The sequence below is a fragment of the Astatotilapia calliptera genome, chromosome 23 (assembly GCF_900246225.1).
Source record: "Astatotilapia calliptera chromosome 23, fAstCal1.2, whole genome shotgun sequence".
NCBI lineage: Eukaryota > Metazoa > Chordata > Actinopteri > Cichliformes > Cichlidae > Astatotilapia > Astatotilapia calliptera.
Window position 1 is genome coordinate 43,841,281 of NC_039323.1, and position 70,070 is coordinate 43,911,350.

At 39.6% G+C, this 70,070-nt stretch overlaps 5 protein-coding genes, 1 long non-coding RNA gene and 7 other non-coding genes across 22 annotated transcripts in view; 6 read left to right on the plus strand and 7 right to left on the minus strand.

The window, feature by feature from the left end:
• The window catches only part of LOC113016319 (docosahexaenoic acid omega-hydroxylase CYP4F3-like), a 10,024-nt gene extending 5,599 nt beyond the window's left edge, over window positions 1-4,425 (plus strand). Inside the window, exons 9-14 of the mRNA XM_026159061.1 lie at window positions 440-506; window positions 2,899-3,022; window positions 3,116-3,249; window positions 3,436-3,500; window positions 3,581-3,663; window positions 3,740-4,425. Coding sequence (XP_026014846.1) covers window positions 440-506; window positions 2,899-3,022; window positions 3,116-3,249; window positions 3,436-3,500; window positions 3,581-3,663; window positions 3,740-3,953 — 687 coding nt within the window. The 3' untranslated portion in view covers window positions 3,954-4,425. The remainder of the gene's footprint in view (window positions 1-439; window positions 507-2,898; window positions 3,023-3,115; window positions 3,250-3,435; window positions 3,501-3,580; window positions 3,664-3,739) is intronic.
• Window positions 4,426-13,357: 8,932 nt separating this feature from the next.
• On the minus strand, window positions 13,358-15,113 carry LOC113016899 (uncharacterized). Its single transcript, XR_003271327.1, has 3 exons — window positions 14,958-15,113; window positions 14,684-14,796; window positions 13,358-13,651 (listed from the first exon to the last, which is right to left on the minus strand). It is a non-coding gene; the product is annotated as an uncharacterized LOC113016899 (long non-coding RNA).
• Window positions 15,114-15,421: 308 nt separating this feature from the next.
• On the plus strand, window positions 15,422-15,540 carry LOC113017033 (5S ribosomal RNA). The gene has a single exon (XR_003271365.1). It is a non-coding gene; the product is annotated as a 5S ribosomal RNA (ribosomal RNA).
• An 847-nt stretch (window positions 15,541-16,387) lies between these two features.
• Window positions 16,388-16,506, minus strand: LOC113017046 (5S ribosomal RNA). The gene has a single exon (XR_003271377.1). It is a non-coding gene; the product is annotated as a 5S ribosomal RNA (ribosomal RNA).
• Window positions 16,507-16,866: 360 nt separating this feature from the next.
• Window positions 16,867-16,985, plus strand: LOC113017034 (5S ribosomal RNA). The gene has a single exon (XR_003271366.1). It is a non-coding gene; the product is annotated as a 5S ribosomal RNA (ribosomal RNA).
• An 846-nt stretch (window positions 16,986-17,831) lies between these two features.
• Window positions 17,832-17,950, minus strand: LOC113017052 (5S ribosomal RNA). The gene has a single exon (XR_003271383.1). It is a non-coding gene; the product is annotated as a 5S ribosomal RNA (ribosomal RNA).
• Window positions 17,951-18,310: 360 nt separating this feature from the next.
• On the plus strand, window positions 18,311-18,429 carry LOC113017035 (5S ribosomal RNA). The gene has a single exon (XR_003271367.1). It is a non-coding gene; the product is annotated as a 5S ribosomal RNA (ribosomal RNA).
• Window positions 18,430-19,275: 846 nt separating this feature from the next.
• Window positions 19,276-19,394, minus strand: LOC113017051 (5S ribosomal RNA). The gene has a single exon (XR_003271382.1). It is a non-coding gene; the product is annotated as a 5S ribosomal RNA (ribosomal RNA).
• Window positions 19,395-19,754: 360 nt separating this feature from the next.
• LOC113017036 (5S ribosomal RNA) lies at window positions 19,755-19,873 on the plus strand. The gene has a single exon (XR_003271368.1). It is a non-coding gene; the product is annotated as a 5S ribosomal RNA (ribosomal RNA).
• A 1,723-nt stretch (window positions 19,874-21,596) lies between these two features.
• Window positions 21,597-23,234, minus strand: LOC113016985 (transcription factor Adf-1-like). The gene is made up of 4 exons (XM_026160231.1): window positions 22,841-23,234; window positions 22,672-22,737; window positions 22,459-22,539; window positions 21,597-22,034 (listed from the first exon to the last, which is right to left on the minus strand). The coding sequence occupies exons 1-4, from the start codon at window positions 23,168-23,170 to the stop codon at window positions 21,672-21,674; spliced, it is 840 nt and encodes a 279-aa protein (XP_026016016.1). The 5' UTR covers window positions 23,171-23,234; the 3' UTR covers window positions 21,597-21,671.
• Window positions 23,235-24,582: 1,348 nt separating this feature from the next.
• LOC113016745 (uncharacterized) lies at window positions 24,583-32,695 on the plus strand. Its single transcript, XM_026159833.1, has 11 exons — window positions 24,583-24,952; window positions 25,494-25,655; window positions 25,738-25,863; window positions 25,988-26,148; window positions 26,230-26,338; window positions 26,435-26,533; window positions 28,859-28,879; window positions 29,462-29,482; window positions 29,645-29,671; window positions 29,769-29,825; window positions 30,226-32,695. The coding sequence occupies exons 1-11, from the start codon at window positions 24,874-24,876 to the stop codon at window positions 30,249-30,251; spliced, it is 888 nt and encodes a 295-aa protein (XP_026015618.1). The 5' UTR covers window positions 24,583-24,873; the 3' UTR covers window positions 30,252-32,695.
• A 5,680-nt stretch (window positions 32,696-38,375) lies between these two features.
• Window positions 38,376-52,686, minus strand: LOC113016407 (folate transporter 1-like). Of its 5 annotated transcripts, none has more exons than XM_026159226.1 (7): window positions 52,550-52,686; window positions 50,101-50,235; window positions 49,648-50,024; window positions 45,070-45,850; window positions 41,961-42,153; window positions 41,198-41,339; window positions 38,376-39,510 (listed from the first exon to the last, which is right to left on the minus strand). In XM_026159226.1, exons 3-7 carry the CDS (start codon window positions 49,930-49,932, stop codon window positions 39,319-39,321), a joined length of 1,593 nt encoding a protein of 530 aa, XP_026015011.1. In that variant the 5' UTR covers window positions 49,933-50,024; window positions 50,101-50,235; window positions 52,550-52,686; the 3' UTR covers window positions 38,376-39,318. The 5 variants fall into 5 exon arrangements, with proteins under 5 accessions (XP_026015011.1, XP_026015009.1, XP_026015008.1 ...); XM_026159224.1 differs by adding an exon at window positions 51,483-51,604 and having other exon boundaries at window positions 49,648-50,235; XM_026159223.1 differs by lacking the exon at window positions 52,550-52,686 and adding exons at window positions 51,483-51,604; window positions 52,068-52,539 and having other exon boundaries at window positions 49,648-50,235.
• Window positions 52,687-65,562: 12,876 nt separating this feature from the next.
• LOC113016292 (folate transporter 1-like) overlaps window positions 65,563-70,070 on the minus strand; it is a 14,555-nt gene continuing 10,047 nt past the window's right edge. For all 6 annotated transcript variants that reach the window (XM_026159026.1, XM_026159021.1, XM_026159024.1 and 3 more), the window contains 2 exons: window positions 69,840-69,981; window positions 65,563-67,564 (listed from right to left, as the gene is read on the minus strand). In XM_026159026.1, coding sequence (XP_026014811.1) covers window positions 67,373-67,564; window positions 69,840-69,981 — 334 coding nt within the window. In that variant the 3' untranslated portion in view covers window positions 65,563-67,372. The remainder of the gene's footprint in view (window positions 67,565-69,839; window positions 69,982-70,070) is intronic.

A 70,070-nucleotide genomic window follows, 5' to 3' on the forward strand; every position in this document is an offset into this window, starting at 1 on the left:
TCAGGCGATTAGAGGATCATCAGGGGTCCTTTTGTCCCTCTGTGGGGGGAAACTCCCACTAGGTTTATATCTGGGACTCTCCACCATTTGACCTTAGAACTGAAGAAGCTTCTCGGATGAGAGGTGAAACGTCTTCAAGCAACTTAAAGAAGTCCAGACGCTTTTCCTTCCAAGCTCCTTTGACTACGATGACCTGGATGACTGAGAACCTTCACAGACACAGCTTTATATCCCACTCCAAGTAAAGTCCACAGGCACTGGAGCAGTTCATGTCAAACATACGTGCAACCTTAGCAAAATGGTGTAGGGGCTAAATTGAAGTTGGTCTCAGAGTGAGTAAATAGTTAAAGGTGGATTTAAAAAGTGAAGGGAAGGAGAACATCTAAAAATGTATTGCATTTTTGGGACTTTATCAGTGTTACTGATGTGTGTGTTGAAGGACGAAGATGGACAAGGCCTAACAGATGAGGAGATACAAGCTGAAGCCAACACCTTCATGTTTGCAGGTGAGACGCTACAAGGGCGTAGATTTGGCATGGACGGAGGGACATGTCCCCACCAATATCCAGCGATTATTGAATTGTCCCCACCAATAATTTGATCTCTTCGAGTAAAGAAAAACAAACCCGATAGAAAGAAGAAAAAAAAGATCTGTCAACGTCTCATTCACCTAGCGGTGCAGAAAGAGTTAAATTACGTCCTCTACCGCAGCGGTCCCCAACCCCCGGGCGTTTGGTACCGGGCCGCGAGAGTTGAGGCTCAGGTGTGAAATTTTGTTATCGTTAACTCGGTTTTCCTGGGTCTTTTCAGTGTGTTATGAATAAATCTTCTTTTTTTTCGGTACCGGTACTAGTTTTATTTTGTTGTATTTATCCGCAACACCTTAAAGGCCAGTCCGTGAAAATAATGTCGGGCATAAACCGGTCCGTGGCGCAAAAAAGGTTGGGGACCGCTGCTCTACTGAAGTCCTACGTCATGTGACAAATATGGCCAATGTGATTGGCTGTGCCTTTAAGGGAGCTCTGTTTAGTTTTAGCAGCGGCAAACCTGCGCTGCGAGGAGGAGAGGAGGACGGCAGCAAAGAGGAAGAACCTGGATATAAGAAAGTATTTTTCAAAGAAACCTGTAACTCACTTAAAGCCAAATTAACTCATAAAATGTGTCCATCATAATAACGTTACAGGCTATGCCAGGCTTTGGCCCACATCAGTCTAAAATTGTATGCAACCATGAACGTGTTTTGGAAACTAACTGCACAACAGGCAGCACTATCAGTTCTCTCAGTCTCAGAGCAGCATTTCTAATTTTGATTGAAAGTGTCAGAGAAAACGGCAGCCTCGAGCAGCCAGGATATTAGTTTACAGAGGCTGTTAGAATTATATGTCTAACGTTAAATGTTGGTGACACAAGAATTTCATCTTAATGGCACTGACGTATTCATAGGGTTCATTTTTGAGACAAAATATCATGAGGTAGTCATGATTTTGCAAATATTCCAACCAACACAAAGCTCAGAGAGTAATGGTGACACAAGATCACAGGTGGAATGATGACTTGTTGGTTCATGACTGTATTTGAAGCACATGTGTGACTGCATGTATGTGGAGTGTCTCACTGTTATTGATCAGGTGACAGAGGCAGCTCTGCCATGTTGTAGCTCAGAGGTGAAGAGGCGAGGTCACAGGTGACTGACTGATGATTTGGTGCTATAGATTAACTAGTATTTATTATCATGACAATTGTTAGGCTGCTGCTGTAAATTGATTCATTAGTGTATATCTGACAAAGAATCTGAATTGACACGTCTCACTTTTTATATGGCACAAATCAATGTGTTATTTTATCAGGTGACAATATGTCCTAGTGCAGTCAGAGGGGAGGAGCCAGGGCCAAAGGTGAGGCACATCAAGCACAGAATAATACTTTTAATCTGAGGATAAAACGCAGGTACTGAGGCTGAAAGAAGCTTCAGTGCTCTCAGAAGACTAAAAACATGGCTACGGTCAACAATGACTCAAATGAGATTAAACAATGCTGCTGTGTGCCCACCAGGAGAGACTGGACAGTATAGATGCAAAACCAATATGCCAGCAGTTTATCTCAGTTAACGAGAGGAGCAGGCCTGTGTGTGGCTGCTTCACATAGTGGACATTGAGTTGTTGTGTGGGACGCCAGTAGTCCATGTCTGTTGCTGTAACAGTAGTTCATGTTTAGAATAAAAAATCTCAGCTCACTGACTTGATCGGGGCAATAGTGCCTAAAATGTTGCATAATTTTGCTGAAAAATCTTTTACTTTGTGGTAATCTTAGACGAGTAGTTTTATGGACAAAAACCAGCAGGTCATTCAGTGTTCCCTTAGTGCTGATGTATCAGAGATGTTGGTGTACTATAACTGAACTAATGTTGCTAAGTCCTTAAAGTCATATTCTTTTATTGTCATGACTCTATTTTTATTTTTGTATGATACCTGATTTATATGGATTATGGCTGAAGTAAACTAAAGTATAAAATACTTAGTCAGTCATTTGTTTAATAATAATTTAACATTATATAATTCACATATAAAACTATGAATTGTGATTTTAAATGGTTTAAAAGCACGTAGAATAGCATATGTAGGCAAGTATATTTCTCCTTTTTTATCAAGAACCAAAGACAAAAAGGGTGAAAAGAAAGAAACAGGGCAGGGTTCGGTGGTTGAATCATCCGTCCCCACCAATGCCAAAACCAAATCCATGCCCGTGAGACGCTACTCTGACACCAACTTTTGTGGTCAGATGTAAAAATGACAAACTATAATGTTAACGGCACTAGGATGAGTATGTGTCTTTAGAGCGCATAGTTTGTTGTCCTTCAAATGTTTTAACAGTTTGCAAATCTTCCTTCTTCTTCTGCAGGTCATGACACAACAGCCAGTGCCATCTGCTGGACGCTGTATAATTTAGCACGCCATGAACACTATCAGGAAAAATGCAGACAGGAAGTGATGGACCTGTTGGAGGGACGAGATGAAATCCAGTGGTCAGAAAATACAAATGGCAACAACATTATTTGCAGTTTCAAATGTTTACATATGAATATTATCTCAGTGCCCTGACATGACTTAATTTTCAGGGAGGACCTGTCCAACCTTCCCTTCACCACCATGTGCATCAAAGAGAGCCTCAGACTCCACTCTCCTGTGCAGGCTGTAACACGGAGTTACTCTCAGGACATGGTGCTGCCAGGAAATCGAACAGTCCCAGCAGGTCAGAGTCAAAGCTCTCTTTCAAGGTTTCTAAATGGATTTTAGAGGTTAAAGAGCTGTGTCTCGTCATGAATCATACTAAACTTTATTAAATGCTTAATTTGTGAGACTGTATGTTAAAGGATCACACCAACAGTTGGTGACCAATAAAGATTGATGCTGTAAAGGGAAACTTCTTGTGAAACAGGTACAGTCTGCCTGGTCAGCATTTATGGAACACACCACAACCCTATTGTTTGGACAAACCCACATGTAAGTACTTGGTGACATAATCTGCATTTCTTCGACAAATCTATTGTGTGTTTAACCTTTCCCATTTGCTCTCTGACCAGGAGTTTGATCCCCATCGATTTGACCCAGGCAACAAAATGAACCAAGCTTCTCATGCCTTCATCCCCTTCTCCTCAGGCCCCAGGTTCAGTTTTAGCCTTAATCTAAATAGTACAACTAGGAAATGGACTGGTTAAAATATAACAAGTATCTCTTTACAGGAACTGCATTGGTCAGAAATTCGCCATGACAGAGCTTCAAGTTGTAGTGGCCCTGACCCTTCTCAGGTTTCGACTGACCCCAGGGGTGAACCCTGAACTCGGGAGCAGCAGAGTTCGCCGTCTTCCCCAAATCGTCCTGCGTGCAGAGGGAGGCCTGTGGCTGCAGCTGGAGCCTCTGAACACACTCAGACTGAACAAACAGTCAGAGGAATGATCCATAAGATAATACTTGAACTTAATTTTTAATAAAGTGTTAGGAAAAGTTCAGCAGCTAGAAAGTGAGACTTGACATTGACATTAAAACTACAGCAGACCTGTGAAAGAATTTTGTTTGAATTTTGTTATTGTGCTTTAAGGAAAAAGGAAAAGCTTTCTCTTTATGGGGCAAATGTGCACAGATAGTCTTCAGTGCTCCCAATTCCAGTTTTATAAAGTGTAAAATGCAAATACTTATTCTTCCTGAAAACTTGAGAAAGTTTCGTCTGCTATATTCCATTGGATTTATTCAAATTCTGTGTTGCTATTTCCAGAATAACTTCATGAAAACATAATGAGCCACATAATTATCACTTGATTCATTATGAGTCTTTCGAGTTTAAAAGGTGTACAGGTTTTCCATTGTCATAATTTATCACCCTGATTATGTGATCAACACAGTTCTTGCTTTGCTTGTCCTCATGCATGAATTCATCAGATTTTGCCATTGCAGAATTTATATCTATTAGAAATAAAGGATGAATAGGCTGCTGCTCTGGACTAATCTCTTTTAAAGTCTGAATCCTATGGAGTTCTACTGCATCTTCCAAAACAATAAAGACGAGGTCCACATGGTTTTCCAACAGAGTTTTACAAATATTGGCCTATGCTAGCACCCACTTTAAAAAAAAAGGTAACTCAAATTCAGAATGACCACACACTATGCTCAAACATATACTGTGCCATCATTAGTCTCTTTCTTAAACCAGACAAACACCTTATATTTCATACAACTACTGCCCAGTCATTAATAATTAAAATGAGTGTTAAAATCATTTGCAAAGTTCTTTCCATCAGAGCAGAAAAACAAAAGTAGAAAAAGTCACTTCATTAAAATACATCCCAACCAAACAGGTTTCATCAAAGCTAGACATTCAGCCAATAATACAGACTTATTATGTAATAGACTACTGTTCCTTTAACAAATGACACAGGATCACAGAAAAAAAATTGTCTGCTACTTGCGGTATTTCATGTGTCTTATACTCAAGTGTGCTGAGTCCAGATCTATAGTCGGATTTTGCCTAGGACATCAGGTTCTGAAGTTTTACACGGTATCATTGGCTATTTATACCGATACGAGAAAGTAATTTCATATTCATTATACAGCCACTGTACATAACTAAATTTTGCTTCAAAACTGTGAGAGATTACAAAAACTTGTCCACATTAACAAACGTGTGAACAAGTTCACTCGAGTGGTTATGCAACGCACATAGACTGTTGAAAAACTGCTTTAGGCACTTGTGAGTTTTTGCTGTTGACCTCTGCAGAAACCAGCAGTAGTCACCCATTATGTTGGGTTGTCTCCATGGTGGCAATAACCTGGTTGAATCGTTCTCTGTATTCATCACTCACATGACCCAAATTTGAAGGGAAAAAATCCAGATGACAACGCAAGAAATGCATTTTGAGTGACATTCAGCAGCTGAGTTGCTGATATGCAGCTAACAAGTTCAGCGCAGTTTCCAACCCGATGGCTTTCAAGAAAGTTTTGCACAACTAGCACAAGTGAATCCCAAGCCGCGAGTTCAAGCGTGTACACTTTGGATCTGAATGTGTCATCACGCATTATTTTGCAGATTTCAAGACTAGCAAAAATTCCTGCTTTTAGCTTGCCATCCGTTTTGATCTTTCCAAACCTATCCTTCAGATACTGGAAACCATTTCCACTACGATCCATTACCACAGCAAAGATTTTCATTTTCATCATTGTGTCACTTTATAATGATTGCTATCATCACGACTGTTCCATAGACGCAGCAAACGGCATTGCCTTTCTCTTGCCATTGAGCCACAGTGTGAGGCCAGAGTAGCACACAGTGCAGCAGCTGTGAGGTGCCCAGCTTTTGTCTTAATCCCTAACTTTACACCCGAAATAATACTTGTAAGCAACTGTCACTATCTTCATCAGGTTTTCGTACTGATCGCATGAGGTGTATTTACCACAATTATAGCAAAAATTGTCTGGATGGTTAATGCAGCTCCGCCCAGTCATCTTTAGAAGAAAACAGACTCATAGACTTACTAGCAAAATAAGAAAACAGTACTTGACTCATCTTGCATTATATAAAGGCTTAGCAACTACTGACATCAGCTCACTGAGCTGCTCAGATGTGCCCAGACGCTGCAGGAACATGCTGCTGTCATCATGTGTTATAAACCAGGCGCTGGAAGCCATGATGCAGGTAATGGTGCATCAAATATAATGTTGCCATACATCACTACCCGGGCCCATTTACAACGTAGTCGCCAAACTGTACTTGGCCTATAACTTAACATCTAGATGAATTTTGACTTCTGATTTAGAATCAGCGCACTGTATTTTATGTAAAGAGCATGTTTTATTCCAAGTAGCAAAATCTTTGTTGTCCTGTGTTATAAGACTACAGTAGCTTCTTTAGATGCAAGAAAATATTTGATTTGTTTACTTTGTTAAGCCTCGATTAGCTGCATGTACAGATATAGATATCATACAAAATTTATGATATATTTATGATACCATATCGAGACTTGCTTTCTTAAGAACGAGTGACATCATTGATGACATTTAAAGCCTTGGTATTTCAGAGAGCGTTTCGAGTGTTGGTGTGTTTTTTGGATATGTGTTTTAAAGTAGTTTTCTTGAGCAGGTTGGATTGACAAATCAAAGCTACCACAGTTGTTTTGATTGGCTTAGCCACTAGGCTAAAAGTAAACTCTTACGCAAGCTGGCTCAGGATGTCCCGGTTTTTATTATTAACTTTCTTTGGTCCAGATATTAAACAGAGCAGACATTATGTCCCAGATACCTTTGAATGTTCAAACCGGCACAACTTGTTTCTGAAACACTAACAGGTAAGTCCAAAACAGCAACTCTGTTTCTTTAATCAACATTAAGACTTTTACCGGGAAAAGTGAACGGAAGTCCTTCATCAAACCACCTGATCAACAAACTCCGACTTGAAGAAAAAGCAAACTTTGTAGCTGCTCCATCTACCTCTGCTTGTTTTACACAGAAAAAAAAATCTGTAGTAAGTCTCAAAAATATGCAGATGAACTGTTAAGTTAGTCTGATACTATGTTTAAATGTTAGAGCTTGCTTAACACATTATAATCATTTACGGGAATATTATGTCAATATTATATGTAATAATTTATTGAAATAAGCTTCCAGAAGTTGTATTTAAATGTGCAGATGAGGAGTTTTTCCTCCACACTGTCATATGATGGGGTTTTCTCTGATGCTTTATTGTGGGGTCCACCTTACAATATAAAGTGCCTTGAGGCGGCTGTTGTTGTGATTTGGCGCTATATAAATAAAACTCAATTGAAAATGGAACTTCCTCTGTATGGTTGTAACAAGAATCACATGCAAAACTGTAACTGTGCAGTTACCTTTTACTGTACCACCATTCCATAAAAAGTATGCTGTTACTATGTTTTCTCTAAGTAGATTGCTAACTCACTGTATCACTATAATCAGACTTGTTATGCTTCTCTGAAGATAAACACAACAGATGACGGGAATGTTTTTGATTCCATATATATCTGATATCAGGAACCTAAGCAGTGTCAGCCTTGACTAATATTTGACAGGGAGACTGCCTCTTTTTGAAAACTGTCGGTAATTTGTTTTTCCCCTTGTCAAATCAGAATTGAGGGTTGGAGCAGTTTCCTCAACCACATAGCAGGATCAGAGGACTTCTGAATATTAATTTCTCTCTCAGCAATGGCTCTCCTGCACAGTGTCCTCTCTCCGGTCCTCAGCTGGACATGTCTCTGTTCACTAATGTACATATTCAGTACTGGACTGGTTGCTGCGGTTGCAGTTTTGACTGTGAGGAAAGTCTGGTACTCTCACAGGCTGTCATGCTTCAGCAAACCACCGGCAAACTCATGGCTGTTGGGCCATCTGGGGCAGGTACGATACACAGGCACCATCTAGTTTTATATTTATGTATTTATGATCTCTATATCATAGGATGTAACAAGAGCTTTCACAGTTAAACAGGATGGACTTAACATTTGCTCTTTGATTACTATAATCGGTGCAAAATTCTGTCTTGTTTTGTGAAAAAACATTAAAGATGCAGAGCACAGAAGAAGGTCTCCAGCAGATAGATGATCTGGTGAAGACGTACAAACACTCCTGCTGCTGGTTTCTCGGTCCTTTCTATCACCTGATCAGACTCTTCCACCCTGACTACGTCAAACCTCTGTTAATGGCACCTGGTAGGGTAAAACACCAACAGTCAAGTAATTAAACCACAGTTTTTATTCTTCTCTTACATCATCCATCAATTACTTCCTTTAGCCAGCATGACAATGAAAAAGAGTCTCATTTATCACCACCTACAGCCTTGGCTAGGTGGGTCAAATATTTCAGTTCTTGTCATCTGTGCTTACACAGTTTACAGGACTTGCACCTTTTTCCAGTTTTTTATGTTCCTTTTAGCATCACTAACTCTGTTTCTCTTTTGTCTCAGGACACAGTGTGCTGATCAGAAATGGCCAGGTGTGGTTTCGTAAAAGACGACTGCTGACTCCAGCTTTTCATTTTGATATTTTAAAGAGCTACATTACCATATTTAACTCCTCGTCTAAAATCATGCATGTAAGATTCACACATACAGTCACACATACACTCATGCACAAAACTATTTTTGGTTTCAGTGATCATTTAGACGAGCAAGCATTCGATCCATTTTGATGGGTTGTTGGTAAAAGTGGTGCTGCCATGAGGAAAATTCGCTTTACAATTAGTTTTAGATTCTTAATAAGTCATCAAGGTTGATTAGTAGTAGGCTGGACAAGTAAAACAACTTATTAAATTTATAAAATTGTAGAAAAATTTCTAGCAGTTCAAAATGTAAAGTTTTCATTAATTTACAGAAAATATCATTTTGTTTTCTTTTTAATTTTTGGGCACACTATCAAAAAGTTTTTTGTCAAAAAGTTTTTCCAAATTACAGAGGATGTATCCACTGAGTTTAATTCTGTCTTGTGTTCAATCTTCCACATAGCGCAGTTTTAGCAGTCATAAATGATATGCTCGCTTGGAGTGTGAGGGATAGTTTCCAGAGGAAAGGGCTGCATGCTGGTGTCCACAAGGTGGCAGCCATAGCAGGGTGGGCAGGCGGGTGGTGAATGCAGGATGATCCAGGTAGAATGTGAGTACTGACTAGCAGAGATGGGCAGTAACGCGTCACTGTAATCTGATTACTTTTTTCAAGTAACGAGTAAAGTAAGGGATTACTATTGCAAAAACGGTAATTAGATTACCGTTACTTTCCCGTAGGAACGCTGCGTTACTGCGTTACTAAAACCGTGATTTTTTTTTGCGAGAATGTCTCACAACAGTGACGTAAGCGAGTGCGCCGTTAGTGACAACAGCTGTCTGCAGATCAACAATCTCTTTACAGGAACTGCATTGGTCAGAAATTTGCCATGACAGAGCTTCAAGTTGTAGTGGCCCTGACCCTGCTCAGGTTTCGAATGACTCCAGGGGTGAACCCTGAAGTCAGGAGCAGCTCAGCTGGAGTTCGCCGTCTTCCCCAACTTGTCCTGCGTGCAGAGGGAGGCCTGTGGCTGCAGCTGGAGCTTCTGAACACACCCAAACTGAATGAGCAATCAGAGGAATGATCCAACAAGTGGAGTTTTTGTCTAAATTTCAGGAACAGGACCACACCTCATCCACGCCCCTTTCACTCTTCAGTCAATATATGCTCCTTAAACCATCATCGTACATTGTAACTGAGGATGTGGTCCCAGCTAGTGAATATAATGTTTAAACGTAATTTTTAATCACGAGTCAGGAAAAGATCAGACACAAAATGAAATTTACTGCAGGCAGTAACCTGTGTCTGCAGTAAACTGCTCCCACTTTTGTGTTCTTATGTAATATAGCTCAAACACAAAAATAAACAATTAAATCTTACACTGATGGCACCGCTCAGACACTAATTAGCTGTTTGATTTTGAGTTTTCACACATTCACATTAGGAGTGAAATCTTGACACTCACTTAACAATGAAACTCAATCTTTAACTCAGCCAGATAAAACTTTAAATCTTCTCTAATATGAAGAGAGAGAATTAACAACAGTCTTAGCAACTCTGTGTTGGTAGCACAGTTGGGTTGTAACTTAGATGTGCTCATATCTCTAAATAGAAATAAAACTGATCTTAAGACACAATTGAATTTCAGGTGGGTTTTTTCTTCCAGAAAAAAAATTAAGATCTGTAAACCAAGAAAGAAAGAAAGATTGCTAGATTAAAAGTTTATTCTACTATATTCCGTGTGATTTATACAAATTCTTCTGCAGTCAACTTTCATGTTCATGGAAGCATAATTATCCATTTGCTTCCAAGCTTCATGATGCAGTACAGGAGGATCTTCCACATTGTCTTGGGGGCAGCTTCTCTGTGGGCCCACTTAGTCTCTGACAGCTTCTGACAGCTTCTGCAGCTCCAGTGGGCGCTGCTCAGGTAACAACTTCTCCTGCATTTTAATAAATGCAGAGTGTTGTTTAGACAAGTTGGCCACAAAAGTGTAAAGCTTTTCAGTTAGGTTGAAAAAGCTGACAAAACATGTTTGATTTTGCCTTAATCTGGTTTTGGTAGAGAGTGCAATGTGTCACAGGCTGGGTCTTTGACCCAGTGCTCTGAGGTCATTTTTGTATTTGTCTCATTTTGATATGTGATTAGTTTTGTGTCATTTCCTATCTAGCTTTAGTTTAAGCTGTTATTTATTATTGTTCCCTTGGTTTTCTATGTTTGAGTTCTTGCATTATTCATCACGTATTAGGTATGTTAAGTTTGTGTTGTCATGTCTAGTTTTAGTGTTTCCTGTTTTATTCTGACAGTGTCATGTGTTCTTTGGTCATTGTATTTAGTTTCACTCCTCCTGGTCCTGTCATTAGATTCATGTCAGTCAGCTGTTTCCTCATGTGTCTCCACTTCCCCTGATCACCTCATGTGTGTATTTAAGCCCTCTGTTTTCTGCATGTCATGGTTGGGTAGTCTGTTTATCTCACCACAGTTACAGTCATTATCTTCATCTTCGCCTGTTTTCCTCACCATAGTCTTTGCCTGTTTATTTCCACCATAGTTATAGTTTTTGGTCTTAGTACCTCATAGTATTTTGTTTCTTGGTGTTTTTATTTCGTTTGCTTAGGTTTTCCTGGTTTACCCCTACCGTCGTCTCAATAAAGGATCACTTTTCTGTTACATCTTACAACTCCTCGTCTTCATCTGCTTTTGGGTCCTGTTTCCATACACATCGGCGCACCCCGCCGTGACAGCCTGACAGGCCTTTGGATTATTTTTTTGTTGTTGTTGTTGTTTTCCTGACTGAAGTCCCTTAAAGTGCCCCCTCTTGTTTGCAGCCCCATCATAACCTTGACCCCGGATGTTTCAATCTTCAGATTATTTTCTTCCAGTACAGCCATTACTAGCTTTTCAACAGCATCTCCAGTAGCTAACTCCAAATTACACACCTGAAGGAAGTGCTCCTTGATTTCCATATTGTGTACATATCTGACAACAAAGGAAACCTGCTTGGTGTGAACACCTCTGTGGTTTCATCCATTAATATAGGAAAAACACACTTCTTCAGTCTCAGCTAACTGCAGGAAGTCACTTGGATGAGTGACGAAACGCTTCTCCAACTGAAAATGTCCAGATGAACAGAATCAACCTTTTGGGATTTATTTACCTGGATGATTAAGCACGCATCAAGACGTTATTTTATCAATATTTTTTAAATGATAGCAGCGCAAACAAATGTTTGCAGCACAAACCAGCACAAACGTAGCACAAACCTTTGACATCAATTTTGTTTGATTCCATTAATGTGTGTGTGTGTGTGGGGGGGGCTGGTTGACCTCTGATGACCTCTAGAAATTTTTATTAATATGTTTAAAATGAAAGCGGCACAAAATAAAATTTTTGCAGCACAAATGTTTGATACCATTTTTGTTGGATTTGAAGAAGGTGGGGGGGCAACTTCACTCACATATAACAAACTGTCTCAGAAAGGATATTTTAGTAATACAACATTTTACAATTTTTAGTGATAACAGAACAGACTCATCACATCAAGCCACAAAATCTTCTAAAACCTGTCCGTGGCCTGACTCCTCCCCCACAAGGATCAAGCTTAAAATTATTATAAAGCCTATCATAGTGGGCAATCACAATGAATCCACCAGATGTCACCGAACATGACTGTGTTGAAAAGCTTTAAGTAAAGAACCTTTTTCAGTGCTTCAGGAAGCTTCATTTGGCCATCATTACCGATGGATTTGACGAGCAGGGGTGGAGAACTGGGGAGAGGAATCCTGAATGGCATTTTGTCCAGTTCCAGCCAGACCGGATACTACCACTCTCAGCCCCATGTGAGAAACTCACCGTAATGAAAAAAAGAGAAAGGAAAAAAATCCAGATTCTCCATTGTGCAGCATGAGGACGTTTGAACTTTTAAATTATTAACAGATGTGGATGATGGGCCATAAGCCCGAATTTAACTTGCATGCAACAAGTTAAATTACTGAAAAGCCCATGTACAGATGCTCATTTCTTGAGAATATGCGTGCTGTATGTGAATGATTTTCCACAAATAGCTCCTTTCATTGGCCAGCTTTAGTTTTTAAACCAACTGGTAGACCTGATACCAAATGTGTTGCATCCCTTGGTGACCTTGTGTTCTCTCCAGTACTTAGAGGTGGTAAACAGGGTCACAGCAATTAAGTCTAGTATTTTAGGCTGCTGTTATCATACACTGTAAGTGGGTAAGCAATGAATGCATTCAGGATGTGCTGACAAGAAAGCCCCTCTCATATACGTCACCTGTAATATTTTTGTTTTGGTTAGTTTTAGTTCAGTTTTTAATGACCATCAAATCAAAGTAAAAACATGGGGGCATTTTCTTATATAAAGTAAATTCTCAGAGACAGCATCTTGGTTTGATTGTTGGTTTGTTTTTAATTACATTTGTTGTTGTTTTTAATGGAGTATATGAGAAGGGTGCATAGTGGCATTTAATCATAACATAAAATTACAGTTCCAATTGGTAAATAAAGCAAAAAGCAAAAAATAAATAAATAAATAAGACATGCAGGAAACGCTATCTCAGACATGTATATTTGTGGGTACAGAAGTAGAGCGCATGGGGATTTTTCCTATAGTTGTGTTATTGTGTTGAAAGGTCATTATGTCATGATCATAGTGCACAGGTAATCCTCCACATTTGACTACAACTATTCTGTCAGTGAGAAGCCTGCCCTTATACTGACATTTGGGTTTCCTGGCTCCATCATTTTTTACTTCACATATAACAATACGAAACTTGGCTGTTCTCTCTGTCATGCCACTCCTGGGATCACATCTTCCTTGACCATTACAAATGGCTTTGACCTGTTCGTCATCACTAAGGATGAACGTGTTAGCATCCTTACAACTGTTGTCAACATTGTAGATCTGTTTACTTTTTATTTCTGCATCACATTTTTTTCACACTCATCCTAGCATCTATATGCTGTCGTCTAAACTTTTCATAAGGGGTTTCATTCTGCCGCTTCACCATTGGTTTGGTTTGAAGATTGGCTGGTTTTGAGAGTCCAGTGGCAAAGAGCAGCACAAGCAGCAAACAGGTAAACAGGATCCTCATTGTTTCCTGGAGAAGAAAAAACAGGAACATTTTCATGATTTAGAATTTAGAGGACCAAAAGTAAACTCAGTTAACGATGAAACAGCACAGAAGAACAGGACCAGATCATTATTCTCTGCTGGACCGGTAATTACTCTGTTTGAAAATCCAATATTAAACCAAACAGTGTGACTATGACGCTAAAATGAATGTACCTCATATTCTGATACTGTGATGGTCCAGTCGGGTTAATGTTTGTGTGTCAGTGTAAAGACTAAAGGTATATAGAATACCTGTGTCTGTGAAGTCCCACCGTTATGCCATCTGCACTTTGGTCCCGCTATCGCTCTTGAAAATGATTTGCGCATCTACATCGCTATTTATAGTTCAATATGTGGCCGGAAGTAAGGTGTGCTCTGAGGTGCATCTAGCAAACTCGAGTCATCATTTAAAAACAATACTAACAATTTTCCTTTATTAATATAAACACATCAGTCGATAATTTCTTAGTCGTTTTGATGTAGCCTTTTAAATGATTAAAGGATAAGATCCCATCAATATAACAGCTTCCAAAAGTTATATATCAAAGCCAGTCTCATTTTTGTTCTTTCACAAAGATATGGCAATATTATATTATTATAATATTGTGGTGTTTGCTGGAAAGAACTTTGATCTTAAAAATATATGAACATACCTGTATAGCAGTTCATACGTTAAGTAGCAGTTTAGCTATTTATTAACAACACATTTAACAACAAAAAAGCCTTTTGAATGACTTTCATGGGTGTTGGAATTTATATTGCTGTGTTTATGAGGTTTACCTAAAGGCACCAGGAATTCACAACTTTAATTCACATACATTGAACTATACATGAGAAAATGACAGACCACAATCAATAATCTTAGCAGTCACAGCTAAGTATTGTCTTCATATATGTAAAAGCTGTGTTAGCACTAATATTGATATAAGGTGTAGTCACAAAACTACAACATTCTAGCCAAAGTTAATTATAATATTAGAAATGTATCATTTAAACGTTTCCCAATGACGACACTCACCATGTTTTTTGCTTAACTGATGAGTGATTGGTGGGTTAAACTGCAGGTGTTCAGGCACGAGTCAGTCTTGTGGAACAGCAGGTGGTGAAGATGACTTCAGTCACTGAAATGCTCTGAAGGTGGAATTAATGTTAAAGTTTATTTAAGGATAAATTAATAAAGATTAATACAGAAATTTAGTTATCTCTCTTTCTTGGTTGTATGAAAAATAAGCTTGTTTCCTATAAAAATGTAAATAAAATAAAAAATTAATGTACATGTAAAAAGTTCTTACCAAAAGAGGATTAAAGACTGAGCAGAGATCAAGGCAAGTGCAGAGCGCTGTTATTAAATTCTACCTGAGCAGGAAAAAATAACACTTGGATCTGGGGGCTTCAGTTTTCACACATTTCAGTAGCGCGACCTTAATCATTTGCATCAATATCTACATCATCAGCCCACCTGTTCTAAGAAACGTGAGCACTTCCCTGTTTGTGGTTCAGAAGCATACTGCAAACATAATGTCAGGAATAATGTCCACAGCATGCTGATGCAGGGTGTCATTAATGGCAGGATTTATGGCGTTATTATGGTGACGTTACCGCGGGAAAAGCATTTTTGCAGCTCAGCGTTGAAGCTGCAGTTCGCAAAAAAGGTTTGCATGTTTTCCCTGTAACATGTGAAGCTTAGCACAATACTATATTTTAAAGTGCGTGACATTTGCCAAGTATAAAAGGTCTTTTATAGCCGGCTTCTCTCGCTTACGGCCATACCACCCTGAACACGCCCGATCTCGTCTGATCTCGGAAGCTAAGCAGGGTCGGGCCTGGTCAGTACTTGGATGGGAGACCGCCTGGGAATACCAGGTGCTGTAAGCTTTTGCACTTCCACACACAAACTGCAGAGGGCGCCGCTGCTCACTCAGTGGAGGCAGCTTCAGGAAAAGCTTCATGACAACGCTCCTCATTGCATTTCGCTTTTGTGCAAAACAAAAAAACAACAACAACCAAATATTTAGGAAATACACAAACTTATTTATTCTGTAAATGTACAAAATCTCTGTGGCTAGTCCGTCTGGCCTCAGTCGAGAGGAACTTGTTAACCTTGTAGTTTGCAGCGGGCGCAGTGTCAACCTGACACCCATGTGCAACCAGTTTGAACTCTTATTGGCTGCCGACTGCGGTCCCGAAGAGCACTGAATAAATGCGCATCAGTGTGCTACCCTGAGCAGGGAACACGATATCATGGAGTTTCTAACACGGAGCAAGGTGAAGGTGACGCGACTATGCAGGACCGCCCCTGCTTAGCTTCAGAGATCAGATGAGAACAGGCTGGTATGGCCGTAAGTGAGAGGCTTCCTCGACAACAGGGTTCATGTAGATACTGTAACCCATTTATTGGGATTTAAAAAACAATTTAGAGTGAAGGATATTGATTAGTTTCTACATTTTTTTAATAGCTGCACATGACAACACAGTTATAATGCATACTTAATGCTGCAATATTCACGTCATAAACAATTGTGAGTCTTTGCACAAAAACATCTACAGGTGCTCTGTGCATGTAGAGAGATATTGATGTAACGCTTGAAGAATTTGACATTACTACATGAGCGGAAGAGCTCTTTGCGCAAGACTCACTAACCATCCTATTGGAAAATGAGCTTAAAGAGTGCCTCACATCCGTTTCAACATTTAAACTGTCATTTGTGTGTTGAAGTGCAAAAGCTTACGGCACCTGGTATTCCCAGGCGGTCTCCCATCCAAGTACTGACCAGGCCCGACCCAGCTTGGCTTCCGAGATCAGACGAGATCGGGAGCGTTCAGGGTGGCGTGGCCGTAAGCGAGGGACTGCTTCACAAACAGCCTCTTTATACATGCTGTGATGACACAGTCATGCTTAGGTTTTTTTAATGTCCTGTATATAAGTTGAATTGTCCAAAGCACAAAAATGTTGCACTTCCAAATGGTCCTAACACACTGTGTGCTCTGTGTCACTTTAACACTGTGCTGTGAGAAACGAACATGTGTTATTATGGTGACGTTACCGCGGGAAAAGCATTTTTGCAGCTCAGCGTTGAAGCTGCAGTTCGCAAAAAAGGTTTGCATGTTTTCCCTGTAACATGTGAAGCTTAGCACAATACTATATTTTAAAGTGCGTGACATTTGCCAAGTATAAAAGGTCTTTTATAGCCGGCTTCTCTCGCTTACGGCCATACCACCCTGAACACGCCCGATCTCGTCTGATCTCGGAAGCTAAGCAGGGTCGGGCCTGGTCAGTACTTGGATGGGAGACCGCCTGGGAATACCAGGTGCTGTAAGCTTTTGCACTTCCACACACAAACTGCAGAGGGCGCCGCTGCTCACTCAGTGGAGGCAGCTTCAGGAAAAGCTTCATCACAACGCTCCTCATTGCATTTCGCTTTTGTGCAAAACAAAAAAACAACAACAACAAAATATTTAGGAAATACACAAACTTATTTATTCTGTAAATGTACAAAATCTCTGTGGCTAGTCCGTCTGGCCTCAGTCCAGAGGAACTTGTTAACCTTGTAGTTTGCAGCGGGCGCAGTGTCAACCTGACACCCATGTGCAACCAGTTTGAACTCTTATTGGCTGCCGACTGCGGTCCCGAAGAGTACTGAATAAATGCGCATCAGTGTGCTACCCTGAGCAGGGAACACGATATCATGGAGTTTCTAACACGGAGCAAGGTGAAGGTGACGCGACTATGCAGGACCGCCCCTGCTCAGCTTCAGAGATCAGATGAGAACAGGCTGGTATGGCCGTAAGTGAGAGGCTTCCTCGACAACGGGGTTCATGTAGATACTGTAACCCATTTATTGGGATTTAAAAAACAATTTAGAGTGAAGCATATTGATTAGTTTCTACTTTTTTTAATAGCTGCACATGACAACACAGTTATAATGCATACTTAATGCAGCAATATTCACGTCATAAACAATTGTGAGTCTTTGCACAAAAACATCTACAGGTGCTCTGTGCATGTAGAGAGATATTGATGTAACGCTTGAAGAATTTGACATTACTACATGAGCGGAAGAGCTCTTTGCGCAAGACTCACTAACCATCCTATTGGAAAATGAGCTTAAAGAGTGCCTCACATCCGTTTCAACATTTAAACTGTCATTTGTGTGTTGAAGTGCAAAAGCTTACGGCACCTGGTATTCCCAGGCGGTCTCCCATCCAAGTACTGACCAGGCCCGACCCAGCTTGGCTTCCGAGATCAGACGAGATCGGGCGCGTTAAGGGTGGCGTGGCCGTAAGCGAGGGACTGCTTCACAAACAGCCTCTTTATACATGCTGTGATGACACAGTCATGCTTAGGTTTTTTTAATGTCCTGTATATAAGTTGAATTGTCCAAAGCACAAAAATGTTGCACTTCCAAATGGTCCTAACACACTGTGTGCTCTGTGTCACTTTAACACTGTGCTGTGAGAAACGAACATGTGTTATTATGGTGACGTTACCGCGGGAAAAGCATTTTTGCAGCTCAGCGTTGAAGCTGCAGTTCGCAAAAAAGGTTTGCATGTTTTCCCTGTAACATGTGAAGCTTAGCACAATACTATATTTTAAAGTGCGTGACATTTGCCAAGTATAAAAGGTCTTTTATAGCCGGCTTCTCTCGCTTACGGCCATACCACCCTGAACACGCCCGATCTCGTCTGATCTCGGAAGCTAAGCAGGGTCGGGCCTGGTCAGTACTTGGATGGGAGACCGCCTGGGAATACCAGGTGCTGTAAGCTTTTGCACTTCCACACACAAACTGCAGAGGGCGCCGCTGCTCACTCAGTGGAGGCAGCTTCAGGAAAAGCTTCATGACAACGCTCCTCATTGCATTTCGCTTTTGTGCAAAACAAAAAAACAACAACAACCAAATATTTAGGAAATACACAAACTTATTTATTCTGTAAATGTACAAAATCTCTGTGGCTAGTCCGTCTGGCCTCAGTCGAGAGGAACTTGTTAACCTTGTAGTTTGCAGCGGGCGCAGTGTCAACCTGACACCCATGTGCAACCAGTTTGAACTCTTATTGGCTGCCGACTGCGGTCCCGAAGAGTACTGAATAAATGCGCATCAGTGTGCTACCCTGAGCAGGGAACACGATATCATGGAGTTTCTAACACGGAGCAAGGTGAAGGTGACGCGACTATGCAGGACCGCCCCTGCTTAGCTTCAGAGATCAGATGAGAACAGGCTGGTATGGCCGTAAGTGAGAGGCTTCCTCGACAACGGGGTTCATGTAGATACTGTAACCCATTTATTGGGATTTAAAAAACAATTTAGAGTGAAGGATATTGATTAGTTTCTACTTTTTTTAATAGCTGCACATGACAACACAGTTATAATGCATACTTAATGCTGCAATATTCACGTCATAAACAATTGTGAGTCTTTGCACAAAAACATCTACAGGTGCTCTGTGCATGTACAGAGATATTGATGTAACGCTTGAAGAATTTGACATTACTACATGAGCGGAAGAGCTCTTTGCGCAAGACTCACTAACCATCCTATTGGAAAATGAGCTTAAAGAGTGCCTCACATCCGTTTCAACATTTAAACTGTCATTTGTGTGTTGAAGTGCAAAAGCTTACGGCACCTGGTATTCCCAGGCGGTCTCCCATCCAAGTACTGACCAGGCCCGACCCAGCTTGGCTTCCGAGATCAGACGAGATCGGGCGTGTTCAGGGTGGCGTGGCCGTAAGCGAGGGTCTGCTTCACAAACAGCCTCTTTATACATGCTGTGATGACACAGTCATGCTTACGTTTTTTTAATGTCCTGTATATAAGTTGAATTGTCCAAAGCACAAAAATGTTGCACTTCCAAATGGTCCTAACACACTGTGTGCTCTGTGTCACTTTAACACTGTGCTGTGAGAAACGAACATGTGTTATTATGGTGACGTTACCGCGGGAAAAGCATTTTTGCAGCTCAGCGTTGAAGCTGCAGTTCGCAAAAAAGGTTTGCATGTTTTCCCTGTAACATGTGAAGCTTAGCACAATACTATATTTTAAAGTGCGTGACATTTGCCAAGTATAAAAGGTCTTTTATAGCCGGCTTCTCTCGCTTACGGCCATACCACCCTGAACACGCCCGATCTCGTCTGATCTCGGAAGCTAAGCAGGGTCGGGCCTGGTCAGTACTTGGATGGGAGACCGCCTGGGAATACCAGGTGCTGTAAGCTTTTGCACTTCCACACACAAACTGCAGAGGGCGCCGCTGCTCACTCAGTGGAGGCAGCTTCAGGAAAAGCTTCATGACAACGCTCCTCATTGCATTTCGCTTTTGTGCAAAACAAAAAAACAACAACAACCAAATATTTAGGAAATACACAAACTTATTTATTCTGTAAATGTACAAAATCTCTGTGGCTAGTCCGTCTGGCCTCAGTCGAGACGAACTTGTTAACCTTGTAGTTTGCAGCGGGCGCAGTGTCAGCCTGACACCCATGTGCAACCAGTTTGAACTCTTATTGGCTGCCGACTGCGGTCCCGAAGAGTACTGAATAAATGCGCATCAGTGTGCTACCCTGAGCAGGGAACACGATATCATGGAGTTTCTAACACGGAGCAAGGTGAAGGTGACGCGACTATGCAGGACCGCCCCTGCTTAGCTTCAGAGATCAGATGAGAACAGGCTGGTATGGCCGTGACGCTACTATCCAGACTACTGCAAGACCAAAACCAGCTTAATAAAGCTATTTTAACAGCAGGCCTCATGGGTTTTAACTGCAAACTTGACTTTGTAGTCTCAAACAACAGAATCCAGAAACGACACCGATATCTAATAACTGTAATAATTCGAGACTTTAAAACAAGAAGTTTTAGGGACTTCAGTTTCAAAATGGCTATTCTTGTTTCTCCCAGAGTGAGAAAAGCATCACATCTACTCTTCCATTCAGCTGAGTGATTCCTACAAATCTTAATATTCATTACATTATATGTAGATGACTGGCTGGATTTGAACAGTTCATTGTAAAAGGCAGAACAGTATTTTGCTATTAATTTAGGATATGTAATCACACTATTAACAATAGGTTTATGAATGGAATTGAACTGTTCCTGTTGCTTTTTCAGATTTAAAAAAAAAAGAAAGAAATAAGCTGTGCATTGTTCTCCTTTTTCTAACAGCTGTCTGCTAGCTCTCACATTATGAGACATAAATCATTAGCAATTTCACAGAGATGTGCACATGTTAAATTACTGCTCTAATTACTAAGAAATCGGGCTGTTTCAAATTAAAAAATTTTGCAGTAAACAAATTGTTTTCTGTAGTTTCTTGAAAGGAAAAGTGGGAAGCTAATTTCTTTATACGAGCAATACTACCCTGATTTTCATTAGGCTTTAAACGTACATTCAACAAAGTCTCGACATTAAAGACGACTTGTTGGGCCAGAGCAGTCAGCTATTATCGGACTGGCGCTGTGGAAAAACACCAGTGACCATGATCAAGATACACTTGCCAGTGTTATGGTGTGTACAGTGTAGTAACAGTGCTCTTTCCCGTTGTCTATGCAAACTACAAAGAGCTGCGACATCCTGGTAACTCTTGTCTTGCTTCTCATCATCGTCACAGTATTAGTTCCTAAATCAAAGTCAGTCTTCTAGTGTACCAGACAAACAAAGCACATAATTATAAATAAAAGTTCAAAGATTTTATAAATATACACTACATATTTAATATAAACATATAATATATACATTTGTGCTATACTAATTCCTGTATTTTTGTAATAAGGCTATTGTGGGACTTGGCGGATGTATGTGCACACGTATAAACTAAACACTTGACAACTATAAAAATGTCCTGAAACTGTCAGCAACAGTGTAGCGAGCGCACACTTCACAGCATGCTGTCAGAGAAACTCTCAGCTTCTCTCTACGAGCCTCACAGACAAAAGCAGAAGATGGAAGCAAAGATTTTATGATATTAAGAACAACGCGTAAGAATGGATGAAAAAAAAGAACAACAAAGACGTGTCATCAGGTTTTCTTGTTGTCATTTGTTGTTTGCAGCTCGAAAGCTTGTTGACGGAAGTTGCTCAACAGCGCCATCACCTGTGCCATGGCATCTGCCCGCATTTTGTCCGGCAATGTCCGCAGCCCCTTTGCGACCACGATTCCAAAGTAGTGCGATTCGTCCAGCTCATCCCCTTGCACAGCACACATGTCACGTAATGCTGCCATTTTGGAGCAGTCCGTTAGCAGGTCTTTTATGGAGGTGGTGGCGTGGTCCTCATCGTGTTCCTTCCTTTTATTAGGCCGGCTTTGTGGGGTCGGGGTGATGCAGCGCCGCGTCGGGCTGCCCTCGGACCTGGAGGGGCTCGGCAGAGTCGACTCCATCAACTGCAACGAAACAGAATGGGAAATTACTAGTCAAGGAAGCATCATCAAGCAGTTATTAACCTTACCATAATGACTGCATTGTATGGACCACATCTCCTCCTCAGTGGGTGAAGATGAATTTGCAGAAACATATCTGACATGAGGCAATTATTAATAACTTTTTCCAAAAAATAATTCTTTTAATTTCCACATATATTATGTTTATTTCATCATCACCTTGTCAATGTAATGTTACATTCTCCATTTGTGTATGTGTATATTCCCATTTTTTCCATATGTAAATATGGTTCTGTTAAGTGTTTATAAGCAACCAAGTTTTTGTCATCTGATTATACACAGTGCTATAACAAATATATTTAAAATAGCATAATAGATGAACCACACATGTCTGTGCCAGTCAGGCTAGTCCTGTAAAAGCTCTTACTTGTATTTCGCCTCCCTGGCTGCTGTTGTGTGGTGACGGTCCAGGGGATGCTGCAGCTGAACTCTGGGATTTATCGGGATACTAAAGGAAAAAAGCACCAGTGTAAAAATACTGAGATTCAGTAACACCACCAAACACTTCCGCTATGACTGTACATAGCTAAACATACAGGTGAAGGGCATCAAAACATCACACACAAACAGGAACACTTACAGGGTTAGCCATGTCTTCCAGCACCTGGGCCGGCCCTGCGGGGGAGGATGAGAAGTCTTCGGGACTCTATTAAGGACACATGAACTGTAAAAAACCCAAACCTTCTTATAGTTTGTTTATTTTTATTTATTTATTTTTCTGCACAGCTGGAAGTTATTGCGTCTCGTACCTCTATTGTGTACCTCGTCACGGCATTCCTGTGTTTCACGTACCCGTCCAGCCACGACAGGGACTTCAGCAGCGGAGGGGTTCTCGCTGGTCTCGCTGGCTGGCTGCTTTTGCTGTTGAACTTTTTCTTGGCCCGAACATACCTGTCCCGAAGTTGCTTCCACTTCTCGCGGCATTTGTCCGGCTCTGTCTGGAGGGCGGCTGCTATTTCTTGCCACGACTTGATGCTAACGTGCGGGTTCTTGTAATACTTGTGTCCAGGGTCATAAAGGTTGTGGTGTAACGCAATTTGTTCAGCTAACTGTTCCTCGAAACTTTCGAGCGCCTGCATTTTTGTCCACTTCCGTGAAGCTTTTCTCTTTCCCGGGTCAACTCAGTGTTTCAACCAATCAGCATTCGATCTACGTCTAGCGTCATCAACATCGATACGCGCTGTTTTTTTTAAATTATTATTATTATTATTATTATTATTATTATTATTATTATTATTATTATTATTATTATTATTATTATTATTATTATGTGATTGTGTTTTGTTTAAAGTATTTTAATTTATCAAAATAAATCACATTTTGGGTTGTCTAGACCAAAATATTAAATTTAGCTCCACAAGGGCCTGATATCCCCTTGCGAGGACATTATACTGCTTCTGTTTTATCAAAATTTAAAATGAATGTCTTCATATGTGGCTCTTACGGTATTTTTCTTAGAAACAAATATCGGGTAAAAAAAAACTGGTGATTCTTTGTTTTTACATTCATGAGGTCCCAATCAGCCCAAATATCAAAGACAAATTAAAAATACATGCCATGGAAGAGTTCGGGTCTTAGGAGGTTAAGGATCAGATGGAAATACTGCAGGAAGCTTTGTGATACCTTCACTTTTCTCTGACAGGGGCTCCCAGTCAGTGTGTGTGACAAGTTTACACTGCTAATAATGGACAAACTGACAGCTCAACCACTGAAATGTGGTTAAATATTGATTTTCACCCTAGTCCCTCTGTTATATTTCAAAAGGATTAAAATAATTACTACAGTGTCCACTCTTTCAGGAAACGTGTGTAGTCTGTTTCAGTTTCATCCTTTTGAAAAGCTCCTTTCTTTATCACCAGGATTCATTAAAACAGGTAGGAACCACATAGGGATTTCATTGTGTTTGTGATAACCACTAGAACCTAAAACATTGAAAGAAAAAACTATTTGAAAACTCTTTTGGGTGCAATCTACTTGGTTATATTTTCATTTGACTTTTGACAGCATTTTTAAGATTTACTTTTTGTCTTTCGGTTCACTGTTAATTCTTCTTTACCTATATGAAATGAAATGTCTTTTGCCATTTATTTGGGAAGTTATTTTAACTTTAATTTCAGTGGTTACTGGGACACAAAAGAGCATTTATATTGTACAATCAACAGTCAAAGTAAATAAAGTGAATGCTGTAATTTAAATAAAGCACTTTTCTGAATTTAATAAGACCTGAGATTAAAAAACAAATACCTGTAGTACAGCAAAGGGAAGCATTACTCCTCTTTATCAGAGTTGACTGGAGTGGGTATGAGAAATGTTGGTCACTAGTAAGTGTGCTGCAATATGAGTTTTTATCTCATAACCACAGGATGCATATCTCTGAAGACGTAAATAAGATTGAGGGGAGCTTTTTCTTAGGTTGCAGTAACACATTATTGTCGCCAGGGGGAGAAAAACTACGTTTGTTTTTTTTAACTTTCCATTTACTTTCTAAAAAGTACTTTAACTTTGCTTAACCTCGTTTAAAGTTAGTTTTATTGGTATCAAACGCTTTATGGTGATTATCCAACAATATAACCACGTTTGGGTGTTAGTTACAGAGGCATGTCCGGGTTCCGGTGGGGACTCCCACCCTGCTTTCATTTCATTCCGCCCTGCGCTGTTCGGTGTTTATGCTAGCTCGTCTGAACTACTGTGCGTTTAGTTTTTGACTTTGAGTTTATCTGGCATGTTTCTCGGTACTTCCAGCCTGGAGTTTTCGTTGTTTATGACCGTTTAAGTGACGAAGATGTGGCCTTCAGAGACGCTAATCGTGTCGCTCGGCTGTTTGTGTGTCCTAGCTGCCGTGTCTCCTTCAGTACATGCGGGTAAGTCTGCTGTCCTCTTGAAGGATCCTTAAAGCAGCTCGTTTTGTAGCACATAGTGAAAATTGTGTTTTTGCGGAGTGGGTGGGTGTTTTTATGAAAGCTGAATCGTAGTTTAGTGATTTTCCCTGTTTGTGACCCCACCCAGTGCAAACCGGCGTTCACATAGTGTTTTCAGCCAGTTTCTTACAGTCAACAAAAGCTAGCACACCAGGACTGAGTCCTTATGGACTCCAGAATAGAGGAGGTGAACTGGAAGCTACAGCTGTAACAGCATGTGTCAAACAACAGGTGATAAATAAGTCAGGATTAGTTAGCATACAATGAGACAGACAGCAGCACGATGCATGTTTGAAATGCCAAAGCACTTTTATAGAAACGTGTTGTATGTGTGCAGTTTAGCTTTATTCAGAATGAAACTTTCACACTACTTTAAAGAATTAGTCACTTTTTCCTAAAGAACAGTTTGATCTTCATTATTGAATATGTGACCAGTCACTAATAGAAACTTTAAAGTTTTTAATCTGATCATTTATCTGGGCAGATACTACAGTCTATGGAAAAGTGGGAGGAGAAGCTGTCCTAAAACCACCTGCCAACTCTGTGTCTGGCCCCATCACACATATCTCATGGAAAGAAGGTTCTAACAAAGCCATGGAGTGGGAGACAGGAGATACGACTGCAACAGGCTATCGTCAGTTTCGTGGTAAGCTGTGTTAGTGGTGCAGTGGTCCCATCTTTGATTATCAGTGATGAGTTAAAGGTAACAGTATCATATATGTTTGAAGATCGTGGCCACCTGGACACTTCCACTGGTGTGATGACGATCAGCGGTCTGTTACATAATGACAGCAACAGCTACACACCCGAGATCAACAACAGGCGACTCACTCCAGTTAGCCTCGTCGTCCTCTGTAAGTGGATAAATCAAACTGTGTTCAGCTTATCAAGTAAAACTGAAAGTGTTTAGTATGTTACATCAAAACTAATGAAAGTGAATCACATGATGAATTTTCCTGTTTCCTTTTCTAACAACAGCTCCCGTCCCTGTACCCAGTGTTAAAAAATCCTGTGATGAGAGCAAATGTGAGTTGATCTGTGAAGGAACCACAGCCAGAGCCACTCCAGTCAGCTACACGTGGATGTCAGATGATACTGGGAAGCATGTTTCATCTGGGAAACAATATACTGTTCATAAGGTATTTTAAGTAGACTTTAGAAGGTGCGAAGACTTCTTCTCTGTGGTTTCAATTATATTAACAATTTCACTGCATTTCCAGGTGAACAGTTCAATCAGTTATGAGTTGAGCTGTGAGATAGAAAACCCAATCAGCCGGGAGAGAAGTGAACCGATCACCATCTCTTCAGACTCATTCTCTGTGATATCTCGTGAGTTATTTCTGTAAAACACTCCTTTCAAACTTATTAATGCTACAGGTCATCAACGTTGAAAAGCCACTTACTGCTGCTGTCATTATTTTACAGCACCTGGAGGAGGTCCAAACATTTACATGGGACTTACAGTGCTCATCGTGCTGCTGGTTGTCGTCACACTGCTGGTTGTCTTTCATAAATGGAAAACAGGTGACAAAATAAATACAGTCTTTTATCAGCATATTGATATTCAGTATTGTGATTCCCCCTGTCCCCCAAACTCATAGGCTCAGATGTAGGGGTGGGTAGTGTTTAGGTTTTATCCGATACCAGTACCAAACCAGTACTTTTGAAACGGTGCTGGTGCTTAAAGAATGGAGAACACAAACTTTGTCCAAAAACCTCTCATGTTCAGCTGTTTTTTGTAAAAAGATAACAATGTTAGCCTTTTCTGCAGCTATGGGGCATATATGGTATCACTCTTGGCTGGAAGCTTAAACAATGGAAAAAACACAAACTTTGTCCAAAAACCTCTCATGTTCAGCTGTTTTCCACTTTTTCTTTGGTCATTTTAGCCTTTTTAGCCAGGGTGAAGGGAGTATCTGCCATCAAACAAGAAGACAGCCGCATGTAGCTATGATGATGTTTGCTAGTTCACCTTACATGCATTAATGTAATAACGTGGTTAGCCTACTCAACGTAAATTACACACGAACAACATGAAGCTACTCACGCAGAGAAGAACGGCTGCTGCATCATCATCCTCATCATTTCTGCTACACTGGCAGGGCTAGGGGCCAGGACTCTCCTCTTCGGGTTCTTAGGGGATGTTGCTAACTCCGGGTCCGATAACAGGCAACCCACCCGCAGTAGATGTGCTCGGTGTGAGGTCTCGCAGCAAGCTATCAAATACGGCGCATTTCTCGGCTTTTAAAAAAACCGCTATGCGTCGCCAGGTGTTTCATCAGATTCGAGGTGTTACCTCCTTTGACAGTATCACAGTATCAGCTTAAAGCACTTGTTGCTGCTGAGTTTGCATCTTTTACTGTGAAGTACAGCCAGACTTTGACAGCTTCGCCTTGGGCATTTTTAATCTGTAGCTCTGCTCTAAAAGAACGTACGTACCTGGCCCCGCCTACTATCCTCGGAAACGTAAAACGATTGGCTAGAATCTGAAGTGTATCACAGCTCAGGGGGGAAAAAAGCACAGAAATAAAGCACCAAAATGTGCGCTGCTTTTCGGTCTGGTTACTACCATTTATGCCATAATGGCACCAGATACCGGTACCCATCCCTACTCAGATTCCAGCAGAATATTTTAAAAAATGACCTTGACCATGAAATGAACCTCAATGTAATTCAAAACTACAACAGTCTCCTCAGCTTGCTAATGCTTACAGCTTGCTGTTAAAAGACAAGCTAATGCAACATGTTAGGAAAGATGCTCTGTAGTAATTTATTTAAACGCATTGCTGGCATCGAGCTTAAACAAAGCATATACACATGTTCACCTCCTCAGCTGCTCGTTATATATACACATATGGCAAAGGTGGCTGCTGAATGAGAAAGAAAGGTGACTAAAGTGACTTTGATGTGGTTATTGGTGCCAGATGAGTCTTTCACAAGCTGGTAATCTACTTGGATTTTCAAGTTTTCAGAGCTCTATGTGTCTAAATGTCTCATTGTTGTCAGTGCTCAGACTGCTTCCAGCTGAAGATAACAGCAAGTCAAATAACCTCTCACAACCAAATTATGCTTGAATGTTTCCAGCAACTTGTTGAATTTGTGCCATTAAAATTTTCAGACAGTTTTGAAGGCAACAGATGGCCTCACATTTGACTCTAGAATACTTTGGTATACAGAGGAGTTCATTGTCGACTCGATAACCACAAGGTACCCAGATCATGTGGCTACAAAACCACCTCAAACCATCACTCTTCCACTATCGTGATGACAGTTGAGGTTTGTGTGCTGATCTGCTTTGCTTAATTTTCACCAAATGTGGTGCTGTGCTTAATGGCCGAACATGTCCACTTCAGTCCAACCATCCAAAGTATGTTTTTCTGATGTCTTGTGGTTTATTCAGATGCAGTTTTACAAACCTAATCCCCGCTGCCATGTTCATTTAGAATGAAGACACTTTCATACAAACAACACACACGCGGTCAGTGTTTTGCTAATTGAGACCAGTAGAGTCTGAGATGTAGCTCTTGGGTTTTTTGGAATTTCACGTCTGACTGGAGTGAATTTGTTCAGGTGGAAGACACCTGAATGCTCCAGACCGACACACCGTCAAAACCTCTGATTTTAAAGAGGGGCTCACATTTGCTGGTGATTGATTAATTAGTGCATTTGGCAAAAGGGGATTCAACCCGATATTAGCGAGTAACAAATTAAGTCGCTAGTGAGTGTAGGGTTTGTCCCAGAACTTTCAGAATAAGGGTTTTTCGTTTAAGTCTATTTGAGGTTGTATTTGAGTTTCATTTCTGGTGGATCGCTAATCTAATGTTGTAATTTTCTTTTGATTTCTTCCAGGAATGTGGTTTTTTGAAAAAGGTAAGAAGTCTAAAACAAAGTGCTTCCTAAACAAATCTGAAGCTGAAAAGTAAACATTTACTTGATTTGCTTTGTCAGTTACTCTCCATTTTAAAATGGTGAATTAGTTGTGAATGCTATCTGATATTTTCAGTCAGTTTAAGAATACATGACATGTGATTCATCTTTAGACTGGAGCGTTAGTTTTACAAACCACGTGCCCGTGGTGGATCTTGGTAACATGAACAACATGGAGAGACGTGCAAACAGTTTGTGTTGTACATAAATGATCTCAGAACGTGACTGAAGGAGCATTTCTCTTCAGTTTCAGCTCTAATGTTGAAACCATCACAGCTGAAGCTTTAACAGAACTGACTGGCTTCAAGAAATGCTGCAGCGTTTTAGTGAACGTGGATGTATTTTTAGTTCAAAATCAGATTCTCTGATCAGGCAGTGAAATGCAGCATAATAACAGCATCGTAAAGAAAATATTGTCCTTTTTTATGATATAAATATCAAAGTGTTGGCAGCTCAGTGATGACCACGAACAATAAAACAAAAACTGGTGTCTTTAACTGTCCTTTGCTGTAATTCTCTCTGCAGAGTCCATGCCGTGGGAAGGAGGTCAGTAACAAATCATTTATAGCCCTTTTTTTTTTTTTTTTTTTTAAATCAGTGTCTATTAGAAAGTAGAACTCAGAAACACCCGTGGTTCTTCTGTGTGCTGTTTCTTGTTAATGTCATTGTTCTTTATGTTTTGTTTTTGGGGTTTTTCATCCACTTCAGATTTCTGGAGGAGTGGTGAACATCAGAGTAAGTTTCAGCCCAAAATTGTATTTTTTATGTTCACAGTGGGGCTTTGTGTGGGATTAAAAAGCTGATGTGTATATTTCTGTCATTAAAATAACAGGAGCTCCTGCAGCTAACGGCACCACTGCTCAACAACGAAACGATGAACAAACTGAAGGTAAAACTGTCTCAAACTACTTAAACAGCAGTAAATCGCTCTGGGTATAGAGTTTATAAAGGACGTGTTTAGCATATCTCCAGCTCTGTGGTTTGATCTTGGACTCTGTGGAAGCTGCTTCGACTGACTCACAGCTTTAAAAATACTTATTCATCATATACTGTCCCTCAGTTCATTTCCTTTCTCACTTCCTTTTCTGCTCCATGTGAGCCACCTTTCATCTTTTCGTCCTCCTCTCACAAATGTATGGTTTAGTCACATGATACAGAGCTGAGAGTTGCGGGCACCTGAATCGGCGTTTAATTTAATTTAAAACTTTGGCCATATTTATAAGGCCTTCAGGTTTTTAACAGCTGTGTGTAACTTTTTTCTTCTTTGTCTTCTTTTTGAAATCTGTCAGAGGAGACGCCAATGACCAACGGCTAAACATCAAGTAAGGACGGGTCAGGCGGAAACTGAGATGATCTGAAAGATCCAAACAGAAACTGAAAATGTTTAAGAATGTCAAGAAGTGCAGACGTACAATGGACGTTCGCCGGGGGAGGCTCCAAACCACACACCAGTAAAACGAGTTTTACTTGGTTGTTGTTTTAATTTGTCTAGAGACTTGAAATGAATGAATCATGTAATATTTTGAAGTCATTTCCATCAGAAGAAGACTCCGCTTTGTTCTTCGTGTGCCCTGCATTGTTACTGTGAACACATTTAAAGCGGACAGGAAGTGCTACATGTATAAAGGCTGATTTACAGCATCGAGTCCCACTTTTAAAAAATGGCTATGAAGCTGGATTTAATAATAATATGTGTATAAGGTTTTTAGTGCCATCTTGTGCCAGTATGGAAAGTGATGTTATGTGGTTGGTTGGTGCTAATAGACTTACATTAGTTTATGTTGTAGTGAGTTTTATGTTAAAGTACCAAGGATGTATTGTCCCCTTTCACTCTCTGTCTCTTCAGCACGAAGTGGTCGTTCATTATTGGCTAGCTGCACTGAAATATGGGACTCCACCAGTTAGCCGTATTGTTCGGGTTTGTAGAGCACTTTATAAATGAGCAGAGCTTGTTGGAGTTAGGTGGACTAGTGATTTACAAGGACGAGAAGCTTCAGTCTGACACTGTCCCCGTTGTCTTTGATTTTTCCTCCTTTGGTTGGATGCAGACACACGGCACACAATCAGCTGGCAGAGCAGATGTTCAGAGGATGTGATCAGCGTTGTTTTATGCAGTAAAACAGTCTTTCTTTCCTCAAACACGCCCAACCAGTTTACAACATAAGTTACTACATGCCCATCTCAAACACATCAGGAATCCTGAGATTCTGCAGGGGGAACAGAGTGATGTGTAGAACAGGAACATCAGAGGGAAAGTTGCTACACTCGTTGGAGTGAGTGAGATGATGATGATGTCAGTGCATTACTTCATACTAGAAGTGGGGAAAATCAAAACCCTAATATAAGTGAAGGAGAGCGTAACATGGAGACTTTTTCCTCTGTGGACATGCTGATGGACGTCAGGATTTCCATGTGCATTGGTAAGAAAAATAGTTATATTTGTAACTGTTGTTGTAAAACAGTTCTGTCACTCAGTAGTTCACATATACTAAAGCCATTTTCCAGTTACCTCAGCAATCTTGCATTCCAGTAGGAAATTTGGGAAAACCAGAGAAACCGGGTTCATTTTGATTCTTAGCAGGATGCAACCATTCGGGGGGGGGGGTGCTTATTAAGAACACAGCTGTGGCCCCTTCGTGGATAGAGCCTGTTCAGTGCTGTGAGTATGATTATAGGATTCATCTGTGAAATCACAGCAGTGGCAGTCCAGATTATAAGTTTTACGTTTTTACTGCTGTTTACATTCACTTCCGCCATCTTGGATTGTTAAGTCACAGTTGGTGGGGCTGATCTGACGTTTCAGGATGACAGATTAGAGTAGGGCTCCACAGTGTAAATCAGCCTTTATAAATGTAGTGTTTCATGTTCACTTTAATCCGATGTTTAATCTGACATGAAAGTATTGTTTTGTTTTCTGTCCTGCTTAAAGCTGCTGAAGTATTTTAATTACTAGCTTTTACTATTAAAAACACTACAGATGTAGTTAGATGTAAAAAGGTAACTTGAATGAGATGTGACAGGAGTCATAAAGCTTAAAGCAGATCTCCAAGATTTTCCATAGAGGCAAAAATTTTTTTAAACAATAGCAGGAAACTCAGCAAAGTGCCATTTCCTGTGATTGACTGCATACCTGACACCGAATGGCACGTCGACCACGTTAAAGAGGTACGCTGGGGGATGATTTATAATAAGAGCCAGGTGTGGTGCAGCCTCGCAGTGTGGAGGGGAGGATGTTAAACTGGCAGCTTCTGGCGGCAAAAGGGACGCCATTGTTTGGTTTGGGCCGCAGGGTCAAACAACAGTCAATGCTTTGTACAGTTAATGCATATGTGTGCTTGGACAAAGTTGCAGGTTTTTTATTTACGTGTCTTATTATTTCTATTAATTCATCTTCGAACATAGATCTTATTTGGCTTGTCTTCTCTGTTACAGTGAATTATTTTTGTTACAGTTTTTTTTTTTGTCTCATTCAAACCTACTGTGTGTGCAGAGGATGTTCTGTAGCTGTAGCGTTAGACTTTTGTCAGGCACAAGTAGCGAGCTGAAAGTCAGGTATGAGCTGCAGTGCTGCTGCCATCGGTCTTTAGCAATCTCCAGATACACTAAAGTTTCCACATTGCTTCATACAACAAGCACTAATATTTGTTTTTATTCCCTTGGATTTGTATTTATTGTGGTTCAGTGTCTGAGGACTCAAATAATGTAAATATATATGTGTTGTTTTTATGAACTATGTTTAATAAAACCTACAAAAATGCAGGTTGCAGTGTTTACATGTATGCATCACTCTGTACACTTCTGGCAGTTCTGATCATTTCCTCTATACCATGCAAGAAATGAATCTCTGAATCCAAAAGGTGATGTGGATCTGGGTTAGTTTATATGTTCTTCACAGCATTAACGTGATTGTGATTCAGGGAGCTTTTTGTCTTTGATGTTCATTTGTGAAATGCGCAGATGCCTCCGTCTTCCAGTGGTTAGGAATGTCTCCGAAAATTGTTCTAAGCACAACCTGTTTATGCAAAACATTTATACATTTTGTTTTTTTTTACTAAACATTCCTACAGACAAAAAGAAGAAAACTGAGTTCAGTGAGTTGATTGTTTTGGGTCGACCCAGTTCTGGATGTTTGGGACATAATGGAACTAGTCACTTGTTCTTCTTGTGGCGGTAATCCCAGAACAAGATGGTGGACGGTCCCTGGGGTGGATATTTGTTCCTTAAGGCTCTGAATGTTGTAGGGTGTGCTAGTTGACGTATCTGTGCAACGTTGTGAGGAGCTCCGGGGCGGTGTCCCTTAACTTGCAGGCTGGATTGGCGTTTCCTGGTTTAAGAAGGGGGACCAGAGGGTATTCTAGAACTATAAGGGGATCGCACTCATCAGCGTCTTCAGGAAAGTCTGCCAGAGAGCAGAGCCCATCCGAATCTTAGACACAGGAGCAACAATGTGGTTTTCAACACTGGATCAGCTCTTTATCCCCGCAAGGATATTCCAGAGTGCATGGGAGTTTGCACAAGCAGTCTACTTGTTTTGTGGACTTTGAGAAGACAATAATCGGAAAAGGCCTATTCTGTACAGTTTGGTTGGGTTTTTTTGTACAGAACAGGCGTGTCCCGGTGGTGGATGGTTTCCACTTTGGTGGCCTTAGGATTTTATCTTTGCTTTTTGCAGTGTTTCTGTTGGCTTCATCGAGTGGTGGGCTCCTACTTGCACTGAAGCAGTGCACTGTTCGCCAATGTGAAGCGGGGGAATGAAAGGACATCCAAGGCCAAGACCATGATTCTCAGCCAGAAAAGGTTGACGTACCCGGTCCTTGTCCAGGACAAGTCACTACCCCAGATTGTGTAGTTCAAGTATTTTGGGGTCTTTTTCACGAATATGGGGAGAGTGGAGCATGAGATTGACAAATGGATTGGGGCAGCATCAATGATGTGGAAACTGTACATTCCTTTCAAAGCATTCGTTTCAAACTCCTTGATGCTGCACGTCATCAACTCTGAAAAGCCACTTACTGCTGCTGTCATCTTTTACAGCATCTGAAGGGGTCTCACAATGTCCACAGTACTGTGCGGTGTTTTCTGTTAATCTCATCATTCTTTGATTTCAGCCACATTGGGATTCTTACTTTTTTTCCTCAGTTTTTTCATGGTATCAAAAAGCTGTCATTGAAACAACAGGAGAAGCTTGTGGGGATAACGGCGCCTCTGCTCGTCAAAAGCATAAAAAGGCTCAAGGTGAGACGCTTTCAAACTAGTTAAGCTTCTGTCCACTGACAGCAGTAAATCTATCTGAGAGAAAATGTTAACAAGGACATACAGCATTCAGCCTATTTCCAGCTCTGTTTTTTTTTTGAAAACCTTTAAGAGTAGAAGTATTTTTGATTGTACAGTAAAAAAACAACATTTTTTATCATATAAATACTTTACCGCTGTTAAACTATTTATAAATAATGTACATGTTACAGAAAATTGCTGTTGTTCTGCAAGAGGAGACAATTATCATATCAGCCAGGTGGGAACTGAGATGACCTGAAAGATTTCTAAAATTAGATTCAGAAAATCAGGAAGTGCAGACGTGGCGTGGAAGTTGAGCAGCAGTGGGATCCAAACAACACAAATGCACTTAAACAGTTTGTATCTGTGCAGAAACCTAAGCAAACAAGTCATGTGACCTTGGCTACTGTAAGAAGTTAAAGCTGTTTTCTGATTGTTTTTGATGCAAAGAACTGAACAGAAACCATAATCGGATATTGATCAAGAATCAGCTTTGGTCATCTTCTTCACTGCAACGATGCAGTGAAGATAAACTCTTTCTTTTCCTTTTACTGTTTAAAACACTATAGATGTAGTTAGATGTAAAAACTTAACTTGCCCCAAAAAGCTTAAAAATTCAATTTAACTTTGTTTATACAGCACCAAATCACAACAACAGTCACCTTAAGTGGCGTTGTATTGTAAAGCAGACCCTACAATAACACATACATGAGATATAACAGGAGTCATAAAGGTTTTCAGGCTTGAAGCAGATCTCACATCTTCATGAGGTTCGTTCCAGGAGTTTCCAAAGAGGTAAAGATTTAAACAATAGTAGGAAAGTGCCATTTCCTGTGATTGACTGCATACCTGACACCAAATGACACATCAACCACGTTAAAGAGGAACGCTGGGGGATGATCTGTGATTCGAGGTGAGGAGGACCTTAAACTGACAGTGTGTGTGGAGGGGAAAGGAACGCCATTGTTTGGTTTGGGCCGCAGGGTCAAACAACAGTCAGTGCTTTGTACAGTTCGTGCATGTGTGTGCGCTACTAATAAAATTGAAGCCTGGATGAAGTTGCAGGTTTTCTATTTACATGTCTTATTATTTCTATTAATCCTTCTTTGACCGTGGATCTTATTTAGCTCATCTTCTGTGTTTCACTGAACTTTAATTCTGTTTGTAACAATGTTTTGTCTCATTCAAACCTACTGTGTGTGCGGAGGATGTACTGTAGCTGTACTGTCAGACTTTTGTCAGGCACAAACTAACTGGAAGTCAAGTATAAGCTGCAGTGTGTGAGGATGCAAATAATGTAAACATATATGTGTCTTTATGAGCTATGTTTAATAAAAACCTTTTTTTTTTTTTTACCAGTTTTCACTTTAACAAAAACAGTCTGTACACAATACTGATTATTTCCTCTATACGATGCAATCACTGGATCCAAAAGGACACGTGGATGTAGATCACTTTGTATTTTCTTCATAGTAACAAGGTAATGATTCTATTTTTTTGTCTTTGATGATTATTTGTGAAACGTGCAAATGTCTCCATCTTCCACTGCTGCTCACGCAAAGCTATCCATAAGCTTTTGTTGTAATTGTACAGCCACACAAACAGAGTAATCACTGAGTTTATTGGTAAAGGTAATAATTCAAAATTTGTGTTGCTAAAAAAAAACACATCACTTGAGGGCAGCAAATCAGTGCAGTCTGACCGATGACAGCGGTTTGCTAGTTTCTTTGTAGAATAACCAGGATGCCTTGTTAAAAATGCAAGAGAATAACGTACATGGTCTCATTAATACAGGAACATAATTCATCTTGTAGCTTCTGATTAAGCTTTTATTTAATGGAAAACAGCAGCCGGTTACATGTGGAAACCACTTCATTTAGTTATGAGGAATCATGATCCGGCCATCAATAAATAAACATAAATAAATCCACAAACTTTTTTGAGAGAAGATTTTCACCCAATGATTGAAGTCAGGGTGCCTTCGATCTCCATATTTTACTAATACAGCACATCTGAAGCACGGTGCTGTACAGTGTAAACTCTCCGTAGTGTATAACGTAGTGGCCATAGACACAATAAATGAACCAGATAAGAAAAGCACACGAAGACTATGAAAACTACTCACCCAATTAACCACAAATGTGTCACATAAGGTAACTATGTAAAAGAAATGTGAAAACTATGGCGCATGAATACATAGTTCCAAAAGAAGGATTTTTCTTTGCGAGCAGGCCAAGAAACATCACCCGAGGCTCCAGATTATGTTTTACTCCTTAAAGCAGATTTACCGAGACCATGATCTGTCCCCAGGTGTTTTTACAATATCAGTCTTTCCTTTAAACGTCAACATGACTGTAGGAGCCATTCTTGGGTTAATACCTTATGTGGTCACTAGAGGTCACCTTTTTCTGTTTTGATTATGTAATGTAAAGGTATTTAAGGTAGACGCACGTAATCGGCGTCAGGTGTGTCATTGAGAAGGCAAACAGTTTGTGACCGTTGCGCTGTTATGCTAAGTCGATACGGAATAAAGACCAAAAAGGACAAGATACATACTGCTGGAGTTATTGGACTGTGAACTTAATTCATGCATACCAGTGACATCGCGTCACCCCCGTTAACGACCACCTCAGTGGCTTCAAGCGTAGGCTTAGCCTCTACAATGACAATGAATTTAGTATAAAGGTAACACAAAAAATGTGAATCTGGGCCTGTTTACTCATATTACAGTAACAATCCACTGTGTTATAATCACTTGAAAAAGGGGGATTCAGTGTGTACTTTTCAACATTATTTATTTCAGAATTTATTTTGTACTTTTAGAGAAGCAGAAACCAGGTGATGTGCAGATTCTCAGGCTAAACATTCATCACACGGGAGGATCATCACACCAGCTGTACAAACAGTCCAGTTAATAAGTGGCCTCCTGCTAAGAAATGTACAAAAAATAAATAAGAATCAAAGAGCTCTGTGTGATCACGCTGTGAGCAGCAACTGCAGCTGAGCAAACATCTGTATATCTGGTCATTTAACACAGTGTAACTAGAAGCAACTAAAACTGAACACTCGACTGTATTCATATCTGCAAATTTGGTTACAAGAATATCGGCTATTTAAATGCCTAAAATCAACAAAATATCAACTCATATCAGTACAGAGATTTTTTTGAGTTACATCTACATTTTATATTTTTGCTGCAGACGTACACAGGAGGATAGTGTCACAGAGATAATGCCCCGTTTGAGTGGCTCGGTCTCAACCGAATCTTAGCTCCAAAAAGTTATAAATTAGAGTCAGACTGATATATTGGCTATTGTATTTAATGATATCGGTATCAGCATTTACAATGTCAGATGAATGAACGTTTTTAAAGTAGAAAGAGGAGAAATGCCTTTCAATCATAGTCAGTGTTGACGTTGTAAAGTTTGTCCAGCAGAGGAAATGCTGCATCTTGCTTGTTGGCAACAGCTTTGAAAGCCCAAACTTACCCCCAGCTGATCCGAGCAAGCGATTGTTGTGACAATAAAACAAGAGGTTTTAAAAAACACTAAAGACACTAAAGCTCTATCACATGGTGTCTAATTGTAAATGTGGTTTACTGCCCTCAAAAAAAGACAGAGGCAGCATGTTTTTATCCACTCAGTAATTTATCTGTGAATAAAAAACAAACATCTCATTTCCTTGTTACAGCACTCAGACATGTTCATAGTCATTTTTCAGCAATGATGTCAATCACAAAATTCTGCCTTCAAACACTAAAACGACACAATGGCAGTGCAGATACTCCTGATTTTACAACACAAGTGAAAATGCACTTAACACTGAACTGAAGCTAGAGAACAAATCTATACAGTAAATGTATCATCCCACTGAATACTCAATGCAGTAAACACAAACTACCATTGCATCTGCTGTAAGAAATAACTCAATCTTCTGTTTAAGTGATCAAGCAAAGTCATTTTAAAACCTACTTAACATTTCCGCTGCACTTCCTGTTGCCTCTAGTGTTCTCCGGAGCAGGGGCTCTGAAATTCTCTGGGGTCAGTGGCCATTTAGAGGGGAGAGCCTTTCAAAGGAATCCCCTCATTAAGTTTCCTATTAATGTTTAAATCTTCTGATATGTAACACGCTCTTCTATTGAGCCAAAGTTACTAAGTGTGGAAGTAAAAAAGCTTGACATGTTGCTTTTCCAAAGAATCACAGACCCAGCTTTGAGAGCCACTGCTCTACAGCACTGACCCAGCATGTTTAAATGTTAAACACAAGCAAAGAAAGAAAAACAGCCATTCATTGACCAAAAATAAATAAAATCAGGTTTTACAAATTTTACTTGGTTTGTTGTTTACTGAACTTATCGACAAACTCACGAGCAGCTCCAGTTGACTGAGGTACTGAAATTGAGAACAGGTTTTAATTTTCTGTAAAGATGTGTATAAATGTTAATTAGTCCTAAAAAAAGAAAAAAGAAATGATTGTATCAAATGAAGATTATTGCAATCGTCTGTGGTGCTGCTCCTGCAATACAAACAGACACCAGACGACATTGCATTGAGCAGAGTACACTGCACAAAATCTGCAGTGTGCTGCTTGAAATGATCGGCAGTGAAGATCTTACCGATCCCATAACACTGATGTCAGACTGTGATAATCATCATCAATAACTAAGGTGCATTCATACTCACATGTTCTTTAAAAATGCCACTAACACAGTAATTGTAACAAAGTACAATAGGAGTGTTTTGTTAAAAACAAGTGTGGTCGTGTCTCGTGAGCCTTGACTATAGAAAAGAATCACTCCAGCATGTCACAAGGTTGTTTCGTGTTTTCTAAGAAATCTTGGTTGTGATATTAAAGGTCCCAGGCTGCTTTAGCAATGTCTAAAAACACCAAAGCAAATTACTCTAGAAAATCTCTCCTCAGACACAAGCTGCTGCACTCTTGGAGTCGCTGCACATGAGGCACTTCTGATTAAGGCTCAGAGGCATCACTGAACCCACCTGAGTGTATGAAGGGGCTAAAACACTGATCTCAGTGACTCTCACGAGCTTATTAGTAAAACTGGTCTAACAATGTTATGGAACTACACGTTTCTCCTCTTGTGTTTAGGGTTAGGCACTTTTGCCATTAGACAAAGTTTCTAGCTCCTTGTTTGTCACCACAGGGCTGAGCTCCGTGGGCGTGGGCTGGTCCCTGGTTACTCCTCCTCTCCGCTCGTTTCGGTAGTGACGGCAGATGACCACAGCAGCGCAGGCAAAGTAGACGACAGTAAGAAGAGTGAAGTAAAAGAAGTACACCAGAAACTGTAAGAGAGATGTGCAATGGATGAGGCTTTTTATCCTGCACCTCATGAGATCCCAGCCCAAACAAAATTTTAATCCAATTTCCACTAAACTGGCAAAAAAACAACAACACTATTCTCATTTGAATACGATAATGAAGTAAAGAACTTTGATTTTGCATGTGTGCAATATTAAGTTATATATACATTTATATAAGTTAAATATATTGTTTAGTATTAAGCTTTGCTTGTTCCATACTGTTTGAGTCCATAAGAAAAGATTCCTTGTTATATTTGGAGGAAGATTTTTTCAATGAATATTAACGTTAGCCCGCGACTTTGATCCAGTTTTGAATTTTGGCCCACTGTGTATTTGAGTTTGACAGCCCTGATGCACAACATAAAACTACACCAATAGACCACATTAGGGATACAGTTGTGGTAAGAAGTTTACAAAAACTCATCATGAGCATGAATGTCATGATAATTTTGAGCTTTTCATTGAACCTTTTCCAGGGTGGAGTGATTGTGCAGCATACATCTTCAGAAAACAAGTTTGAATTTATGTTAGACTTTCTCTAACCCACAGAGGGTCGAAATTATACATACGGACTCAGATATAGACATACCCTCACTTGAATATTTTAATAAAGTGTTGAAGTTTCTACAATGTCTTAATTTCACATGGCCAATGCCTAGCAACTTCTCATTAATGATCATGATTTACTATAACTGGGAGTTTATCTATGCAGCATAAGCAGCATTTGTTTGACAATGAACTCAGTAAACAACTTGGTAGAATTGTCAAGTTACACAATTTGGGGAGGTCTCTTGGAGTCATTTCTAAACAACTGCAGATTCCAACTGCATGTAACCACGAATTATTCTAATTTTTCACCACTTTGCAAAGGTCTTTGACCACAATGGCAAGAGGTATGTTTGGAGGAGTAAAGGCGAGGCTTCAAAACCTAAGAGCAGTGTATGAGCTGTCAAGCATGGTAGTGGTAGCATTATGCTCTGGGGCTGTTTTGCTGTCGGTGGCACTGGAACATTGCACAAATTGGATGGAATAATGAAGGACTACTTCCAAACTCTTCAACTTCACCTCAGATCAACAGCTAGGTGGTTGAAACTTGGTCAGTGTTGGGTGTTCTACCAGAACAATGATCCCAAACACATTAAAACTGGTTTTGGAATGGATAAAGCAGCCTAACATTAAGCTCCTGGAATGACGATCCCAAAGCCCCGATCTCAACCTTACTGAAAAGAAATCTGTGGACTATACTTAAAAGCTGCGCCCATTCCAGGAAACCAACTAGTTTAACAGAACTATATCAAGTCTGCCAAGAAGAGCGATCAGCTTACTGAAAGCTACCTGTGGTCAAGGTGCAACTTACTAAGAGACATTTAAAATTTAATCTAATATTATTGGGGGTGTATGTATATTTCTGAAATCTGTACGTACACTTTTCATCCTTTGTGGATTAGAGAAAATTTTAAATAAATTCCAACGTGTGCACCCAATTCTTGTTTTTTTTAAGTCATTAAGTTAAAAAAAATATTAATAGACTAAAATTATCAGGACTTTACATCCATTCACCATTAGCACGAAACGTCTGACAACTATAACTCCAGTTATACTACTGCATGTGGACTCTCAAATCCAAGAAACACTGGTGTGAAACATCCCTGCTGTTTGACTGTTTTACCTGAGAGTGCACGTCCAAGGCCAGGCCCCTCTTATCAGTAAAGATCAGGCTGATAATGGTCTTCAGCACTGTCCCAAAGAAGGTGTTGATACCAAACACAAGAGCGCAGAGCTCCTTGGTGAGTGACGATGCAATCTGGAAACTGGCAAGACAATAACATCCAGCATGAGCAACTGTCTTGTATAAATGTGTGATACGCTGTATGTTCTTACTCGCTGTAGATGTATTTAGGTTATTTGAAATTACATGAAGTTAAAACAATAAAATACTAGTGTAGACAGACACAACGTACTGAGGCTTATCAGATCGAACGCTGTGTTATCTCATTAACGTTTTCATTACGAGTTTAGCTGAGGGCTACATTTATTTTCTTCATTATTATGCTGTTATCACTTGGTATAAATCATCTGAAAACAACAAAAAATGTACACCAGAGGACCTATTCTGTACGATCAACAGCACAAAACATGTCAGCTTATGTCATTATAATAGATCGTTATCCTTCATTCTGCTTGAGCAAAGACTGAAAAAAAGAAGAAGAAAAAAGTAGTTTCAGAGTGAAGTTTCTCGTGGCAGTTGATATTGGCAGCTGTGGCAGCTTCTGATCCTTTTTCCCCCAAATATTTCCAGCCTAAATCTTCCAATAATAAGCACCACAGTTTTGGCCACATTCCTATAGCACTTAACTTTAATCCAGCATAGTTACAACTAAGATCATCGTAAGCAGATGCATCTTAAATAATACACTGTTTTTGGCACTTACGTGGCAATAGGCACCAGAAACTGGTAGAAGCTTCGGAAGAGTACATAACAAACATAGCAGACCCAGATGTCGTCTGTGGTTCTCATAAGAAGCAGCAGACCGGCCTGCACCGCTGTGATGATACCAATGACCAGCTCTGACCAGATGTTCCACCGAATTTTGACAAAGCCTGCTGTAAAGGACGCTATAGCACCTACAGAAAAATAAACAGGTTATAGTCTTTAAACTGATTAAGTTAAAGCACAGAGCAAGTAATCTGTAGAGAGGGACTGAGTAAGCAGTCGGCTAAGCACTACTGTCACCAATAAGATGAAAGTTATTCATATTGGACATAAGTTAGTCTGTTCTTGTCATAAAAATATCAGCAGCAGCACAGAAGTCTCCTAATCACTGTTCAATTATCAGACTTTTGTCATCAAACCTCATTACTTACACATGACATCCAGATTATCGAAGCTGCTACCTTTAATCTTTACAACTGTTTAAAGTGCAATTATTGCCGTCTAAAGCTGACGCCATCCCCTTACAGAGTAGGGCTGGCCAATCAATTATTAAGCTTCTCCCAAACAGCTGAGCGCACCCTTTACTGCAGTTGCTCTTCTGTTTATGTTAACACACACGTCAGTTTCAGGACTACACTTTTAGAAAACCATTTTGAGCCTATACCTTTTTTACAAACATTATTTAAAAGATCATTTCAAAAAGCTAATCATCAGAATCATAGGTAGAAATCCAACAGTTCATTTCATCTGATTTTGCCCAAAAAAAAAGATTCAAAAGAAAGCAGACTTGAATCTGTGTTTCCCTGTAATAATAATAATAATACTCAATACTGTCAAGTATTTTCAACCAACAATATGACCCAATCAAAAGCACTGATAGATGATATCCTAAGTCAAATGCTCATTGTCACCCTTCTAATTTCCAAGAACTACAGATCCTCTAATGGTCTTAAAACTTGAGGTTTGTCCCCACAGACTCCCATATTTAAAAGCCCAACTTTAGAGCATGCTTTCAAGTGGTTACAGCTCAATTCAACTGTATTTATTATATTAGCACCAAATCCCAACAACAGTCACCTCAGGGCACTTTATATCAGCGATCCCCAACCTTTTTCGCGCCACGGACCGGTTCATGCCCGACAATATTTTCACGGACCGGCCTTTAAGGTGTTGCGGATGAAAAACTCCCTTTTAACAGGAGAAAAACCTTCCAACAGAACATGGCTCTGGGGGAGGACTGATGCATCACCCCAGAAATGTAATTCTAGGACAGGGCAATACGGCCAAGAATATTTATCACGATCTATATTTTAAAATTTGGGATAACGATATAACTGATGATCTAACTGATGATCTAACTGATGCGAGACAAAATACTCCACAACATTATTAGTGCAAAAAACCCATCAATTTATTTTCACTTAAACAAGCAGCTGTTTTTTTATGTGCATTAACCTCCTCGGACCTGGCGTCCACATATGTGGACATCACATTTTTGGTTGTCTTATATAGTCCAAAAAATACGGTAGTAAGGACGGCCCGCTTGCATATTCTACAAAAAAAAGTGCTTTGGTGTCTATCTGACGGACAAAAACGAAACCAGTTGCACATCATTGAAGTAGCACGTTTTTAAAAAACAATTCTGGTTCATCGGTTTCATTCAATGATCCGCTTTTGCCCTTCTCGTTCTCTGTCGCCGCCATGCTTTTTCTGCCATGTGCGTATGAAAACAAAGGCATTGCGCATGCACGTTTTACCCATATTCTATTGCGATATTTCATGACGTGAACGGTATAATGTGCCCCAGCCCTAGTAATGACTGGGGGGGCTACATGATGCTGCTTGACTTCAGCAGCATCATGTAATGTTCATATGTTGATTAACGGTTTTCTTTCGTTTTTGATCTAGTGCAGAATATTTTCATAAAATCCCAGGCCAGGAAAATCACCTTCATGTTTTTCTGTTTTATCCTCAATTACTTTGACACAAAGGCCTCTGCTGTGATGCTCACACCTTTGATAAAGTCTCGCAAGTGTCAGCTTGCTTTTTACAGATATAAAAATATGGAAATGTACTGATACGTGATCAGAATTAGAATATTTCTGACTGAGGCAAAATTTCCACGATTCAAATCGAATCGTGGATCAAATCGATTCGGGACCTTGTGAATCAGAATCGAATTGATTCTAGAAATCAGTGACGATACCCAGCCCTAGTAACGGCACAGTCACATTGATTGGCCCATTCAGTACCATTGTTTCCTTTTGAGTATTCCCTGATGCTACTGCTGCCTCCATTTGGGATCGACTCAAAGACAGAAACTTCACCAACTACAGCAACCCAAGAACCCCACACATCAGTATGCTGGTAACAACACTGGCCACTTGCACAGAGAACATAACAGACTCAATACACAAGTGTAATTAAGTTTGAGGATGTGACCATCTTTCTAACAAAGCTAGTGAGCTACTCCCCAGCTAGACCCTGTGATTACAAAAAAACACTAGATGTGGTGAGCAAAAACACCAGCCTGGGTGTCATTACATTGGCTATGTCAATCTTTTATATCTAGCCTGGACCCAAACCATCCTTTTTCAGCTATCTGAAAGTGAATTTGCTTTGAATAAAAGCCTAAAACTCCAAAAGCTACTTTTGTATATGTGTGGACAAGTCCTTACTTTAGTCTTAAATAACAACACATATCATCATTCTTCAGCTCTTCCTGACCCTCTCAAATTGGTTCCTGGAAAAAAAACACCCAATTATCTCCTATCACACTTTTGCTTCAATCCGAGTCTCTCATGAAGATGGGGGTCTATCAGAGTCATTAGCATAGATTTTTCTTCCTAAAAAATAAAAGTCCTGCAGATTGTGTCCTACATTAAGTAGTTGTTTGATGCTATCACTGCAAAGCTAAATACATCCTGCCAGCCTTTAAATTAGACAATGGCTGAGATTTAGTTTATACTTTGCACAAGTTGTTACATTTTTTGTATCTAAATGTAGCAAGCTGCTGCATGTGGACACCGAGCTGGATACAAAACAAATTAAATTTCAATAACACTATTTGTGTAAAGCTATTTTTAAAATGTCTGGAAATGTCTCACTGAGCAATGTAGAAGCTGCTTCCACTCCCCCATTGTAAACGTTCTTGTTCTCAGTGGCAGGGTAGACTTTGTTCCACAGGATGTGGACGTAGAAGAGCACCAGGTAATACCCTGTGGAGTTGAACACCCACCACAGGGACCAGAGCCTCAGGTTTGGCCTCTTCAGCACATTTCTAACCTCCAGAAGCATCTGCATAAACACAGAATCCTTCCAGGTTGACGCAGGACATGGAGGGGCAGCAAAGGATGGCCCTCCATCTTTTGGGTTCATTTTGTCCAGTTCAGATTTGGTGGCTACTTCTACCAGTTCCTTTTCCTCCTGATTCGTCCGGTTGAAAAACAAGGAGCGTTTAGGCCAGGGCAGGCACAGTGAGAGCAGCAAACCAAAGCTGACAAACCCCAGAGAGATACTGTTGAGGGTGTAGAAGGTGATGTTTCCCAAGGACATGCACAGCTGGCCCAGGATAGAGCTGGTGAAAACCCCCAAGAGGACTGAGGAGCGCGAGTAGCCTGCCACACGCTGGTAGAGGACCGGGTTGACCAGGGAGAAGATGTAGGAGGAGTAGGCGACACGGCAGGCCATGGTGATGCCGTAGAAGAACTCCATGAACTGCATCTGAAGCAGCGTACCGCCAAGCAGCAGGATGATCCAGATGATCACCTGACTGACGCCCTGAATAATCAGGACCGGCTTATAACGCAGAAGATCCGTTAGCAGGAAGGCTGGTACCAGCACAGCCATGTAGGAATACGTCAGCACTGGAGTGATCTCATTGGTCACCTGGAAATAAATCAATCAAATAAGGTGTGGGGGGAAAAAAACAAACAAAATCAAGCTTGAGTCTCACACGAACCTTTCTGACAGTGCACTTTCTACCCTAAATAGTGCCAACTTATTTTCTTCAAATATACAGTTTATTTACTTTTAAAAGAAGGTTAAAGAAAGTTCAACGAAGCTGTAAATAAAAACCAACATTGCTGGCATTCTTCTTCACATCTGTAAGGATACAACTAACATACAATTAAAATATGACAAAGATCATGAATGCAAATGCAAATATTGCTTGTTTTGGCCAACCAATAACTCAAAATCCCCCGACCATCCTCATCAAGCAAATGTTCTGCATTTTTGCCGGAGTAGTTGCTGAAGAGCTTCGATGCAAAACACAATTCTGCATCACTTTAGTATTTTGCAAATACCAGCCTACTATCTTAACTATGCACACTGTTGGTCACAGTAACAGTCGTAACAGTGTACAAGATAAAGGGGAGGGTTTTTTTACTGATGAATAACAGCTGTGGCTTCAGTGGGGTGAAAAAGAGAAATTTCACATGACTTTGTGCAGTCATGTGAAAAAAATAAAGAAACCTTTTGTGTTTCTTCATCCATCGAGCAGTGGCTTACCAAAGTTGTACTAAAACATTTTTAACAGATTTCTGCACACCAAAATCGGTTCGAGGTCAGTAAGCACAACCAGGATTCATACATAAGGCACACTCTCAATTTTTGGGAAAATTAAAGGATTTTAAGTGCGCCTTATAGTGTGGAAAACACGTTATACAGAAGAAAAGAATATATCGAGATATATATCGTTACCGCACGTGCTTCAAATTATATCGCGATATGGATTTTAGGCCATATCGCCCAGCCCTAGATTCACCCCAATCACCTTCTGTTTAACTGACTTCTATCACAGCTGACTTCATGACAGTGGAACTGGTTAAAGCATCGACATCTGTCTGGCACTGATGTTTGTTTCACAAATGCCAGCTTCACTGGGACTGATGACAGATAAACTGCTTGTTCCCTGGAATCCCAAAAACAGGAAAATCGATGGACTAAAGCTCTTAAATAACCTCACAGGTAAACAGATATTTCTACATGGAGTTCAGCTCTGCTGTAAACCTGCTATTCTGGTCTTTGGAAGTGTTTTTCCACAAGCTGTCGACACATTGGCAGCTCACCTCGTGCTTATGGCCAGGCCAATAGGAAAACAAGAATAGTGATCACTTTCCAGTGATCCCACTCTACAAACAAGTCTAACTCCACATATGCAGTTACACTGACCCACTCTGAAGGAATGTGAACTTTGACCACAGTAAGATGGATCAGTAAACTCCCCACAGGGAACTCATTAATTCTATTGTGCAATACATGCTTAACTGCAGAGCTTGTTAGAGTCTCAGAGGTTAACTTTTTGGACTGCTCGTGACTTTCAACTCTGCAAAACTCCTGTAAGCAGGACTGTAACTGGAAGGTCTTGTCTCTCGTAATGTTGATGAGGAGTAGGGCAGGGCAATATGGCCAAAAATATTTATCACAATATACATTAGAAAATTTGCAATAACGATATAACTGACGATATAACTGACGATATAATTGACGTGAGGCAAAATATTGTACAACTCCACAACTTTATTAGTGCAAAAAAAAAAAAAAAAAAAAAAACCATTAATGTATTTTCACTTAAACAAGCAGCTGTTTTTTTATGTGCATTAAAGTTATATACAAATTTAACAGTGCAAATGCAAATTCCTGTCTGACAGTTTAACCAAAAGGCATTTCCAGTGGAAACTGGCCGACATATCCTCAGCATAACCATGTATAACATCCACAAAACTTAAAAAGAGGTTATCCACACACAACACGGTAACATTATGTTGAAGCACAGCACGTATTATTGCACGAGGCTCCTGACTACGATAGCCGTAATGCTCCGACAATCCATCAAGCCAAGCGGCTTCTTAGCTTAGCAAAGTCGTACTGAACCATTTTTTGACAGATTTTCGAGCGCCGTGTACATAAAATCGGTTCGGTAATAACGACGGCCCGCTAGCATGCTCTACCAAATAATGTGCTTTGTTGTGTATCTGACGGACGAAAGCTAAACCAGTTCCACACCACTGAAGTTGCAGCATTTTTACAAACCAATTCTGGTTCATCTGGTTCATCCAACGATCCACTTTCGCCCTTCTCATTCTCTGCTGCCGCCGTGCTTTTTCCGCTATGCGCGTATGAAAACAAAGGCACTGCGCGCGCATTTTACCCATATTTTATCACAATATTTCATTTTCTTATCATTGCCTAACATTATACCGGTATTACCGTGAACAATAGGATATGGCCCAGCTAGAGCTGGGCGATAGAACGATAACGATATGTATCGCGATATAACTTTTTCTCGATAGAAAAATTAAACTATCGCGATAGACCTCACCGCTCTTGTCCTCTTAAAAAAAAAGCAAAAAAAAAAAGAACAGCCAATCCAAATTAAGTAGCGCAGAGCCGAACCAATCACAGCTGCAGCGTCACGTCACGTGACTTGTTACGTACAGCACAAGTGCCAAGCCGCACATGTGTGTTTGTTTGGGAAGCAGCCAGCGGGTAATGGAGGAAATGAGTGTGCCGACTAGAAAAATCAACCGAGCGTGACCGAAGGGAAAACAGATGATGGTTCCAACGCCGGAGAGATTGTCGAACGGAAGAGCCATAGAAGTTCCGTAGTGTGAAGGTATTTCGGCTATTTCAAGTCTGACAAAAAACAGAGTAGCGTGCACTGTAAATTGTGCCGAACGCAAGTCTGGAAATACAATAAACTGGTGCATGCGTCACACTGTGCGCCACGTTATTGTTTCGGTGAAATGAATTTCTACAATACTGTTAATTCTACTCTCTGCAGTGTTTAAATGCTTACATATACACACAGTTACTGTCCCTCCACACATACGACTCGGTTCTGCTTCTATGCCCCAGCTTTGTTTACTTTTTCCCACCGAGGCTTCTAGACTTCTGATTGGCCAACATTTCTGCACGGTTAGGAATCTAGCGCCACCTGCTGCTTTGGCATGTTCATAGCAGCGTTTTCCTTCATTTCTGCCTTTATGTGTGGACGGGATTATTTTTTAAAACGAAAATGGAAAATCTCCGTTTTCAAAAATACGTGTGGACGTAGCCTCAGTCTCTGACTGGAAGCGCTAATTCGTCATTCGGCTTTTGTCAGACTAAAGTAACTGTTAAAACTGTTTGAAAAGCTCAGCTATACAACAAGGAGAGATTGAGAATTTCCTTTTAGTTCTCAGTTTATTTGATATTGACAAAAGTTAGTCAGTTTTGTCTGTTCTTCTGTAAAACAAACTAAGATTTATTTTTAGAATTAATATTTTGTTTCTAAGTGGAATTGACAATTTAGTCTGTTTCATTTGTTCTATTTTGAAACTTAAACGCTTTAGCGGCTGCCTTTTGTGTAGTTTGTAATATTTGCCTTTATTTATCTGAAAAAGTCTCATGTTCCTTAAGTACATCTACCCTGTTGAACTTATTATGGGAAATAAATATTTAAATAAAAACAAGCTGCTGATTATTTCACATTTTACTTGTGAGCAACGGCACATTTAAATCTTACAAATATAGTTATTTGGCTTATATCGTGATAGATATCGTTATCGCCTGAAATGAAAAAAACATATCGTGATATGAAAAAATCTTATATCGCCCAGCTCTAGGCCCAGCCCTAATGGGAAGGTTACCAGTCAACACAAACTTTCATCAAATTGCGCAGAGAAATGTGCATCACTCACCTGCTCTCTGGTGAAGTTCTTCTCAGGGCTCAGCAGATATGGCGTGATGAAGGGCTCCCCGGGTTTTATGGATGACATAAACCCGTAGAAACACAAGAAAATCACAGACCACTTCCACTTTCTGGGATCTCTGGCTTCATCCTCTCCAGAGGGAGACTCTGCGGCAGTGGCGGCCATCGCTACATCCCCGTCTTCCTGCCGCTCGGCGTCTTCAGATGCTTTCTGATCCATCTCTTTCTCCCCATCTGATCTGTCCCCACTTCCTGCTGTGTCCTCTGCTACCATTGCACAGGCGTGTAACTTTTTCTTCCCCCCCTCACGCTATCAAATCAGCATGCGAGGATTCTTTTCGATAAGAAAAGCTGCCGACTTTCCACCTGGAATTTATGAAGAAAACAAACTCAAGTCCTCTGCCTCTCTGTGTCAGAGAGGGCTGAACTGGAGAGAACGAACCATCCGACGAGCTGGTTAAAAAGCTACATGCTGCTGCTGGCGAGTAAGAGAAAATGTTGACCTTTGCTCCATTCCTCTCTCTGACATTGTCAGACAGAAAGCTTTCCAGCCGCTCAGTCCAATGTCATTGTTCACCTGAAAAACAAAATCAATCATGTGAGCTGCGCAGTCTGTTCTGACACAGCAGGTCTTAGCTTTAACTCTTACTATTAATCTGTGTGACAAACAAGATTTTCATGCAAAGCGCTGCCACCCCTGATTTGACAGTTTTCTTCACGTGTTGCAGTAAACCAAATGTTTCTATGCGTTTCCATGAATATTGGAAGATATTGAAAAACACTTCCTAGAACTGCAATCCACCTGACCTGTGTGTCTCCATACTTATCAATAACTCTTATCAATGCTGGTCTGCTGCGCCTTCCAAAACAGTGACGGCAGTGCAACGTTTGCACGCCTGAGGGGCATGAAAGCCTTTTTTTAAAAAACAAGAAAGAAAACAAGCAGTTGTTCCACGATGTTTAAATCCAAGTTATAATTAATTTTTGTATTTTCTACTTAAGTTTTTCATTCATGTGCTTTGCGATAACCATACGCTGTGTTTACGAGGCATCTTACCACAAAAACAATCTACTATAGTTCTTAGTCTGTGTCAGTGTCACATCTGAGTAGGCAAGCAGAAACTATAGCTTCTATCAGGTACAATCAGTAGGCAAAACTGTAAAATTAATGAAAATACAGGTGAAAGTCCAAAATGTACACCCTTTTTTATATTTTCCAAAGACATCCAGCTGGCCAGACTGGAGTCTTTGCTGTCCGATTTTGGGCCCCAAGCCTTATCTTTTACACACCTGGTTTATATGGTTATGTCGTACCTAACCCATGGCCTCAACACACTACTAATAATCCAGCCACAGATACCACTAAGGGTAATTTAAGATGCTCCCTTATATTCCAAGGTGTTGCCGCAGTGCTTGTTCTAACTGGCGTAGATATTACCCTGCATGCCCCTACACGGCTGTATCTGCACTGTTATATGTAGCTGTGCACTACTAGAAGTAGTATCCAGGCTCAGCTAGCTATCTGGCAGAAACTGCCTCCTTGTTGTATTAAGACAAAAGCAATATGTTTTAATTTGTGGGTGAAAAGGACAACAACAGTGCAGTGGCCTCGTTTGACTGCAGCCTAGTATTAAAAGCTTTATATATAAAAGCTCTATATAAGCAATCACATCAGGATAAAAAAAATAACCACAACTGGTGAAGCTTTTTATAATTAATGCACTAAATATCTTCCACTTATTCAGTGGAGGGCTGTAGATAGACAGACAGATGAGAAAAGCATGCTGTTTCTAGTTGATAAGTGTGTCTGGTGCTGCTGCAAACCCTGTTGCTCTTTCGAAGAATCGCCAGGTGAGGCTCACTGAGAAGGAGAAGCTCCTGAACTCGAGTAACTCCGAGGGAAACCGTGGATCTTGCTGGTTGTAACCTGGTGCTACTGTTGCTACCTACTCCATATAAATGAGCGGCAGAAACATTCAGATACATGGCAGGTTACGCGGAGGTTAAACGGAGCATGCGCAGAGACGTGGAAAACCGTATTCACTTATGTAACGTTTTCCCATATGTGTTGTTGTAACTTGAAGCAGCTCCTTCACCGAAGTGAAAAAAAATGAGTTTTTAAGAAAATAATCTGAGTTTTTTTTTCTTCAATTAGACTGTTAGCCTAATCTTGTTTACTGATTTACTAAAAAACTCGCAAATATTGTGCATTTATATAGAATAGAATAGAAAACTTTATTTGTCAATTTCTTCAAATGTACTTGCCATACAAAAGAATTGAAATTACGTTTCACACTGTCCCATGCGTAGACATTGACAACAATAAAGTGCAGATGCACAACAAAAACAGCCCTAACATATGCTAATGTTGCTAAACTTTGGGCAAAATTTACCAAACAATTTTCTTACCTCTTATTTATTTATTTTAGCGTGATACATCAGCACAACTCCAGGATTGATCTGGCTTTCTCCTGACTGAACTTCAGCCTCATTTCCAAATTTTAGGGAACAACAAGTTACACAACTACTTCACAGGGAAGCAAAGTGTGTTAGCATGTCAGTGTTTCACATTAGCTCGACTTATTCCTACGTTAGCTGCCAAACCTGGCTGTATTTAGGAGATTTGTTTGTGCTGCTGGAACAACGACCGAGACGTGCCGACTTCAGTTTGTAGCTCAATCACCCCGAACTGAGGCTGCTAGCCAACTGGCTAATAGCACATGGGCATAAAAACAGTGCCGTCGTGACGCCTTCACTGCCACTAATAAATGACAGTGTTTGAAGCTATTAGCTGACCTATCTGGTGTCACACCATCAGACAGACTTTGCATTAATGAAGCGGAGTTTACATATCTCTAATCCTGGTAAATACGAAGAGGAACAAGGCATACCTTGTGCGTTCCTTTTGAGATGCAGCGCCTTCTTTCTTTCGCTCTGACTTCTGGGAAAACTAGTTTTAGCCTTGATCTCTACCATGTCGCTTACTAAAGCCAATAGAGTTGGATTTTTGATACAACAGTAACCCGTAAATTGTAGATTGTGTACTATACATGCACAAGAGTCTCTTCTAATTCTGATTTTTATTTATATCTCATATTCGCCAGGAAGGGTATCCCGTGTGAAGCTGCGGTAACCCTTGAGACAAGAGAGCAGAACTTCCTTTGCCTTCATCGCCATCTGCTGTGAAGTTGTTGCTTCTGCCGATCAGTGATCAACAACCACTGATCAAGGCCCACTGATCAGTGGTACAGTGGGGCATTATTATGTCCCAGTTACGCCTGTACCAGTCATGGACCAGGCATGTTTACATAAGTAGTCACCCCCGAATTCCAAATACAGTAAAACGTCTCTTGGGAAACAAAAAAATACTATACACTACAGGGAGTGCAGAATTATTAGGCAAGTTGTATTTTTGAGGAATAATTTTATTATTGAACAACAACCATGTTCTCAATGAACCCAAAAAACTCATTAATATCAAAGCTGAATGTTTTTGGTAGTTTTTAGTTTTAGCTATTTTAGGGGGATATCTGTGTGTGCAGGTGACTATTACTGTGCATTATTATTAGGCAACTTAACAAAAAACAAATATATACCCATTTCAATCATTTATTTTTACCAGTGAAACCAATATAACATCTCCACATTCACAAATATACATTTCTGACATTCAAAAACAAAACAAAAACAAATCAGCGACCAATATAGCCACCTTTCTTTGCAAGGACACTCAAAAGCCTGCCATCCATGGATTCTGTCAGTGTTTTGATCTGTTCACCATCAACATTGCGTGCAGCAGCAACCACAGCCTCCCAGACACTGTTCAGAGAGGTGTACTGTTTTCCCTCCTTGTAAATCTCACATTTGATGGACCACAGGTTCTCAATGGGGTTCAGATCAGGTGAACAAGGAGGCCATGTCATTAGTTTTTCTTCTTTTATACCCTTTCTTGCCAGCCACGCTGTGGAGTACTTGGACGCGTGTGATGGAGCATTGTCCTGCATGAAAATCGTGTTTTTCTTGAAGGATGCAGACTTCTTCCTGTACCACTGCTTGAAGAAGGTGTCTTCCAGAAACTGGCAGTAGGACTGGGAGTTGAGCTTGACTCCATCCTCAACCCGAAAAGGCCCCACAAGCTCATCTTTGATGATACCAGCCCAAACCAGTACTCCACCTTGCTGGCGTCTGGGTCAGACTGGAGCTCTCTGCCCTTTACCAATCCAGCCACGGGCCCATCCATCTGGCCCATCAAGACTCACTCTCATTTCATCAGTCCATAAAACCTTAGAAAAACCAGTCTTGAGACATTTCTTGGCCCAGTCTTGACGTTTCAGCTTGTGTGTCTTGTTCAGTGGTGGTCGTCTTTCAGCCTTTCTTACCTTGGCCATGTCTCTGAGTATTGCACACCTTGTGCTTTTGGGCACTCCAGTGATGTTGCAGCTCTGAAATATGGCCAAACTGGCAGCAAGTGGCATCTTGGCAGCTGCACGCTTGACTTTTCTCAGTTCATGGGCAGTTATTTTGCGCCCTGGTTTTTCCACACGCTTCTTGCGACCCTGTTGACTATTTTGAATGAAACGCTTGATTGTTCGATGATCACGCTTCAGAAGCTTTGCAATTTTGAGACTGCTGCATCCCTCTGCAAGATATCTCACTATTTTTGACTTTTCTGAGCCTGTCAAGTCCTCCTTTTGACCCATTTTGCCAAAGGAAAGGACGTTGCCTAATAATTATGCACACCTGATATAGGGTGTTGATGTCATTAGACCACACCCCTTCTCATTACAGAGATGCACATCACCTAATATGCTTAATTAGTGTGAATGCTTGAAAAGCATTCACAGTATTGTTATTCTAATCTTTATTAGTGTGAATGCTTGAAAAGCATTCACAGTATTGTTCTTCTAATCTTTATTGTGTGGATGCTTTAAGCATCCACACTATTGAGTTCCTGTTTCTCTTTATTCTTTATACTTTATTGTGTGGATGCCTTAATAGGCATCCACACTATTGAGTTCCTGTTTCTCTTTATTCTTTATTATTCCGGGTGTTTCCGTACACTTTTTGCCGTGGATCTACTTCCACAATTTTTGTGCTATTTTCACCGTTCAAACTCTAAACTGTTCTGCTCTTTCTGCTAATGCCGGCTATGACTTTTGGTGTTTATTACTATTATACTTTTTAAAATATTACACTTTTTTCCTTTAATTTGTCCCATTGAAATGAATGGGAAACTTCCACAATTCTGCTAAAACTTTCTTGTCTTTGAAACTTAACTACTGCCTCATACTTTCACCTAGAAACTTCATTCAAACTTTAAAATGTTCTCAAATGATTTGGCTATTCCTGTATGATTCAGCTTTTTCAGATCTTCTACCGTTTTAATCTTATCCCTCTTTGAGTTTTCAGTTGCAAAATTGTGATTTTTCAGAAAATACATGCGTTGCTATGGTTGCTATGCAATTAACTCAGAGGGGACAGTGAAACTGTTTGAATTTTCTCTTCATGTCCAAACAACTTCTTGCTACTCGCTCAATTTCCACTCAAGCCCCACAAATTATACACCAAAACGTAGGTATTTTTGCTGGCTTTCAGAAAATGTCACTATCATTGTTGTGGGACTCATAGATATTTTGCAAATCTCCTCAGAGTAACACAAAGTCAGAAAACTCTCCATATAAACTCAATGGAGAGTTTGTTCAAAATCACCGCTGGATTTCTCTAATGAGAGGCATTTTCAAATTGTCATATCTCCTTAACGAAGCGAAGTTAAGACATGAGGCTTGTCCCCGTATATGTTCAGACACTCCTGACGCTCACAATTCAAGAATTTCTTTCTCACCTATTACCGTTCTGAAATGAGTTGGACTTGTTTGAGGGTAGGAAATTTGTCCCTCGCTCAGATTTAATCAGATTTCAATCTCTGGAAATGAACCACTTTTTTCTCTCGTCATATCTTTTTGATGGATTTCCACAGAGCCCTGAAAATTTCCATGACTGTTCACCAAAGCCTGCTGTTTCTTACGGTGAAAGAATGATTTTGATGCTCCATATAGATTTAGAGTTACCAAAGGTTGTTTGAGCGCAAGTCAAGGCAGTTTTTGCTTCGCCTCTACTCAGTTACAGTGTATTACAAGTCATATATCTTTAAGAATTTATGTTTTATCTCTGAATTATGAAGACCTGAAGATTCCCCCATCTCTTCTGAATAAAACGATGCCTGAATGACCGTTCTAGCCTCTACGGTTAGGAAATTATGGCCATTTGTTCGAGGGGAATCCTGAATGTCAGAAATACACTGAAGAAAACTCACACCTCTCTCTGTGTCTGTGTGTGTAAGGGCTGACTACAGCAGGTGCAGCTAATTTAACTGACCTACATATACCAAGCCCAGACTCTCCACAGCTCCTGTTCCCTTTACTGTCTGTGTATGTGTGTCTGTGTATCAATATTTCTCCTATGTTTAGGTATTACTCCTCAATCATAGTATTTCTGCTAAAGCAAAGTACTTCTACTACATCTAAGTACTTTTGCCAAATCATAGTATTTCTGCTAAATCATAGTATTTCTGCCAATTCATAGTATTTTTGCAAAATCATGGTATTTGTGCAAAATCATGGTTTTGGGGCCAAATATTTCTGTTATTTTATAATATATGTGCTGAATATATTATATGTGCCAAATCATAGTATTTATCCCAAATTATAGTATTTATGCCAAATTACAGTATTTCTGCTAAAACGCAGAAATAGTACCTTTTAGCAGGAATTTCTACCAAAAGATAGTACTTCTGCTAAATCAGAGTATTTCTGCTAAACCAGAGTATTCCTGCCAAATCATAGTATTTGTACTGAAACATGGTACTTCTGCCCAATCATAGTATTTATACCCAATCATAGTATTTCTGCTAAATCATAGCATTTGTGCCAAATCATGGTATTTGTGCAAAAACATAGTATGTCTGCAAAACCATAGTATATCTCTTATGTTATAGTATTACTACTAAGGCATAATATTTCTGCCAAATCATAGTATGTGTGCCAAATCGCAGTATTTATACCAAATCACAGTATTTGTGGTAAAACATAGTATTTCTGCCATATTGTGGTATTTGTGCAAGAACATTGAACTGTTATGTTATAGTATTACTACTAAGTCATAGTATTTCTGCATTGTTATAGTATTTGTACTAAAACGTAGTATCTCTGCCAAGTCATAGAATTACTGCAATTTCATAGTTTTTTTTAGGAAATCTGTTAGTTTATAGTATTACTACTAAGTCATAGTATTTCTGCCAAATCACAGTATTTGTGCCAAAGCATCGTATTTGTATGGAGTCATAGTATTTCTTCTAAATCATAGTATTTCAATCAAATCTCAGTAGTTGTTGTTTAAAACGCAGTATTATTGCCAAATCATAGTATTTGTACCCAATCATAGTATTTCTGCTAAATCATAGCATTTGTGCCAAATCATGGTATTTGGCAAAATCATAGTATGTCTGCAAAACCATAGTATATCTTTTTATGTCATAGTATTACTACTAAGGCATAGTATTTCTGCCAAATCATAGTATTTTTACTAAATCATAGTACTTGTGCCAAATCATAGTATTTGTTGAACATCATAGTATTGGAACCAAAACATAGTATTTGTCCCAAAGCATCGTATTTGTATGAGTAATAGTATTTCTTCTAAATCATAGTATTTCAATTAAATCTCAGTAGTTGTGTTAAAATGCAGTATTATTGCCAAATCATAGTATTTGTACCCAATCATAGTATTTTTGCCAAATCGTGGTATTTGTGCCCAATTAATAATTCTGTTATGTTATAGTATTACTACTAAGTCGTAGAATATCTGTTATGTTATAGTGTATCTGCGGAATATAGTATGTGTGCCAAATCGTAGTATTTACACCAAATCACAGTATTTTTGCTAAAACATAGTATTTCTGCCATATTGTGGTATTTGTGCAAGAACATTGAACTGTTATGTTATAGTATTACTACTAAGTCATAGTATTTCTGCGTTGTTATAGTATTTGTGCTAAAACGTAGTATCTCTGCCAAGTCATAGAATTAATGCAATTTCATAGTTTTTTTTTAGGAAATCTGTTATGTTATAGTATTACTACTAAGTCATAGTATTTCTGCCAAATCATAGTATTTGTACTAAATCATAGTACTTGTGCCAAATCATAGTATTTGTTGCACATCATAGTATTAGAACCAAAACATAGTATTTGTCCCAAAGTATCGTATTTGTATGGAGTAATAGTATTTCTTCTAAATCATAGTATTTCAATTAAATCTCAGTAGTTGTGTTAAAATGCAGTATTATTGCCAAATCATAGTATTTGTACCCAATCATAGTATTTTTGCCAAATCGTGGTATTTGTGCCCAAATAATAATTCTGTTATGTTATAGTATTACTACTAAGTTGTAGCATATCTGTTATGTTATAGTGTATCTGCGGAATATAGTATGTGTGCCAAATCATAGTATTTATACCAAATCACAGTATTTGTGCTAAAACATAGTATTTCTGCCATATTGTGGTATTTGTGCAAGAACATTGAACTGTTATGTTATAGTATTACTACTAAGTCATAGTATTTCTGCGTTGTTATAGTATTTGTGCTAAAACGTAGTATCTCTGCCAAGTCATAGAATTACTGCAATTTAATAGTTTTTTTAGGAAATCTGTTATGTTATAGTATTACTACTCAGTCATAGTATTTCTGCCAAATCATAGTATTCGTGTGAATTTGTATACTGTAATATCACTGTATTATGTAGTGGATAAGTAGGGGCTGTTTACTAAGTGCATCAGTGTAAATAGGTCATCTCTTGTGTTGGAGTGCCCTCTTGTGGCGCCTTTTGGGTAGTGCCTTAGTAAACGGGAACCCTGTAAAAAGTGGCATCAGACTGATTTGTAGTGGAGGAATTTGTTACCAGTTTTCTTAATCTTTAATCTGTATGCATGTTGTAATGCATACCCTGTTCTTAATCATAGAAACCACACCATATCACCTCTCCACATCCTCCTACTGTATGCCATACCTCCCTGTACCATCCATCTGACCGCAATAAACTCCACCTGTGGTAATCTAATCCCTGGATGTCAGCCTCTCCTTCTGACCGAGGATAGTTATAGTATTTGAGCCAAATCATAGTATTTGTGCTAAAACATAGTATTTCTTCCAAATCATAGTATTTGTGCCAAAGTATAGTATTTCTTCCAAATCATAGTATAACTGCACAATAAAGGTTCTTGAGCCACATCAGTGTTTGTGCCAAATCTTAGTATTTCTTCTAAATCCTAGTAATTCTGCTCAATGATAGAATTTCTGCTATGCTTTAGTACTTTTTTCCTAGATTGTAGTACTTCTGCTAAGTCAAAGTATTTCATGTAAATCATAGTATTTCTACCAAGTCCCAATGTTTCTGCTAAATCATAAATAATGTTTTAGTACAAATTGTATGATTTGGTGGAACTTTCTGTGTTCCAGCACAAATGCTATGATTTGGCAGGAAAAAAATATTATTTAGTATAAATACTAAGTTTTAGCAGAAATGCTATGTTTAAACTTTAAAAAATTCTGCTATTTCTGCTGATGTGTGTTATGACTTTTGACCATTGAAATGAATGGAACACATTATCAATGTGGTCACTGATTTTGCATGATGGGTTGAGCTGTGCTTTACCTCAGTGAGATAAGCATCCGTTCTCAGACTGGGAGGCCTGGGTTCAAATCCAGCTTATGGCAACATTTCTTTCACTTAACAGTTAAACTTTTTTAAAACTTTTTTCAACACAAATTTCATTTTATTCACTCCTTTTCAGCAAAATTTTCAGTTTTTTTAACCCCTTTTCAGCACAAATCCAAACTTTATCAGCTCTTTTTCAGCAAAAACCTCTTTTCAGCAGAATTCTGCTCATTCAACTCTTTTCAGCAAAATTTTCAGTTTTTTCTGCTGTTTTCAGAAAAAAACTCTTTTCAGCAGAATTCTGCTCATTCACCTCTTTTCAGCAGAAAATCTGCTGATGGAACTCTTTTCAGCAGAATTTTCACCCCTTTTTTTTTGCCCAAATTCTGCTAGCACAATTGTCAATCTCTCCACCTTTTCTTTGTGAGAAAGTGTTTGGCTCAGTGAGCTAAATAGCTGCCCTTTGATCAGGAGGGCCAGGTTCGAATCCTGCTCAGGGCATCTTTTTTTTTTTTTTTTTTGTTTCAACTTTTTCAGCTTTTTTCAGCAGATATCTTCAGCCGTTAAGGCATCCACACTGCATTTTCGCAGGAAATGCAAATTTTTCTAGTTATTTATACTTTATTCTAGTTGCTTCCGTACACTTTTCGCCGTTTAACTACTTCCACAATTTTTGTGCTATTTTCACCGTTCAAACTTTAAACTATTCAGCTATTTTTGCTAATTCCTGCTACGATTTTTGCTATTTTTAACTATTATACTTTTTAAAATATTAAGCTTTTTTCCTTTAATTTGTCCCATTGAAATGAATGGGAAACTTCAGCAATTCTGCTAAAATTTGCTTGTTTTTGAAACTTAACTACTTCCTCATATTTTCACCTAGAACAACCATTCAAATTTTAAAATGTTCACAAATTATTTGGCTATTCAGGTATGATTCAGCTTTTTCAAATCTTTTACTGTTTTACTTTTATGCCTCTTAAAGTTTTGAGTTGCAAAATTGTGATTTTTCACAAAATACATGTGTTGTTATGGTTGCTATGCTGTTGCCTTCCAGTGTGTCACTGAAGGTTTTGCAATTTTCACTTCATGTCCGAACAACTGTTTGCTACTTGCTCAATTTTCACTCAACTTCCACAAATTATACATCAAAACGTAGGTATTTTTGCTGGCTTTCAGAAAATGTCACCATCATTGTTGTGGGATTTATAGAATTTTGGCAAATCTCCTCAGACTAACACAAGGTCAGAAAACTCTCCATATAAAGTGAATGGAGAGTTTGTTCAAATGCACCGCTGGATTTCTGTAATGAGAGGCATATTCGAATCGTCATATCTCCTTAACGAAGCAAAGTTAAGACATGAGGCTTGTCCCCGAATATCTTCAGACACCCTGACGCTCACAATTCAAGAATTTCTTTCTCACCTATTACCGTTCTGAAATGAGTTGGACTTGTTTGAGGGTAGGAAATTTGTCCTTCGCTCAGATTTCTTCAGATTTCAAACTGTGGAAATGAACCACTTTTTTCTCTCGTCATAACTTTTTGTTGGATTTCCACAGAGACCTGAAAATTTCCATGATTGTTCACCAAAGCCTGCTGTCTCTTACGGTGAAAGAATGATATCGATACTCCAAATAGATTTCGAGTTAGAAAGCGTTGTTTGAGGGCAAGTCAAGGCAGTTTTTGCTTCGCTCTACTCAGTTATGGTGCATTACAAGTCAAATATCTTTAATAATTCATATTTTAATGATAAATTGTAAACACTGGAAGATTCCCCCATCTCTTCTGAACAAAACGGTGTAAGAATGACCGCTCTAGCCCCTACGGTTTGGAAATTATGGTCATTTGTTTGAGGGGAGTCCTCACTATGAGAAATAGGCTGCAATAATCCTGTGCCTCTCTGTGCTGCCGTGTGTAAAAAGAGGCACATGTTTTGGCGGGAAAAAGTACACAGGCTCTCTGATTGGTGGATTCAAATTCAGCAGCTCCCAGGCTGACCTAGAAACTTACTTCTCTCTCCCTGTGCATTTTTTTGCTGATTTTTTCATTTAACAAGTATCCTCGCTGTGCAAAAACCCACAGAGCCCAGCAGCCAGCAACAAATTCTGGATCCTTTGCTTTTAGTTAGCATTAGCAGCACATCCTGCGTCCGATGTGAAAGGACTTTTATGCTGCGCACTGTGACTCACAGCAATGGTCCTGGGTCAGCTCTGACTTTGTGTTAAACTAATCCTAAAGTAATAATGGTGTTTCTAACCACTGATATACCACAACTTTTTCCTTTCAACAGCTACTGAAAGTTAGGGGACCTAGCTGCTATCGGATATTTATATAGCGATCCTCCAGCTTCAAACTGTATCACCCTTCAAGGACCTGCAGTTCAAAAAAGCGCCCCTCTGACAGCCTAACCCATCTGTTCTCTGATTGGATTGTTACATTTGTGATTGACATGACATTGACCAATCAGATGAAAGGAAGAAAAATAGGGTCAAAATCCGAACTTGTAACTTGCAGGGGTTTTTTTTCTAAGTCCACACACAAATCTTTTTTACACATGCAAATCTTTTTTACGCACACACAAATTCTTTTTACACATACAAATCGTTTTTACAAGTACAAAATATTTATGACCACATTTTGAGCCCATACTGCTGTCATCTTTTACAGCATCTGAAGGGGTCTCACAATGTCCACAGTACTGTGCGGTGTTTTCTGTTAATCTCATCATTCTTTGATTTCAGCCACATTGGGATTCTTACTTTTTTTTTCCTCAGTTTTTTCATGGTATCAAAAAGCTGTCATTGAAACAACAGGAGAAGCTTGTGGGGATAACGGCGCCTCTGCTCGTCAAAAGCATAAAAAGGCTCAAGGTGAGACGCTTTCAAACTAGTTAAGCTTCTGTCCACTGACAGCAGTAAATCTATCTGAGAGAAAATGTTAACAAGGACATACAGCATTCAGCCTATTTCCAGCTCTGTTTTTTTTAAAAACCTTTAAGAGTAGAAGTATTTTTGATTGTACAGTAAAAAAACAACATTTTTTATCATATAAATACTTTACCGCTGTTAAACTATTTATAAATAATGTACATGTTACAGAAAATTGCTGTTGTTCTGCAAGAGGAGACAATTATCATATCATATATCAGCCAGGTGGGAACTGAGATGACCTGAAAGATTTCTAAAATTAGATTCAGAAAATCAGGAAGTGCAGACGTGGCGTGGAAGTTGAGCAGCAGTGGGATCCAAACAACACAAATGCACTTAAACAGTTTGTATCTGTGCAGAAACCTAAGCAAACAAGTCATGTGACCTTGGCTACTGTAAGAAGTTAAAGCTGTTTTCTGATTGTTTTTGATGCAAAGAACTGAACAGAAACCATAATCGGATATTGATCAAGAATCAGCTTTGGTCATCTTCTGCACTGCATCGTTGCAGTGAAGATAAACTCTTTCTTTTCCTTTTACTGTTTAAAACACTATAGATGTAGTTAGATGTAAAAACTTAACTTGCCCCAAAAAGCTTAAAAATTCAATTTAACTTTGTTTATACAGCACCAAATCACAACAACAGTCACCTTAAGTGGCGTTGTATTGTAAAGCAGACCCTACAATAACACATACATGAGATATAACAGGAGTCATAAAGGTTTTCAGGCTTGAAGCAGATCTCACATCTTCATGAGGTTCGTTCCAGGAGTTTCCAAAGAGGTAAAGATTTAAACAATAGTAGGAAACTCAGCAAAGTGCCATTTCCTGTGATTGACTGCATACCTGACACCAAATGACACATCAACCACGTTAAAGAGGAACGCTGGGGGATGATCTGTGATTCGAGGTGAGGAGGACCTTAAACTGACAGTGTGTGTGGAGGGGAAAGGAACGCCATTGTTTGGTTTGGGCCGCAGGGTCAAACAACAGTCAGTGCTTTGTACAGTTCGTGCATGTGTGTGCGCTACTAATAAAATTGAAGCCTGGATGAAGTTGCAGGTTTTCTATTTACATGTCTTATTATTTCTATTAATCCTTCTTTGACCGTGGATCTTATTTAGCTCATCTTCTGTGTTTCACTGAACTTTAATTCTGTTTGTAACAATGTTTTGTCTCATTCAAACCTACTGTGTGTGCGGAGGATGTACTGTAGCTGTACTGTCAGACTTTTGTCAGGCACAAACTAACTGGAAGTCAAGTATAAGCTGCAGTGTGTGAGGATGCAAATAATGTAAACATATATGTGTCTTTATGAGCTATGTTTAATAAAAACCTTTTTTTTTTTACCAGTTTTCACTTTAACAAAAACAGTCTGTACACAATACTGATTATTTCCTCTATACGATGCAATCACTGGATCCAAAAGGACACGTGGATGTAGATCACTTTGTATTTTCTTCATAGTAACAAGGTAATGATTCTATTTTTTTGTCTTTGATGATTATTTGTGAAACGTGCAAATGTCTCCATCTTCCACTGCTGCTCACGCAAAGCTATCCATAAGCTTTTGTTGTAATTGTACAGACACACAAACAGAGTAATCACTGAGTTTATTGGTAAAGGTAATAATTCAAAATTTGTGTTGCTAAAAAAAAACACATCACTTGAGGGCAGCAAATCAGTGCAGTCTGACTGATGACAGCGGTTTGCTAGTTTCTTTGTAGAATAACCAGGATGCCTTGTTAAAAATGCAAGAGAATAACGTACATGGTCTCATTAATACAGGAACATAATTCATCTTGTAGCTTCTGATTAAGCTTTTATTTAATGGAAAACAGCAGCCGGTTACATGTGGAAACCACTTCATTTAGTTATGAGGAATCATGATCCGGCCATCAATAAATAAACATAAATAAATCCACAAACTTTTTTGAGAGAAGATTTTCACCCAATGATTGAAGTCAGGGTGCCTTCGATCTCCATATTTTACTAATACAGCACATCTGAAGCACGGTGCTGTACAGTGTAAACTCTCCGTAGTGTATAACGTAGTGGCCATAGACACAATAAATGAACCAGATAAGAAAAGCACACGAAGACTATGAAAACTACTCACCCAATTAACCACAAATGTGTCACATAAGGTAACTATGTAAAAGAAATGTGAAAACTATGGCGCATGAATACATAGTTCCAAAAGAAGGATTTTTCTTTGCGAGCAGGCCAAGAAACATCACCCGAGGCTCCAGATTATGTTTTACTCCTTAAAGCAGATTTACCGAGACCATGATCTGTCCCCAGGTGTTTTTACAATATCAGTCTTTCCTTTAAACATCAACATGACTGTAGGAGCCATTCTTGGGTTAATACCTTATGTGGTCACTAGAGGTCACCTTTTTCTGTTTTGATTATGTAATGTAAAGGTAATCGGCGTCAGGTGTGTCATTGAGAAGGCAAACAGTTTGTGACCGTTGCGCTGTTATGCTAAGTCGATACGGAATAAAGACCAAAAAGGACAAGATACATACTGCTGGAGTTATTGGACTGTGAACTTAATTCATGCATACCAGTGACATCGCGTCACCCCCGTTAACGACCACCTCAGTGGCTTCAAGCGTAGGCTTAGCCTCTACAATGACAATGAATTTAGTATAAAGGTAACACAAAAAATGTGAATCTGGGCCTGTTTACTCATATTACAGTAACAATCCACTGTGTTATAATCACTTGAAAAAGGGGGATTCAGTGTGTACTTTTCAACATTATTTATTTCAGAATTTATTTTGTACTTTTAGAGAAGCAGAAACCAGGTGATGTGCAGATTCTCAGGCTAAACATTCATCACACCAGCTGTACAAACAGTCCAGTTAATAAGTGGCCTCCTGCTAAGAAATGTACAAAAAATAAATAAGAATCAAAGAGCTCTGTGTGATCACGCTGTGAGCAGCAACTGCAGCTGAGCAAACATCTGTATATCTGGTCATTTAACACAGTGTAACTAGAAGCAACTAAAACTGAACACTCGACTGTATTCATATCTGCAAATTTGGTTACAAGAATATCGGCTATTTAAATGCCTAAAATCAACAAAATATCAACTCATATCAGTACAGAGATTTTTTTGAGTTACATCTACATTTTATATTTTTGCTGCAGACGTACACAGGAGGATAGTGTCACAGAGATAATGCCCCGTTTGAGTGGCTCGGTCTCAACCGAATCTTAGCTCCAAAAAGTTATAGATTAGAGTCAGACTGATATATTGGCTATTGTATTTAATGATATCGGTATCAGCATTTACAATGTCAGATGAATGAACGTTTTTAAAGTAGAAAGAGGAGAAATGCCTTTCAATCATAGTCAGTGTTGACGTTGTAAAGTTTGTCCAGCAGAGGAAATGCTGCATCTTGCTTGTTGGCAACAGCTTTGAAAGCCCAAACTTACCCCCAGCTGATCCGAGCAAGCGATTGTTGTGACAATAAAACAAGAGGTTTTAAAAAACACTAAACACTAAAGACACTAAAGCTCTATCACATGGTGTCAAATTGTAAATGTGGTTTACTGCACTCAAAAAAAGACAGAGGCAGCATGTTTTTATCCACTCAGTAATTTATCTGTGAATAAAAAACAAACATCTCATTTCCTTGTTACAGCACTCAGACATGTTCATAGTCATTTTTCAGCAATGATGTCAATCACAAAATTCTGCCTTCAAACACTAAAACGACACAATGGCAGTGCAGATACTCCTGATTTTACAACACAAGTGAAAATGCACTTAACACTGAACTGAAGCTAGAGAACAAATCTATACAGTAAATGTATCATCCCACTGAATACTCAATGCAGTAAACACAAACTACCATTGCATCTGCTGTAAGAAATAACTCAATCTTCTGTTTAAGTGATCAAGCAAAGTCATTTTAAAACCTACTTAACATTTCCGCTGCACTTCCTGTTGCCTCTAGTGTTCTCCGGAGCAGGGGCTCTGAAATTCTCTGGGGTCAGTGGCCATTTAGAGGGGAGAGCCTTTCAAAGGAATCCCCTCATTAAGTTTCCTATTAATGTTTAAATCTTCTGATATGTAACACGCTCTTCTATTGAGCCAAAGTTACTAAGTGTGGAAGTAAAAAGCTTGACATGTTGCTTTTCCAAAGAATCACAGACCCAGCTTTGAGAGCCACTGCTCTACAGCACTGACCCAGCATGTTTAAATGTTAAACACAAGCAAAGAAAGAAAAACAGCCATTCATTGACCAAAAATAAATAAAATCAGGTTTTACAAATTTTACTTGGTTTGTTGTTTACTGAACTTATCGACAAACTCACGAGCAGCTCCAGTTGACTGAGGTACTGAAATTGAGAACAGGTTTTAATTTTCTGTAAAGATGTGTATAAATGTTAATTAGTCCTAAAAAAAGAAAAAAGAAATGATTGTATCAAATGAAGATTATTGCAATCGTCTGTGGTGCTGCTCCTGCAATACAAACAGACACCAGACGACATTGCATTGAGCAGAGTACACTGCACAAAATCTGCAGTGTGCTGCTTGAAATGATCGGCAGTGAAGATCTTACCGATCCCATAACACTGATGTCAGACTGTGATAATCATCATCAATAACTAAGGTGCATTCATACTCACATGTTCTTTAAAAATGCCACTAACACAGTAATTGTAACAAAGTACAATAGGAGTGTTTTGTTAAAAACAAGTGTGGTCGTGTCTCGTGAGCCTTGACTATAGAAAAGAATCACTCCAGCATGTCACAAGGTTGTTTCGTGTTTTCTAAGAAATCTTGGTTGTGATATTAAAGGTCCCAGGCTGCTTTAGCAATGTCTAAAAACACCAAAGCAAATTACTCTAGAAAATCTCTCCTCAGACACAAGCTGCTGCACTCTTGGAGTCGCTGCACATGAGGCACTTCTGATTAAGGCTCAGAGGCATCACTGAACCCACCTGAGTGTATGAAGGGGCTAAAACACTGATCTCAGTGACTCTCACGAGCTTATTAGTAAAACTGGTCTAACAATGTTATGGAACTACACGTTTCTCCTCTTGTGTTTAGGGTTAGGCACTTTTGCCATTAGACAAAGTTTCTAGCTCCTTGTTTGTCACCACAGGGCTGAGCTCCGTGGGCGTGGGCTGGTCCCTGGTTACTCCTCCCCTCCGCTCGTTTCGGTAGTGACGGCAGATGACCACAGCAGCGCAGGCAAAGTAGACGACAGTAAGAAGAGTGAAGTAAAAGAAGTACACCAGAAACTGTAAGAGAGATGTGCAATGGATGAGGCTTTTTATCCTGCACCTCATGAGATCCCAGCCCAAACAAAATTTTAATCCAATTTCCACTAAACTGGCAAAAAAACAACAACACTATTCTCATTTGAATACGATAATGAAGTAAAGAACCTGTTAAATGGCAAAATAATGGTTTGGAAATATGGCCACTGACAGCTGTCAGGAGGGAGCAGAAACGAGTCTCCTAACAAGTTTCCCCAAAAGCAAGGAAATCTTTGCTTGGTTGATTACACTGTGGGTTGAGCAGCAGAGTTGAGCATGTGGGTTACACCCATGGATGTGTATGGTTCTTCCACATACAACTGAGGGAGCTGTCCAGATGTTTTAACGTACAACACAGCTGTCAAACTCTGGCCCGCAGCCTAATTGCATTTGGCCCGTGAAGCCATACAAAACTATTAGAGCTGGCCTGCTGCTATTACACAGGTCATGTACTGCTAATACTACAATTCCCAGAATGCTCTGTTGGTGTTTTGGTGCATCAGTCACAACAGGACTTATTAGCTCCCTCTCCTCTGTTGACAATAGTCATAGCAACCATGCAAATACTGCCATGCTACCGATCCCAAAATGGCTAAAAGAATAAAAACAGGAGCAGGTGGGAGAATATGATGAAAATATGATGAATGATAACATTTAATTCAGAAGGCTGCAAATACAGTTTTTATTTAAGAAATGAATTCCACTGATGTGTTATTTAATTGGAACTTTGATTTTGCATGTGTGCAATATTAAGTTATATATACATTTATATAAGTTAAATATATTGTTTAGTATTAAGCTTTGCTTGTTCCATACTGTTTGAGTCCATAAGAAAAGATTCCTTGTTATATTTGGAGGAAGATTTTTTCAATGAATATTAACGTTAGCCCGCGACTTTGATCCAGTTTTGAATTTTGGCCCACTGTGTATTTGAGTTTGACAGCCCTGATGCACAACATAAAACTACACCAATAGACCACATTAGGGATACAGTTGTGGTAAGAAGTTTACAAAAACTCATCATGAGCATGAATGCCATGATAATTTTGAGCTTTTCATTGAACCTTTTCCAGGGTGGAGTGATTGTGCAGCATACATCTTCAGAAAACAAGTTTGAATTTATGTTAGACTTTCTCTAACCCACAGAGGGTCGAAATTATACATACGGACTCAGATATAGACATACCCTCACTTGAATATTTTAATAAAGTGTTGAAGTTTCTACAATGTCTTAATTTCACATGGCTACCTACCAACTTCTCATTAATGATCATGATTTACTATAACTGGGAGTTTATCTATGCAGCATAAGCAGCATTTGTTTGACAATGAACTCAGTAAACAACTTGGTAGAATTGTCAAGTTACACAATTTGGGGAGGTCTCTTGGAGTCATTTCTAAACAACTGCAGATTCCAACTGCATGTAACCACGAATTATTCTAATTTTTCACCACTTTGCAAAGGTCTTTGACCACAATGGCAAGAGGTATGTTTGGAGGAGTAAAGGCGAGGCTTCAAAACCTAAGAGCAGTGTATGAGCTGTCAAGCATGGTAGTGGTAGCATTATGCTCTGGGGCTGTTTTGCTGTCGGTGGCACTGGAACATTGCACAAATTGGATGGAATAATGAAGGACTACTTCCAAACTCTTCAACTTCACCTCAGATCAACAGCTAGGTGGTTGAAACTTGGTCAGTGTTGGGTGTTCTACCAGAACAATGATCCCAAACACATTAAAACTGGTTTTGGAATGGATAAAGCAGCCTAACATTAAGCTCCTGGAATGACGATCCCAAAGCCCCGACCTCGACCTTACTGAAAAGAAATCTGTGGACTATACTTAAAAGCTGCGCCCATTCCAGGAAACCAACTACTTTAACTGAACTATATCAAGTCTGCCAAGAAGAGCGATCAGCTTACTGAAAGCTACCTGTGGTCAAGGTGCAACTTACTAAGAGACATTTAAAATTTAATCTAATATTATTGGGGGTGTATGTATATTTCTGAAATCTGTACGTACACTTTTCATCCTTTGTGGATTAGAAAAAATTTAAAATAAATTCCAACGTGTGCACCCAATTCTTGTTTTTTTCAAGTCATTAAGTTTAAAAATATATTAACAGACCAAAATTATCAGGACTTTACATCCATTCACCATTAGCACGAAACTTCTGACAACTGTAACTCCAGTTATACTACTGCATGTGGACTCTCAAATCCAACTGGTGTGAAACATCCCTGCTGTTTGACTGTTTTACCTGAGAGTGCACGTCCAAGGCCAGGCCCCTCTTATCAGTAAAGATCAGGCTGATAATGGTCTTCAGCACTGTCCCAAAGAAGGTGTTGATACCAAACACAAGAGCGCAGAGCTCCTTGGTGAGTGACGATGCAATCTGGAAACTGGCAAGACAATAACATCCAGCATGAGCAACTGTCTTGTATAAATGTGTGATACGCTGTATGTTCTTACTCGCTGTAGATGTATTTAG

Bases quoted from the DNA above. Each gene is read 5' to 3' on its own strand.
- LOC113016985 (XM_026160231.1), bottom strand. From the start codon at position 23,170: ATGCAGGCGCTCGAAAGTTTCGAGGAACAGTTAGCTGAACAAATTGCG. The intron at 22,540-22,671 runs GTAAGTGTTCCT...TTTTTCCTTTAG, and splicing joins TGGAAGACATGGCTAACCCT to TATCCCGATAAATCCCAGAG. The intron at 22,035-22,458 runs GTAAGAGCTTTT...GTTTCGTTGCAG, and splicing joins GCCAGGGAGGCGAAATACAA to TTGATGGAGTCGACTCTGCC.
- LOC113016745 (XM_026159833.1), top strand. From the start codon at position 24,874: ATGTGGCCTTCAGAGACGCTAATCGTGTCGCTCGGCTGTTTGTGTGTC. The intron at 24,953-25,493 runs GTAAGTCTGCTG...TTATCTGGGCAG, and splicing joins GTCTCCTTCAGTACATGCGG to ATACTACAGTCTATGGAAAA. The intron at 25,864-25,987 runs GTAAGTGGATAA...TTCTAACAACAG, and splicing joins AGTTAGCCTCGTCGTCCTCT to CTCCCGTCCCTGTACCCAGT.
- LOC113016407 (XM_026159226.1), bottom strand. From the start codon at position 49,932: ATGGTAGCAGAGGACACAGCAGGAAGTGGGGACAGATCAGATGGGGAG. The intron at 45,851-49,647 runs GTGAGTGATGCA...ATTTATTTCCAG, and splicing joins AGAACTTCACCAGAGAGCAG to GTGACCAATGAGATCACTCC. The intron at 41,340-41,960 runs GTAAGTGCCAAA...TTGTCTTGCCAG, and splicing joins TTTCTGGTGCCTATTGCCAC to TTTCCAGATTGCATCGTCAC.